This window comes from Pinus tabuliformis, chromosome 9 (assembly GCF_031772625.1).
Source record: "Pinus tabuliformis cultivar Carrire ecotype Pingquan chromosome 9, CPIR1, whole genome shotgun sequence".
NCBI classification, from domain to species: domain Eukaryota; kingdom Viridiplantae; phylum Streptophyta; class Pinopsida; order Pinales; family Pinaceae; genus Pinus; species Pinus tabuliformis.
Genome location: NC_142307.1, coordinates 460,715,463 through 460,787,551, shown reverse-complemented (window position 1 = coordinate 460,787,551; position 72,089 = coordinate 460,715,463). Strand labels below are relative to the sequence as shown.

Below are 72,089 nucleotides of genomic sequence, written 5' to 3'. Positions count from 1 at the left end.
GTAGATAAGCTACCATCGCCCAAGCTAGTTTATTTCCATTCAGTTCATAAGCACATTTTAGTATTTTGATATTAATGAAATGAAGTGTTATTTTTGTTGCATATTTTTATTTATGGTTATATCTGTAATTTGTTGCATTCCTGTTTAAGTTCAGACTAGTGGTATTAGAGCGGTCTGCTCTTTTTCTGTTTTTGTTTGCATGTTCCCAACGAGGTCAGGGTATAAGGAGTTAGGGATCAAACTGGTTGAACCTTTGCAAGACCAGTCTTGCAAACCCCAATGGCCTCCCATGCCAAAAGAAAACAAAGGCAAGGGGCAGGAGATCCTTTCAAAATATTGCTAGAGGAAGCTCTCAAGAAAAAGAGGAACGCGATGATGTATAACGTTTCCCAGATCCTCCGACGGCTACCCACAAGTGATGCATCTTCATCCAACTGCCACTCTGGAAGCGCCACTCCTTTTGAGGTATGATTTAACTTTGATATTTCCATATTTGTGGGCCAGATATATGCCAACATCGTAGATAAATGGTTGAATATGTTGGAAGGATATTTTTCAATTTATGTGTTTTCCAATTGGAAAAACATAACTTTGTCACTTCTCAAAGCTACCCCACACGTCAAATATTGGTGGGAAGCCTACTTTGAACAAAAGGACGAGAGGGGATCCTCACTTTTTTAAGCCACACCCACTTGGGATTATTTCTGAGACGTCATCAAGGAACAATATTACCCTGTCGGGAGCTATGAATATAAATGCATAAAGTGGACCACGCTATAGCAAGGAAGGGACAAAGATTTGTTGGAGTTCACAAATTGTTTTCGTACCCTCTGCACGAAGTTGGGTATCTAAGGATTCTGAAAGGCATTTGGTACTCAAGTACTGCGACTATCTATGTAAGTACATCCAGGAAGAGATGGAGTTTATGGACATCTCCTCGCTTTGCATGGCATACCGATACATTGTCAAGATTGAGCAAAAGTTTAAACATAGGAAGCAAGAATTTGGATCTAGGAATCCCAAGCAAGGAAAAGGCGCCCCTTAACCATAGAAAAAAGGCCAAAGCCAAGGTGGGGCGACCCAGGACAACCCTCCAAAGCTGCAAGCAAATAATAACACCACGAAGACAAAGAAGGATACAGGAAAATGGTGTGAGTTCCATAAGAGATCCACTCACAAGACAAGTGAGTGTCAGGCCAAGCAGTCACTGGTGGTCGAGCTGAAGGCTTTCGATTCAAACACATGTTCTGATTTTGAGTCAGAACCTGACAAGGGGAATGACAAAGGGAAGAAGATCATTGACATGGAGCCTAGTGCCACCGTGGCCACCACCAAGGTCCAGAAGAATGAGCCTGCAAATCTATAGGAGGGGGAATGCCTCTTCCACTCACAAATGTGTGTGAAGAGTTCTCCACTGTAGCTCATTGTCGACAGTGGGAGCCAAAACATCCTGATTTTAACAGAGGTCATGAAGTGGTTGGGCCTACCAACAATAACACATCTACATCCGTACACCATCGTGTGACTTCATCAAGGATTAAATCTACGTTTCAACTAGAAGTGTCGCCTTCCTTACAACATCAAGCCCTTCATAGATGAGGTACTCTGTGATGTTTCTCCTCTTGAATTTTGTGATGTATTATCAGGACAACCATACTTGTGGAAGTGACTTGTTATATATGATTCTAGACCTCACTTTGTGATTATTACTTTGGGAAATATGTTGTACAGGATACCGGAGGTAACCTTGCCTACGGCCATCTCTTTGATCACTACAAAGAAAAGCAGTAGGACCATTTCCCAGACGAGGAAATTTGTTTTCCTTATGATTCACCCTCAGGGAAAGAAGAAGGTTATGGCCATGGCTTCTAGACAGGGCTCCTCTGCACAACAACAATAGATGGAAAAGTTCGTGGAGGAGTACAGGGATATTTTCGCCTCACCTACCGGGGTACCTCTGAACTGTCAGGTCAAGCACTCCATCGATCTAACCCCATGCTCGACAGTACCCAATGGACTGATCTATTGATGCTCTATTCTGGAGAATGATGAGATCAAGATGAATATTCAGGATTTGTTGCAGAAAGGGCACATCAGGCCAACCTCATCACCCTGTGGGATCCCGATTGTATTGGTACAAAAGAAGGACGGGACCTGGAGAATCTGTATTAACTATCGTGCATTGAAAAATATCACTATTCGGAATAGGTACCCAAACCCACGATAGGTGACCTTTTGGACTAGATCAAGGGGGGGAATATTTCAGCAAGATTGACTTGAAGTCTGGTTATCACCAGGTGCCTATCAAACCCTCCAATGTGTGGAAGACTGCCTTCAAATCCAATGGGTCATTTTCAAATGGTTGGTCATGCCTTTCGAGTTGATGAATGCCCCCACTACCTTTATGATATTTATGGGTGACATCTTGCGAACCTTCACCAATGCATTTTTCATGGTGTATTTAGATGACAACTTGATCTTCAGCTAGAGTTGGGAAGAGCACCTCCACTATATTTGACAGGTCCTTCAAACCCTGCAACAAAACAGGTTGTGTGCCAATTTGGAGAAATGCACTTTTGTCATGACCTAGGTTCAATATCTGGGGTACATCATTGATGAGCAGGGTGTGCATGTGGACCCAGACAAGATACAAGTCATTCGGGATTGGCCAACTCCAACCACTCAAATAGATCTCTGCAATTTTCTGGGTCTTGCCAATTTCTATCGCAGGTTTGTGTTGGGGTTCTCTCATATCACTTGGCCTTAAAGTCAAGTCACCAAGGGTAGAGCGAAAGATTTTTTTTTTTTTGGTTTGAAACACAATAGAAGGCATTTTCTAAGATGAAGCATCAGTTCTCCTTTGCACCAGTGCTCACATTACCAGACCTACAACAACCATTTGAGATTGAGACAAACACCTCTGACTATGCCATTGGTGAAGTTATTACTTAGAAGGGGAATCCATTGGCTTACCACAGTGGGACACTTTCAAAAACAGTCCGAAAGTATCTCAGTTACGAAAAACAAATGTATGCCATTGTGTAGGCCTATCGTCAATGGAAGCATTACATTGTGAGTAAGGAAACGATCATCCACATAGACCACTGACCCCTACAGTTCATACAGACACAAGGGAAGTTGTAGAACAACCGCAATAAAAAATGGTACACCTACCTACAACAATTCCATTTGAACATTAAGTACAAGAAGGGTATCACCAATAATGTTGCAGACTGTCTCAACTGACCACTAGTCATGGCATTGATCACTGTGCTCGACTCCTTTGGGCAAGAGACTTCGGGGTGGCTACATCTTTACCAGAGCGATCCAGAATTTGGCAGAACATTCCAAACACTCCTAGAAGTGAAGAAAGTTCCAAATCTTCACCTTCAGGATGCACTGTTATGCCACCTGGGACACATATTTGTTCCTTCAAGCAAGTGTGCCAAGATGATTTTGGAGGCACACTACAATTGGGTCGTTGGACATTTCAGAGTAGAGAAAATATTGATAGTACTACAAAAGTATTTTTATTGGCCAAAACTTCATCGGGATGTTGGGAAGTACATTAGATCCTGCACTGCCTGCGCCATTTCCAAACCAACCATCAAGAAGCAAGGCATATATACTCCTCTACCTACTCTTAGGCTACCTTGGGAATCTATCTCCATGGATTACATGTTGGGCCTTCATTCTACTAAGCACGACAATGATTTATTTTTCATGGTTGTCGATAGATTCTCTAAGATGGCCATCATGGCGGTCTGCAAGAAGAGTATCATGACCGAGGCCATTGTAAAGCTCTTCTTTGAGTGAGTTTGGGTACAATTTGCAATCCCAAATTCCATTGTCTCAGATCGGGACAACATATTTCTAAGTGCATTTTGGTCAAGTCTCTAGTTGATGCTGGATACACAAATTACAAAGTCCACAGTTTTCCATCCCCAAATTCATGACCGAACATAGGTTGTCAATAGGATTATCGTACATATTTTGTGCATGTACAATGAGAAGCATCCACGCAAATGGGATAAAAGCCTCCCATATGTCTAGCATAGCTGCAACACATCTCTCCATAGCTCAACGAGCCACAACCCCTTTCAGGTAGGGTTGGGATTTCAGCTGTTATGACCCATTGATGTGGCCATACCATTTGCAGCCACTTAAGCAGATTCATCTCACGTCCAGTCTAAATCCGACAAGGCTAATAGCTTCATTAAGCACATTCAACACATCCTCCATTAGATTCATGATATATTGGATAGATCCAATGCTAGGTACAAGCAGTGCCATGATCGACATCAAGTGTCGCACAAATTCCATTGGGGCAACAAATTTTTGATACATTTGCAGAAGGAGAACCTCACTAGAACCCATCACAAGCTTCGCCCGCTCTGATATGGGCCATACACCATCACCAAGGTTATAGGTGAAAATGCCTTCGAGCTTAGCATCCCATCATTCCTTGGTTTTCACCTAGTGTTCAATGCATATTGCCTTCGACCATACTTTCTACCATTGTTGGACACATCTGACATTGCAGAACACCTCACACCAACAGAGCTCAACCCGAACTACATGGAACAAGCCATAACTGATCATCTCATGGAAACACAGATCAATAAAACTCTCCAATAGAGGATCCAATTATGTCGAGTTGTCAAAGCCAACCAACTCCACCATGGCAAGTGGTTCACCAAGGACCAGATTCAACAGAAATTTTCTAACCTCATGGAGGCTCTGCACGCAATGGGGACCATTGCTTCCTAAGGGAGGAGGACTGATCTAGGTTGATATTTGTGGCCACCCACCTATTCCACCTAGAACTCCATTTGGTTTCATTTTCTTCCTTTTTTGTTTCAGTATTTACTATTTTTAGCAGTTTTTCTAGTCCCAAACTTCTAGAGAAATTTTGACCCCCTAAACGACGTTTTTTTGAGGTCCACAAAAGTCTTATGCCTTTAGTACTTGGAGATACATTTCCAACAAGGTATCGGATGAACCAAACAGAGATAATATGACCAAGTTATGACCCTAGGAAGTTGGCTGCCCAACTAACCCCAATGGGGCCTAGAAACTCTTGGTGTTACATCCCTTGGGGTTAAGGTTTTGGTTGTGTAGGGTTTTCTCTTGTTGTTCAATAATAAATAGGCCCTTTAGGCTCATTGTAACACATTTCATAAGAATGTAGCCACCACATCTCTTCTCATAGATAAGCTACCATCGCGCGATCTAGTTTATTTCCATTTTGTTTGTAAACATATTTCATTATTTTGATATTAATGAAATGGAGTGCTATTTCTATTGCATCTTTGTATTTATGGTTATGTTTGTAATTTGTTTCATTCCTGTTTAAGTTCAGATCATGGAGATCATGTATACTCAGAGGGAATCTAGATTTAGAGGGATTATCCCTATGGAAGTGTTAAGATCTTTAGGTTTAGATGAGATGATGCAAAGGCACTACTGATAGTGTGGTTCATTTTGTAGAGTATACTATAGTGACAGAAACTAGAAAGGTCGGTGTCACTAGTGATGATGATGGAGACTTCGTAGTGTTGGGGGTACTTACCTCAAAAAGGGGGAGTGTTGATATTTGTAGCTTGGGAGGTACTCCAAACCTTAGGGTTCAGAGTTGTAGAGGAATTGGCATCACATGATCACTTGTGGGCTAAGAACCTAAGCATGTGGGCTTTGAAACCAATCTTATGGGTGTGAATCCACAAGGAGTTTTAATGGCTTAGCACATGGAGATGGAAGAGCACTCTTTAAGGAGCAAGTGGCAGCTTCAAGCACCATGAGAACCCTTGTCAAAGTGAACATATTAATTTTTTAATGTTTTATGTGGGCTTGTGGCATAAGAAGCAAGTCATCCTTGACTTAGTTCATGCCCTTAAGGGATAGAAGTTGCGGCAAGAGGAAAGATATAAATAGGAGTGAGGAGGAGCCTCATTTCTCATCCAATCATCACATCTCTCTCTCTCATGTGAAGAATGAAACAAGGAGGTTGATTTTACCTTAGAAGTCACATCCCTAGAAGACCAAACAAAGGAGACAACATTACATTCTTGTGGCTGTTTGAATTTGGTTTTGTGCAGGAATAGGTAGTGAAGAACGAGAGTTAGGGTCGAGTTTATTTGGGGTTGTTCTGGGTATAAAAATAGTGAAGTTATCCCTTAGTAACAAGATGATTTTTTCTTTTTAAGTTGCAGAATGAAGATTCAAGGTTTTTGGAGGCCAAGTAATCCTATTTGGTTTCCATATTAGGACAGATTCTTCTATGGGAATTGTTACGACGCAAACTAGCAGGGGATCCTATGGAGAAACTACTAGGTCAAGGGAAACAATGGAGTGATAACCCATTGTCACCTCAGCTAAGTCTCCCTGCTCTTTATGGATTTTCATTGGTGAGAGGAGACCTAGTATAAGATGAATCACAATAATGGATGTGTCAATGAGAGGATAAAGGGTGATTCCCAAGGCCTATTTGTAAGAGAGACTTAATTGTGTAACTTTATTGCTTGGAAAGCAAGGTGATAGGCTCTATAGGAAGGGCTAAGAGGATTCTCGAGGCTAGGGTTTGGGAATTTATCTTGTAAGGATGATTCCTAGGCCTAGAAATCCTTATGGAGACTTGGTCTTTATGTGATCTTTGTGGAGTTGGATTTGTAAGGTTGTGGGACCACACGAGACCAAGTGGACCTAGAATTAGGTCAAGGGTATGGAGTTGATCAACCAAGGAGGGTCTTGACCTAATTATGGAAGAGAAGAGGATCAAAGGACAAATTTTATTTTGAGATTTGGATGCAATGACCCTAATGAGGTCCAAAATCAATCTAGGGAAAGAAATGGTCTTATGGCTAGGGCTTGTTATATCTGAGGATTCCATCATCGGAATTGCTTGAAATTTGGAGGACCCCTTGAGAAAAATACAACACAATAGTGGACCAATTTTCAAGGGTTTTGTAGGGCTAAAAATGATTTCATGTGATTCCCTAGGATAACTCCTAGGTTTAGTCCTAGAATTGGAAGAAATGAAGAAAAGAAATGTTATTTTGACCACCAAAGGGATAGGAGGATCAGTGCCTTATTGATTGAGCTTAATGGAGTCAAGATACACATAAATCATGAAATTTTTTGAGCTAAGGAGACTTAATTGATCTTTGTTAGCCTCTCCAAGGGAAGCAACTAGATCAATAGAGATTTATACTTCAAATTTGCGAAGGAGACAAAGTTTTGAGGTATTTATCCTAAGAGGTGCCTATAATAACACTTTCCCAATCCCTAAAAGGTCAATGCATGCTTTTAATCACTAGTTCAAGATACCAAAAGAATTTCACATTAAATTTAACTGATACAAGAATAAAGATAACAACATACATGCAATTAGCTAGTAATATAGTAAGAATAGCATCAAAATTTTGAATTACATGAGAGAGGGAGTATATCCATTTATCAACTTTGCATTAGAGAAGCTCCAAAGACAATAGAGAAATCCAAACATCATAGTCAATCAAGAAAAGATACAAAAAATCATCCCAGCAAAAAGTGTGAAAATCTCATAAGAGATACTAATTCAATCCAAGTGATGATGGGAGAATGAATCACCTCTCATCTATTTATACAATCTATAATAAGTTAGAATTGCCTAATTTGGCCTAATTGACCCCCAAATAATAAAATAATGTGCAATAATAACATCCCTTGGTGACAATCCTACCAAGATAGCTCAATAACATAAGAATAAGCCTCTCAAGTTGGTATAATGATCAATAAAATGAATCTTCAAGCCTTTGAGGAGGCCTAATTAAGTCCTGAGTGTTACATGATGCAAGAATGGACCTCAAATATAAGGGAGAAGGGGTTGGCCCCTTGTTTTCCAAGAAAATCCCTGTGGTGCCCCCAAGTGGGTGTAAGGGGCACAAGAACACCTCATGGGTTTCCAAATGGATCAAAAATTCTTGTAGACCATACGTAAGGGCTAGGATGATGACATAACCCTCATCTAGACCCCGATCATCTGCCAAGTGTATGGTGCAAGTTTGGATTCCAGCTGGGCACGGTGAACCAAGTGTGTCATCCTCATCCGAAAGGTGGAACACGATCAATCAATAAGTGGTTTTTTGGATCCATGAAGTACTCTCTGCTATGGTGGGTGCCCATGGCTCTCAAGATCACCCTACAAGTGCCAATGTGGCCCTCTTGAGGGTTAGTACCCCGCATAGGGAGACCAATCCCTAAATGGATACCCACCTGCAATCTTGCATAAGATCCAATGCATCTCGTTGCCCTCCAATACAAAAATCATTAGAATAATCAAGTAAAAGAGCTTACAAGTCATGGAACCAATGGGGCACTTCATGGTGGCATGCCCTTCCATAGTGGGTTTTGACATGTACAAATGTTTCCAAGCTCAATAAGGGGGTTAATCAAGGACCATATTAGGTGGTTTTAACCTCTAAAGGGGGTGACATGTACATGGTACATCCTCCAAGTGGTAGGTGGAAAATGATATAGTAACGGAATGGAGTGGGGACCAAGGGAAACATCTAGACCACATGTCATGGTACAAGGGTAGCTACAATAAGGGAAACCCACACGTGGGTATATGAGTGTAGGAGGGATAAAATTATGGTACATGAGTTACCCTCACCTTTGTTTTTCCACCCTTCTTCATATTCCTTTTTCCTTTGACTGATTTTCCTTCATAATTTCTCTGGGCTCTAAGGGATGAGAGCATGATGTGTAATATATAGCAGTGGATACCCCTTTAAGGTGGGGCAGTTCATCTCCCACCAGGGATTGGGACAATCATGGTTTCCTTAATGATGGAGGGGGCTCATCTAGGGCCCATATGAACTAGGGTGATGGCCATGGATAAGGGGTAGAGCTCATGTTTGGCTTTTGTCGACATCCTAAATATGTAAGTCTCAACCATCTTTTTCATTTTGTAGTAAATTTCCTGTTGAGAATGGCCAAATTATGTTTTTTCTTTTTCTTAGCTACATCAATCTCAGGGGCATCGTTCCAAGCCCAACCCAAGGTGTGGAAGAGGGGAGGGGGAGGCTAACCCTATGTGGACCCAGTGGACACATGTGGACCTGAATGGGAAAATAGAGGAATGGGGATAAAATGAGTGGAAGGGGGGAATGTATGTGGTTTCGAGTAGTGTGACCATGCAACCAAAGTCGAGATTTCCAAAGTAGTGCCAAGCTTGAAGCTAAGGGCCACTAAAGGAGATCCCATGGGACTAGGATACAAGGCTAACCACATAATTGGGCATTCCAGACAAGAGTACATACCTAGCCCACTCTTTCCATCGAATCCCCTTACCAATCCATACCCAAAGTGCCCATGACAACTAAGTAAAATGACTCAGCTATTACAATGAAAATTCATACCTTTGGGGTAAGGAGGCCCACCTTCAAACATACGATCATAATAAGTGGGCGAGGGACCACATGGTTGGCTCACGTGGCAGAGATAATGCTACATTGAGCTATCTGTTGGCTGCAAGGGGTTGTTAGCTTCCTGCTGAGGACCATTTGAGAGAAAAAAAAAATCTCCTATATAGACTACCCACAAGTGGTGTGTAATATATGGCTCCAACTAGGACATGAGCTCTCAGGAATGCGCGCAAAGCTACTCGAACGAGAGGTCATGATAACACCAACAATATCTTGGTACCATAGACCTATTACTTGCACATATCAAATACCAAGCACACGAGGAAGCATATTTTTGTTGTGTCTTATGATCAACCATGCTTAGGAAGGCTATAAAAATAAACAAGAAGTAAAAATGGCATTTTAATCTAAATTCAGGTTATCTAGCATGATGATATCATATGATGTTAGTTCTAATGGGTAAAATAAGAATGCAATTCATCCTACCCTAACATGCAAGTTACATTACCCAAATACTAAGTGTAATCATAAACCCAATGTAACCAACATATCATCTAGTTAATATGAAAGAAACTACCCTTATGCTCACTCAGGCAATAGATCCAAAGGCAGGGGTAGGAATGACAACATGGAAGGTCACAAGTGTAGGAGGCAGGAAAATGAAGTGAGCATGCATGGAGTATCACAGGAAAAGAGGGGCCCAAGGGATGCAATCTATTCCACAAGATCCTTTCTTCCAACAAAAATATAGAGATATGAAAAATTAAGCTCATAAACCTCTGGTGGATAGAAACCTCGGGCATATCATCCCCATTATGGTCCCGATCATTAATGTCATGCTTTATGACCAACATAATGTCATGACTGGGAGGAAAGGGAGATCAATGACAAGGGGAGACACAACAAATAGGTTTCTCATGATTATTATATTCAGAATCATGATGGTATGAGGGGGGAGGAGGGATACAACTAATGGGCGGTTCTTCCTCAACATCATACCTAGGAGGTGAAAAGGATTATTAATGATGGTGCTAATGTGAGAAAGGAAAAGGTGTAGGCTCAGTGGTAACATAGCTATTCTATCAGGATTCTGGGGAAGGTATGGGAAAACAAGGCCTTCGTCAGTGTCATCATCGATGTCATAAATGTGGCCTACGATTCCCAATAAACCTTCTTCATGTGAGGGAAAACCACAATCCTCCCTTTCGATGGTGTGAGTAGGGATATCATTATGAGTAATGTCCTAGAGAAAAGCATAATCACTTTCAACCTCATTTTGCATATCAGTATCATAAAGAAGGTCACTGTTAAAATAATGGTTGTCGATATCCCATTTTCCTTCACTAATGCACAAGAAATCAGAAATGGCATCTTCACAGGGAGCTACAGTATTCAAATCCTCAAACACCCTTTCTTGAAGGAAAGTCTTTGCTTCACATGCTTCAATATGGTTTTCACTCATGCCATGCATATTCTCAATCCTTAAGTTTGCATCCTAAAGGTCCTCATCAATATCTTCTTTATATTAATTCCACTCTTCCATATATTCCTCACTTTCATGACGATCCTTCACATTTAACTTTCTTCAGTGTCACCTTGATCATCCAATTAGTTACCTTTTCTGGGGCTTTGTGACTGATTATTATATTTTTCATTCATTAGGCCAGTCAAGATACTAAAAGCACAGGATAGACTAGCAAAGTCAAAGAGATGACTAGGATCATTCTCAGAGGCACATATCATTATGTAGATTTTCTCTTGTGTTGACCAATGAAACCTGAGCATGAAGTCCTTATCCATGTTCTCCAATAAATCTTCATAAAACTCAACATATTTGTCCATGTTATTTTTCAGTTCCTGAAGGTCTTGATCTTTGAGTTTTACAAATGTAGAACCATGATTAATCTCTTTTTGACAATCATCCATTGTTCAGGATTTTGCATATTAGGATTAAAATGGAGTCACAAGGGTGAATTAAATGCCTTGATAGATGTTTGCTTCACCCTACAAGAATTAACTTTGAAATTCAATCAACAATTATGGCTTTGTTCTTTCAATGGAGTCATCAATAATGATATGTCAATATGTGATGCAGGAGCATGTAACCAGGGAAAATTTTAAGGATGGAAAATTATCTTGAAGTTTAGAAATATTGGCGAATCTCACTAGTCCCTAAATCAAACTATAAGATGTTTATTGATATATTTATAAAATTATTCAAATTCATAATGAATATATATATATATATATATATATATATATATATATATATATATAATGTTGGTGAATTTGAAGGTAAAATAATTTTATATTGTAAAATTTGAGCGGATTGTTTTATAAAAAATGGAAATTGGCGAATCTTTTTTGTTGAAAAATCATGGAAAATAAGCCCACTTGCTAATATTAGCCCCCTAAAATTTTCCATGCATCTAACCTAGGATATCATATTTACTAAGGGAGTTAGTTCCCTAAGTTAGGATTTAATTATTTAATATATTTTCCTATAGTTTCTAAGAGAAAATGAGAATTATTGTAATTAGGAGAAAGTTCAAGAGTATTTTGGAAGGGTTGAGATATTTCAGGGTTAGATCTCATCTAGAGATAAGAGATTAGGTGAAAGTTTTTATGGATCATGAGAAATATTTTGGGAGTTTGTTTAGGATCTAGAACCTACTTTGGGTTCAGATCCACTTGTATAAATATAGGTGAGCCCATGAGGCACATAACTGAGAGAGAGAGAGGAATGAGAGGCCAATGATTAGGCCAATAGTTCTCCTGTAAATATCTTATTTCTTTAATGACTTATTTTTTAATATTTATATGCATTTGTTGTGTGTTAATTATTACTTTGCAGGCCCTATGGCTTGCAATGTCATTTTGGTATCAGAGCGGGTGTAATGAATTTTTGTTGTGCCTATGGTTTTTGCTACTGTTGTGTAAAATTTGATTGTTGGACAAATCTGTGAGACCTATGTGCTGAGTGAAATTGTATTGGAGAGATACTGGGCATCCATGCAATCACGCAGAGGCAAATCTGGATAACATTGAAGACGATGACCATGAACAATAAATTTGATGTAGAAAATGAGCTTCTCTCTAATTTCTTTAGCAGATTTAAGGCTTCAACATAGTTGTCACGAGCCAACGAGTGAGCCAATTCCTGAAAGCGAAGATACTTGTAGCTGGTAGTCGTGCTACAAAGGATCATGGAGCATTTCCGTACAACACTTGATAACATTGGTGAATTGAGCAAAAGACTAAAAAATAAATCCACGGCATAGGAGTTAAGTGTTTGTGGAAATTTGCGCGCAAAAGTCAAAGTAGCATCTCCTCCTTTGGCGAATTAAAAGACGTGGAGTGATCCTTATGAACAAGCGAAAGGAGAAAGCCCCGAGAAGAAAAAGATCATAATAATATTCATTCAATAAGTAATGTGGCAACATTCTCTAAACAAAGGCATGAAAATTTCTAGGTCTCCATTTCATTAATGAGCATATGTTCATTACCTAATGAATTAATGAGAGCTCTAAAATAAATTTGAAAAGAAAGCATTATTATATTGTTACAAGCGAGATGAAAGTTGAATAAAGAAAAGTGAAATTGTGGTGATACCCAGCTAAGGAATTTTGTGGAGTTCAATTTATTTAGAGTAGGAACATGGTTTTAATTAGAATTATTAAATTTTTATCCAAAGCATCCATAGAGTAAAGGGCCTAGGATTATGAATATACTACCTTATCAAAGTATTGTCAATTTGTTATATAGGAGAAGTTGATGTTGGTCATTAAAGAAAGAAAAAAGTGTTGTATCAAGATTAATAAGAAAGGGAGATCAAAGGTTTTTATGTTCTTTAGTACCAGTGGATTTGTGATACAAGCAAAAAGCATTAAGGATTATTAAATCTCTGCAATCAAAGCAATTTAAAGAAATCAAGATACATAGTTAGTCTTATTCAATGATAAATCAAGATACATAGTTAGTCAACATTCAATGATAAATCAACGATAGTTACTTGCAATAGATTTTTTTTGTAAGTGAATCAAAATTGAATTATATTGCAATTAGTAAATCCTCATATTTTGTAAGTTGTGCTGGGTGAATTTTCAGTTGTACCTAACACCCAAGGTTCATTAATGTAAAGAGTTGACATCAAGTTTGGATTCAAAAGGAAAATTAGAATCATAAGTCAAGTCAAAAGTGCATTTAAGTTGAGTCGTTATTTGTAGTTGGGTGCATGATCAGTACAGACGAACACCCAGAGTCTGGTCAATTTATTGACAATTTGAAGGGATATTATAGTAGTTTGCATCTTATCCAAGGGAACAAGGAGATGAAGATGACTATGGATAGTCATTTTCAAAATCGAGGGAAAAGCCACACTAATGCCATAACAGTTGATGAAGAGTTTGAGAAAGAGAACATTGAGTTGAAGGCATGACTTAACATGTTGATGGAGCTGATACAGAATCAGAAAGATGGATGGCTAATGAAGACGATAGCTAGATGGCCAATCAAGCAATTGACTGCAAGAAGACAAAAGTACAAGTTGAAAATTTTGTTAAGGGAAGCAGAGAAAATCCAAATAACTGAGATGAATGTATGCATTTGTGAACAAGAACAAGGACTGATGCTTGGTGAGAATGATGATGATGTTGAAATGAAATATGTTGATTTGATTCCCATAGATGGTGCCGCAAATTGTTTAGAATATCAACATAACTACTTGAGGACAAAATCATCTCTCGATACTATAAAGCCTTATGTTTTTTAATCTGACAATTGGTGTGTGGATGCATGATGTGTGGTATATGATGGGCATGACACTGATTATGTTTCATGTAGGAACAAAGACCATTCTATTATAATGATTTATGAAAGTGACCTTAAAATGCTTATGAAATGTGAAGAAGAATTACAATTGCTAGAGAAGATGTTAATGGAACCTGAATCTAAGCAAGTTGCGGATAAAGAAGAGGAATGTTCAAGCAGTAAAAATGTGGAATGTGAGATAAAATGTAATTTGCAATTTAATGTTAAAGATAATGAATTGATTTTCCAAACTACTAATAGTAAAATTCAATCACAAACTAAATTGGATGATGAGACTGAAGAATTAATAAAACTAATGGAAAAGGGGCATAAACCAAGATATTGCAAGATAAGGTAGAAAGAAAACAACCTGATGCATTTGATTGCTCGAGTATACATCAACAAAGAAGGAGGATAACTACAACATAAAATTTGGAAGCTTGAAAGAAGGAAAAAGATCATAATAATATCCATTCAATAAGTAAAGTAATGTGGCAACATTCTCTAAACAAAGGCATGAAAATTTCTAGGTCTCCATTTCATTAATGAGCATATGTTCATTACCTAATGAATTAATGAGAGCTCTAAAATAAATTTGAAAAGAATGCATTATTATATTGTTACAAGCGAGATGAAAGTTGAATAAAGAAATTTGAAAAGAAAGCATTATTATGTTGTTACAAGCGAGATGAAAGTTGAATAAAGTAAAGTGAAATTGTGGTGATACCCAGCTAAGGAATTTTGTGGAGTTCAATTTATTTAGAGTAGGAACATGGTTTTAATTAGAATTATTACATTTTCATCTAAAGCATCAATATAAAAAAACATTGAGTAAAGGGCCTAGGATTATGAATATACTACCTTATCAAAGTATTGTCAATTTGTTATAAAGGAGAAGTTGATGTTGGTCATTAAAGAAAGAAAAAAGTGTTGTATCAAGATTAATAAGAAAGGGAGATCAAAGGTTTTTATGTTCTTTAGTAGCAGTGGACTTGTGTTACAAGCACAAAGCATTAAGGATTATTAAACCTCTGCAATCAAAGCAATTTAAAGAAATCAAGACACATAGTTAGTCTTATTCAAACAAAGATAGTCAAAGAACTTGCAATTAAGAAGCTGCAAAGAACAAATTCCAGCATTCAAGTGGCATCAACTACATCAATATTTTAGTGACAAGACTAGATCAACATTCAATGATAAATCAACGGTAGTTACTTGCAAGATTTTTTTTGTAAGTGAATCAAAATTTAATTATATTGCAATTAGTAAATCCTCATATTTTGTAAGTTGTACTGGGTGAATTTTCAGTTGTACCTAACACTCAAGGTTCATTAATGTAAAGAGTTGACATCAATTTTGGATTCAAAAGGAAAATTAGAGTCATAAGTCAAGTCAAAAGTGCATTTAAGTTGAGTCATTATTTGTAGTTGGGTGCATGATCAGTAGAAACGAACACCCAGAGTCTGGTCAATTTATTGACAATTTGAAGGGATATTATAGTAGTTTGCATCTTATCCAAGGGAACAAGGAGATGAACATGACTATGGATAGTCATTTTCAAAATCCAGGGAAAAGCCACACTCATGCCATAACAGTTGATGAAGAGTTTGAGAAATAGAACGTTGAGTTGAAGGCATGACCTAACATGTTGATGGAGCTGATACAGAATCAGAAACATGGATGGATAATGAATATGATAGCTAGATGGACAATCAAGCAGTTGACTGCAAGAAGACAAAAGCACAAGTTGAAAATTTTGTTAAGGGAAGCAGAGAAAATCCAAATAGTTGAGATGAATGTATGCATTTGTGAACAAGAACAATGATTGATGCTTGGTGAGAATGATGACGATGTTGAAATGAAATATGTTGATTTGATTTCCATAGATGGTGCTGCAAATTGTTTAGAATATCAACATAAATACTTGAGGACAAAATCATCTGTCGATACTATAAAGCCATATGTTTTTGAATCTGACAATTGGTGTGTGGATGCATGATCTGTTGTATATGATGGACATGACACTAATTATGTTTCATGTAGGAATGAAGACCATTCTATTATAATGATTTATGAAAGTGACCTTAAAATGCTTATGAAATGTGAAGAAGACTTACAATTGCTAGAGAAGATGTTAATGGAACCTGAATCTAAGCAAGTTGCGGATAAAGAAGAGGAATGTTCAAGCAATAAAAATGTGGAATGTGAGATAAAATGTAATTTGCAATTTAATGTTAAAGATAATGAATTGATTTTCCAAACTACTAACAGTAAAATTCAATCACAAAATAAATTGGATGATGAGACTGAAGAATTAAGAAAACTAATGGAAAAGGGGCATAAACCAAGATATTGCAAGATAAGGTAGAAAGAAAACAACCTGATGCATTTGATTGCTCGAGTATACATCAAAAAAGAAGGAAGATAACTACAACATAAAATTTGGAAGCTTGAAAGAAGGAAAAAGACAAAAATAGCATGGCAACAATATGACAAAGTAGTTGATTAGTGACAGACTAAAGTTTGGGATACGAGAGGAGTTTAATCAGTTGATGAAGACATATGGTTAGGAGACCATGATTTTCTTTTACCTGGGGAGTCTGATGCAGGAGCATCTAACCTAGGGTATCATATTTACTAAGGGAGTTAGTTCCCTAAGTTACGATTTAATTATTTAATGTATTTTCCTATAGTTTTAAGAGAAAATGAGAATTATTCTAATTAGGAGAAAGTTCGAGAGTATTTTAAAAGAGATGAGATATTTGAGGGTTAGTTAGATCTCATTTAGAGATAAGGGATTAGGTGATAGTTTTTATGGATCATGAGAGATATTGTGGGAGTTTGTTTAGGATCTAGAACCTACTTTGGGTTTAGATCCACTTGTATAAATCTAGGTGAGCCCATGAGGCATGTAAGTGAGTGAGAGAGAGGAATGAGAGGCCAATGATTAGGCCAATATTTCTCTTGTAAATACATTATTTCTTTAATGAATTATTTCTGAATATTTATATCCATTCGTTGTGTGTGTATTTTAGTTTTATGCATTGTGTGTTAATTATTAATTTGTAGACCCTATGGGCTGCAATATCAATATGTCGTATGGGGAACAAAACATGTCTCATGTACCCGGTAACGACGCTAAAATGTTACTACTCAAACTGGCAGGGGTCCTAGGAGGGGAACCTATGGAGCAACTACTAGGTTAAGGGAAACAATGGAGCGATAACCCACTTCCACCTCAACTAAGGCTCGTTGCTCTTTACATACATTCGCTGATGGGAGGAGACCTGGTATAAGAGGAATCACAATAATGGATTTTTGAATGAGAGGATAAAGGGTGGTTCCCAAGGCCTATTCGTAAGAGAGACTCAATTTTGCAACTTTCTTACTTAGAAAGCAAGGTGATAGGCTCTCTAGGAAGGGCTAAGAGGATTCTCGAGGATAGTGTTTGGGAATGTATCTTGTAAGGATGATTCTTAGGCCTAGAAATCCTCATGGATACTTGGTCTTTATGTGATCTTTGTTGAGTTGGAGTTGTAGGGTTGTGGGACCACACAGGACCAAGTGGACCCAGAATTAGGTCAAGGATATGGAGTTGATCAACCAAGGAGGGGCTTGACGTAATTAGGGAAGATAAGAGGATCAAAGGAGAAATTTTGTTTTGAGATTTGGATTCAATGACCCTAATGAGGTCACTAAACCAAAATCAACCTTGGGCAATAAATGGTCTTGTGGCTAGGGCTTGCTATATCTCAGGATTGCACCACCAGAATTGCTTAAAATTGGAGTTCCCCTTAAGCAAACTACATCCTAATAGTGGACTAATTTTCAAGGGTTTTGGATAGCTACAAATGATTTCGTGTGATTCCCTAGTAGATCTTCTGGGGTTAGGCCTGGAATTTGAAGAAATGAAGAATATAAATATTATTTTGACCACAAAAGAGATATGAGGATCAATTCCTTATTTCTTGGGCTTGATGAAGTCAATACACACATTGATAATGAATTTTCGTGAGCTAAGGAGCCCTAATTAATCTTTTCTAGCCTCTCCAAGGGAAGCAACTAGATCAATAGATATTTATACTTCAAATTTGCAAAGGAGAAAAAGTTTCAAGGTCTTTAACCTAAGAGGTGCCTCTATGAACATTAACTCAATCCCTCAAAGGTCAACACATGCATTTAATCACTTATTCAAGGTCCTAGAAGAATTTCACATTACATTTAACCCATACAAGAATAAAGATAACAACATACATGTAGTTAACTAGCAAGATAACAAGAATAGCATAAAATTTCGACCGTACCTTCTCTGCTACATAGTCCCTTGGGAAATCTGGTCACCCCTTCCATGTAATTACTCACCTTCCAAGTTACCTGGAATCCCCTATCCGAGGCGATCCATCCCTTGGTAAGGCTTCCTCGCATCAAAAATTCAAATAACCAAGGTATATACCTGCCTCAAACCATCATACTGAGCATAGCATGCTCATGGAAATCAATGGACACTATTGGGTACTAGAGTCCCACAATGGCCCTACTCCTGAAGTGTTTTATCAGCATACTAATGCATGTTCCAATTCCTTTTGTTGTTGTTGTTAATTCTTGCAGTCGATTTTAACCACCCAACCGGGAATTTCATGCTTTCTTGTACCAAGCACATAACTTCCATTCGATTCAAAATAAATTGAAATAACTTCAAATCATACCTCTTTGGTAGCTCGTCAATAAGGTACACTTGCAATCCTGTTTACTTCATGTCACAAGTCAAACTATCATCTTTGACCAAATCATCATGTATAAATATATCACATCAGTTTATCTCAAAACACAACCATCATAGATCAGAATCATAAATCACATGTAACCATCATAAACCAGAATCATAATTCACACACATAATAAAACTGAAATAAAATACTGATACTTATCGTTTAATCAATCCTTAGCTTCTACCTTTGTCTTTATTTCATATGCACTCCGAATCGGTTTCCACAATCGAAAAAAACCTACTGCCTTCTCTCAACCATGTGCACCATACACATAGTGTGCATCATATACATACAACCACACATAGCATACAACGCCATGCAACACATGCACCTATAGCTAAAATACAACGCATACACTTACACCCAGCATACAACACAACACAATACATACACCTACATCTGATGTGCACCACAACACAATACATACACTTATAGCCGATGTACAACACAATACATATACGTACATAGAGTACAACACGAGGAATACACATGTCATGATACCACGACTACACCATGCACATACATAATACCACATGTACACAACATAACATGTACGAAATGCACGTAATACCGCATGTACACCAGTACCACATGTACAACATGTACATTGTACCACCTCTACACAACACCACCTGCATAACATGTACACAACATCACATGTACATTGCAACACATGTACAATGTGTACACAACACCACATGTACATTGTACCACCTGTACAACATGTACATAACGCTAGACGTACACAGCACCACGTGCACTACATGTACACAATGCCACATGTACACAGTACCATATACACGACATGTACACAACACCACATGCACACAACACCATATGTACAACATGTACACAACACTACATGCTCACAACACTACTTGTACAATCGTGCACACAACACCATATGTGCATAGCACCACATGTAAAACATGCATGCAACACCACATGTACATAGCATTGCATATCGAACATGTACATAGCATCATCTGTACACAACACTGCATATCCGACATGCACACAACACCACATATCCAACATTTACATAGCACCATCTATGCCCAACACTACAAATGCAATATTCGCACAACACTATCTGTACCACCCTATACATAACATTGCATAAACAACATGTACACACACTATACATACACAATATTGCATGGGCACAACATCACATATGCAACATGTATAATATATACAACATATGCACATCAGTAGTACCACACATCCAAAACCACACTGTCTCTACCAAGAAACCTAGCTTCCAGTGTCTCTTTTCCATCCATGCTTATTCTAGCATGTCCCAAAGAACACTACTTTCATCTCATTGATGTATCTCTCAGCATTAGCCTACCCATAACATAAACATAGACATAGTATAATCACACAATATTAATTCATATCCACATGATACTGACCTTAGAGATCTGTCAGGCTACTCTTCCCACTTGATTCCTCATGAACCAGGAATCTCTTCATGCCATTCACCTTCATAAGCAATCATTTCTCCACAAGAACGATTCCTGATGACCTTGTCAGACAATGACACAAATACATGCATACATACATATATATAACATTAACACAAAATAGTCATGATCTCATCATAAAACGACGTACCTACATACATGCATGTATACATATATACATCGACACAATCATGATCACAACATAATTACCAGATGTCATAAGTTCAAGGTTAAGAGAACTTCTTTTATCCATGCAACGCAAGTAAAAAATCGAGAACAACAATTCCCAATGTAGCTAAGGCATATGGTGCCTCAAATATATTTACTTTACCTTTCCTGATTACTTTTCTCATGATTGTCCCACCATCATCCATTTGCACCAATGAACCCAACCAATCCAACTGGTTGTTATATGCTTGCCTTCAACTGCCCTTATACATGCACTGAGATGCATCCAGGCCTTACATCACCTGTTGGATTTCATTCAACTCTCTCTATCCTCCATTAACTTTCCTCTTTCCCAGCCAATTCCCAAGACCCCAAACATAAAAGGCAAGACAAGAAGAAAATAAGAAGAAGACCATGGAAAAACAATAGAAATACGACACCAAAACCAAAGTGGCATGGCCATGCACAAGACGCAAAAAAAACTGCAATCAAGAACAAAAAATCACCAAAATACCAAAATCACAAGACTAACAACATACGCCATGACTCAATCCCCATGGTTCCCAATGCTTCCCAGGGAAAGCTCAACTTTAGCCTTCTTCAAGATTCCATGGAAATTTATTTTCCATGCAATCCCTTGCATCATACTTCCATTAACACATAATTGTACGTGCTTAAATAAACATAACAATACACTGGTTACCTTACCTTGTTGTGCCAACCACATTTCTTGCAACTGAACATATCCATGCCATCTCTCAAGGGAATCCAATCCCATTGACAGATCCGCCTATAACTAGAGACTAGCTAATATACCTGTCAAATACAAGTTCATGAATCTAGCACATATCCACATAATGTCAAACAAGATTAAGGTTTAGAATACTTCCTATATGCGAAGCACTCATTCGTTTGGAATTAGGGTTTCCAAAAATAGCCAAAAGAATTCCTGCCCAATTCCTTTATTTGACCTTTTCCTTGCTGCAATTGAGTGTTACTATGTACTGCCACATCACCCAACTGTTAGTTATATAAACACATCAACTATTACCTTGTCATGCTAATACCAAGCATGGTACCTTGCAACTTCTCACACATGTCAACCACATGTTCCAAACATCAAGACAATCATATCTATCAATTTGAAATGAACTTTTACCAAGACTAAGAATCATGTCATAATCCATAGTCAACTCATAGTCATTAGGCATAATGCTACAACTATCACCTACTTACACTCAAGTACATATCAAATGTCTCAACACATATTTGTTAGTACAACCATTTTAAAACAAGATCATTCATTCAGGCAATCTTACGAACACATACTCATATCATGCAAGTAATCAAACATTTAGACAACATATAGGTGACATAATAGACACCAACACACAAACACCAATTAAACGACATAATCAAACACTCAAACACAAAGTATATGACATAAGAAAACACATACCTTGATGTATCTCAGGGGAGGCTATCTTGTCTACACAATCAATCTAGATTAAGATGATATAACTTCACAACATATCATCTCAAACATAAATAAGATCATGATATCCATAATCGTAACTATCTAATCATGTTGACATCATAAACTCATAAACAATTTTCATTCATGCATAACAATCACATATGCATTGTCAGTCTAGATTAGTATGACATAATATCACAATATATTAACTCATACTTGAATGTCATAACCATGATCATCTACATAGGTCAATCCAAATTAGCAAAAGACATAATAACATCAAGATCTTAATGTAATAACCCTAATCATCAAGCTAACTATCATATAACAACAACAAGTTAACCTTTAACATACTCATTAACAATATATAACATAATCATCAAGTTATCTAACATAAAACAACCATTTTAAAACAAGATCATTCATTCAGGCAATCTTACGGACACATACTCATATCATGCAAGTAATCAAACATTTAGACAACATATAGGTGACATAATAGACACCAACACTCAAACACCAATTAAATGACATAATCAAACACTCAAACACAAAGTATATGACATAAGAAAACACATACCTTGATGTATCTCAGGGGAGGCTATCTTGTCTACACAATCAATCTAGATTAAGATGATATAACTTCACAACATATCATCTCAAACATAAATAAGATCATGATATCCATAATCGTAACTATCTAATCATGTTGACATCATAAACTCATAAACAATTTTCATTCATGCATAAAAATCACATATGCATTGTCAGTCTAGATTAGTATGACATAATATCACAATATATTAACTCATACTTGAATGTCATAACCATGATCATCTACATAGGTCAATCCAAATTAGCAAAAGACATAATAACATCAAGATCTTAATGTAATAACCCTAATCATCAATCTAACTATCATATAACAACAACAAGTTAACCTTTAACATACTCATTAACAATATATAACATAATCATCAAGTTATCTAACATAAAACAACAATAGTAATTCATACAACCACAGGTTACTATCATTCATGACTATCCAACACATGTGCATATGACTACACTAATAAACTAGCATCTATCATGTATGTGACCATAACATCAATAGCCATGCACATAAACCTAATGTATGTAACCCTAATGCATATAACAATCCATTAACTAACATACCTGCATGCCCAACATCCAAACCTGTATGATGACATGTTCTTGCCTCAATGTCCAATGCTGCAACTTCACTTTAATGATATGTATCTCCTGCTCTAACTCATCCAACACATCAGCATCATAACAACCAACAACATCATGATGACCTAATTGCATACAGTGAGCTCACAATGCATGTTTGACCTACCATACATGCATAACAAATGAATATACAACCATACACTCATGACGACACATCCCACAACAATGCCCTCAACATTCACATGGTGACATCACTAAAACCATGATCAACACCATGTAAATGCAACACGCACATGGAATACAAGCATAAGAAACACATATGAAACTGACATGAATGCATGAGCAACACACTGCCCACCCAGTCTGAGGGATGAACCATGCTTTGATACCACTATGTGGTATCAGATATGACCCAAAAAAGGTGCAACCTATTATGATACCAATATGTAACCACCCTCCTCCCACATCTACCTAAGTAACCGGCCAACCAGGGTAAACATGTGACGAGAGGCTACTATGATAGGATTCAACCTCCTTGGTGACCTTAAGCAAATGGAATCAATGGAAACACATCAACCATACCTTCCACATCAGCAACAACACTCCGAGGAGGTAACCCAACCACTCAGGCATCCTTCCCCTGGGTCCCACTAAGTTTTTAGACCTCTTGACCTTTGGAAGTCTCATGCTATGGGCATGCCAGCGTCTAAGGAGCTTTGGACACTCTCACAAGCCTGCATTCCTATGTCCAGGGACTTTTCCCAACATACTTGTGCTAGCGTCCACGAAATTTAAGGAACTTTTCTAGTCCATAATTCCTACCACTGCCCATAACTTGTTGTAACTTCCAAAATCCATTAAACACATGGTGACAAGACTAATAAACCAAAAATAAACTTCAGGACTAGGCCTGACCATCCCCAACCAGGACTGGCATTCTGTCAAAAACTTGGCATCAATGTAATCTACAGTTCTAGGATACAAAACATAACATGGATGACTGAAAAATATTATGAAACATGACAAGAAGAATCACCATCTTCTCCCTTGAAATGTTATGACATCAATTACGTCTCGCATCCATCATTTTAACCATTACAAGTAAATACATGAAGTAACCATAACATGAACCAGTCACTTAACCATGCTTATAACCAACCTAAAACCATGGAAATAGCAGTGAGGTAACATACATTAAATCCACATATAAACAAGTACAAAAGCTAGAGAACTTAGCTTTTATTAGCCATAGGCAAATCCAACCAGGTTCGAGACTTCCACGTACCACCTTACCGTAGACATGGCTGAACCAAATATTTCTTTGAGCCAGTCACCCCCATGCCATATTCCAAGCATGAATGTGGGATATCATGGATAAACCAATCCAAGAATAACCAGGGAAATCCATAGGTTAAACCACCTCCATACTCGCCAAACCGTGATCACACCAAAATCGCTGCTCCGATCACAAAACCGAATCAAACTTGGAATGCCATCCAAAATCCATCACTATCCTTGAGGAATTTTTTGTCTCCTTATCGCTTAGGCTTTACTTCAATCCAATCCCATATCACTAGGCCCTAAACCGAGACACCAACCTCACAGGCTTTACTGCAATCCACACCTGATCATTATGCCCTAAACCAACACTCCTCCCTCAGGCTTTACTATGTACCCTACCAAAACATGTCAAGGGATTCCTAGGCCTTTGGGAATGAACCTTGAGACTGCCTCCACCCTGGATTTCAAAATCCATCTGGTAATTCCAAAGCTCAAAACCAAGATCAACATCCCAACACACCATGGCATCCGAAAAAAGGAAAGGCTAGGCTAAAAACCATTGTCATAACCCGACAAAACCATGCCACCGACAACAAGAGAACCATACACCAACATGCAAAGCCATGCATGTCAAAACCAACTAGGAAATCACACATGCAATATGTTACCTGCAAGTATTCCTGTTGAAGCTGCTTGATCATGCTCTTCCTTGCTTGCTCCTTGCTTTCCTTCCTTTCCTTTGCTTTCTTTTCTTTCCTTGCTCCAAAGCTAGAGTTCTCCAAGAAAACTCTAAGTGTCCAAGAGTGTGAGAGAGAGAGAGAATAATGAGAGAGCTCCAAAACTAAACTGACCAATCTTACACTGACTAATCCTTGAGCCAAAACTTGAGAAAAATCTTTCCAAACGATCCTCAAAAGCCTTTTTATTAAGTAGTCCTCTATTGTCTTCATTTTCCATTATTTTCCTTTAATTTCCTCCTCACATGCAACCTGTGACCTTTCACCTTACTTTTCTCCTATTTTCCTTTATTTTCATAAATAAATGTGCCAAAGAGGCCTTTTTACCTTTCTAAAGCCTATTCCATTGCCTTTGCCAATTTATTTAGCCATAATAAACCGAATGGACACCCACTAAGATGTTTTTCCCAACATTTAGCTTGGAATATGTGTCCCTTATCCATGGTCTTATTTTTCCTTTATTAACTTTTATTACATGGAATTTTCACCAGGGCTGTTACACACATGTCATGGTACAAGGGTAGCTATAATAAGGGAAACCCACACCTAGGTATATGAATGTAGGAGGGAGAAAATTGTGGTACATGAGTTACCCCAGCCTTTGTTTTTCCACCCTTATTCATATGCCTTTTTCCTTTGACTTATTTTTCTTCATAACGGCTTGGGGCTCCAGGGGATGAGAGCATGATGTGTAATATATAGCAGAGGATACCCTCTTAAGGTGGGGTAGTTCACTGCCGACCAGGGGTTGGGACAATCACAGGTTCCTTAATGGTGGGGGGGGCTCATTTAGGGCCCATAGGGACCAGGGTGATGACCATGGATAAGGGGTAGAGCTCATGTTTGACTTTTTCCCACGTGCTAAATTTGTATGTCTTGACCATCTTTTGCATTTTTTGGTACATTTCCTTTTGAGAGTGGAGAAATTATGCATTTTCTTTTATTTTATATGCTTCAACCTCCAGGGCATTGTTCCAGGCCCGACCCAAGGCATGGAAGAGGGGAGGGGGAAGTTAACCCTATGTGGACCCAATGGACACATGTGGACCCAGATGGGAAAATATTTCAATGGGGCTAAAATGAGTGGAAGGGGGGAACATATGTGGTGTCCAAGGGCAGGACCACACAACCAAAGTTGGGATTTCCCAAGTAGTTCCAAGCCTGAAGCTAGGATCTAGTAAAGGAAGTCCCATGTGACTAGGATACAAGGCTAACCTATTATTTAGGATCTCAATTTCTCCTAAATTGCGCAAAGAAATAGGAGGAAGTTGGAGCCGTGAATTGGCTAAGTGTTTGCCAGAGTAGGATAGTCAGCAAGAGAATAGGTTTACAGTGCAGGGTGTGCTTGAAGATTGAAGCAAGACATTGTAATAGTTTCTCATTATCATATGATTAATGAAAAGCAGTGGACGGTTTTTTCCCAGTTTGGTTCCCCTATAAAATCAATATGTTCTTACGGTTTTGATGGTTGCATTTCATTGCATGTGTTTCTAAATTATGGTTTCCATTCCACAAAATTGTAGAGGAAACTTATAATCTCTTGTTTTCAATTTGAATTCATTAGTAGTATAAATTTTCTATTAATTACTACAAATAGGGGAGTTAAGGTGTGAGAATTCATTGATTTTATGCAAGTACAATGTGCCCTAGAAAAGGAAAAATATCTCAGAAATTGAAGACCTTACCTAAAGAATTTATGAAGGGATAGAAGTGATCGTCTTCAAGGAAGAGAGGGAACAAGATTGGGTTTAGGTGGAACAGATTGTGAAGGTCCATATTTGGACATTTGTTGAGCATATAAAGGTTGTTTGGGAGGGCAACAAGTAGGTTCCCAAGGAGGCCCTAATTGCGGATCAGAGAAGGACATTTGTTCTGTTAGGAGAGGTAGATTTGAAGGAAGCTCAATGACTGATCTTTGAAGGACTAAAGAAGGAAGTCAAGGGAGTAGTTTATTTAGCCTAAGTTGATAGTTGGAGAAGGACGCATGATAGTCATAATGGTTAGCCCTTCATGCCCTAAGTTTTTCTTCATAGGTAAGAACATGAAGGCAATAGAGGGAAGAAGTCCCAAAGAGTTGTGTCCTTGAAGGACTAAGGAGTAGCTAGTGGTAAGAAGTCCCAAAGTGTTGACTACTTGAAGGATTAAGGAGTAGAAAATGGGCAGTTGATGAAGACCATATGTGTTGAGTCATTGATGGACCTATGATCAACTAGAAGGAAGATTGGAGTCATGTTCAATGACCTAAAGGAGTAGGGTCATTGATAGAGGTAGATTAGTGTTGTTGTAGAGTGGGAGCCAAAGGACTAGGAAGATGTGTTTAGGGTACAACCATTGGAGCTATGAAGTGCACTATATTAGCCAATAGGTCAATGTATCTTGTTCAGGGTAGATTGGTTGTCATAGTTGATGACACCAAATCCTAGTTTGTAATCTTATATCAGTGATTGTATGAAGGACATGATCCCTGGTGTAGGAGCCCTAGAGTGTTGTACTATAGTTTGATAATATAACGAATTTGGGTTGTTGAAAACTATAAAAAGTTGTATATTTGTGCGCGTATTGATTTAATGATGTTTATATTCGCTATACAAAGTAGTTTATTGTGGAATTTGAGTTTGTAGTGTCATAGATTCTACGACCCTAACATATATTCTCTAGTGTCGTGGAAAAACAACACCGAGAAGGCTTGCAATTTGGAGTAAGAATGATTCAAGCTAAGGAGGGAGTCAATAGGATCATAGTGAGTTAGCAGCTCAAAGGAACACAACCTTTTAGTTAGGAATTCATGGTACAAGATGGCCATCTAGGATGCTCAGGAGCAAGAGGCTTCTAGGAGCATGGGGTCTTTGAAGAAGGGTCCCTATCATACAACAAGAATTGCTTCTATGTCGTATGGAACAATTGTGGTAGTAGATCAAGGGTGAAAATGTATTTTCGAGTTTGAACGCAGAGCCATTTCTAGGGAGTGTTATGAGAATACATCCACCGCTAAGGGGGAGTGTTGATGTTTTGAGTAGCATCGAAAGTATTATCATGTGCGGGGCAAGTGGGCTAAGTGTATGGGGCTTTGCACCCATAAACCCATGATATAGACGCATGGTATTCTCATAACCCATGGTATTGCACTCTTTGGAAAAGTATAAGGGTGATTGATTCATTATTGTGGTTTGGAAAAAGAGTCAAGAGGGCCTCTGGAGAGCCGAGAGGGTCGAGCAGGGCACGGATACATGCAAGGGCATGAGACATTGAGAGAGAGATTCGTTCAAGTTAGGAAAATTATCTTCGGGAGTAATATTGTAGGTTTATTGTGACTGAGATCCTCAATTGTGTCAGGTTCCAGGAAAAAGTACATAGTAACAAAGGAGATCTAGATCAGTCAAATCGAGGACGGATCTAGGGCTTGATCCACTGGATCAAATTCAAGGTAATCGTTGTATATGTACTTTGCTCAAGGGACATTATCCCTTGTATGGGAGCCCTAGATTTTTGTTGAAGGACTAGTAAGAATTGTGTTTTTGGGCTAAAAAATTGTGTTTATTATGCATGATTTGGTTATTGGTTTGATAAATTTCATTGTGCTAAATTTGTATATAGTTAAACACATCAATGTCATTCAATTACTACCTATGTAAAGTAAATAAAAAGGTGGTACCAGATCTGATGTGTATGTGTGCACTAAATCTAGTGCCCAAAATCTAACACAAGCATTGTATCCTCTCAAAGCTAAGCTCAAAGATTCAGTTACACAAAATCTTAGAGATCAATTACATAGCAAGAATGTGACAGGCATCCTCAATATTTAATGCATCAATGGATTAGTCACAACTCGACCTGGCCTTGATTAATGAACTCACTTCCATGGGACTTGGCCTCATGGGAATCAATATATGTAAATTAATACGTCATAAATCTGTATTTGATAAAATAAAAGTCAAAACTTTAGAGTAAATGCATTAATTTATGCTTGATCTACATTGGAAACTAATGTAAAACAACAAACCGGTTAAAATATTCTTGTTACCTTAAGTCAGGGAGTCCAAATCCAAATCAAACAAGAGTCCAAATCAACACATTACTCTCTATAATTAAACAAGAGTCAAATCAAGGTTAGATTGAAAATAGACTAAAATAATCAAGGTTTAAATCGCACCCATCAAGTCGCAACACAACGAATCGTTGGCTAGTTAAGTTGTGCAGATTCCATGGTTTAAAAGAAGATTATTAAAGTAATAATAGGAAGTATCTTTTAAAGTAAAACCTTAACCCTTGAAACTAATACTAGTCATTATTCATATGTACTTTTAATGAGAGAAGAGTCTATCACTAGCATTTGCACCAGATGTTGCAAAGAAAACGCCGTAAGGCATAAAGTGCGGAAATCCATCATCCATGTAATGTGTGCATTATTCAACAAGGTGGATCTCTCTAAATTTGTTGCAAACATTTATGTTGTTGCATTTCTAATTTATTTAGAATCTACTACTACCTCCTCTTCTTGGAATATTAAATTTCTTATCACCCCATGATGACAATCCCTCTAATTATTGGCATCACAGTTTTTCCACTTTAGTGGGTTTACCTTCAACCTAAAGAAACATGAATTTGAGTCACTCAATTAAAAAGAAATTGCTAAATTGCTATTTATCAGGTTTTGAGTAAAAACAATTAATAGCTCATATTTACAACCCTTTAAATATTTACAACCTTTTAAGTCTTGTATTTATAACTCATATTTATAACCCTTTAAAATGAAACTGACTATCTATATTTTTATTAATAATAAAAAGAATCTTCTTTATAAAGCTGACACTCACATGCTACTCCTATATATTTATGTTATATTTAATATTCAATGTCTTTCAATTGAATGACAAGATGAAAGCTCAACTTAATTGCACCTTTAAAACGTGACTTAAAAGTTTAATTGGTAATTATTTATTCAGTAATTTGTACATTATTAATTGCAATCTCTCTTGAAAACCAATGTTTATATCAAAATTTTAAAAATTAACACTCACTTCTCCCGTAGTCTGGTGTTTCTTTATTTGATCGTGGTACTCAAGATTGCTTTTCTCCAAAGTATCCAACGTGAAGATGATATCTTATGTGTTTCCGTGTTTCTTTATTTGATAATGGTACTCAAGATTGCCTTTCTCCAAAGTATCCAATGTGAAGATGATATCTTATGTGTTTCCACTTTCTCAGTAGGTTCATGTGATTATTATTATTTTTGGTGTTAATGTTTATGTTTTTTTATGCCCATCCATTATTTACTATCTAAACATTGATTGAAAATCCGTAAGTGGCTAGTGTGAAAATTGCAAGGTATGCTGAGAATTTGGTTATCTAGTAAGGTTAGAGTCATTCTTGAGTCATTATCTTTACCATCTCAAGAAGAAGAAGAAGAAAAGCCTATTGAATTGAAAAAGAACCCTAAAAAGTATTAGGATCCATGGGTCATTTTTTTTGCATCATGTAGCAAGATCACATGGTTAATTGATCATGCCACATGAAGAATTAGCCTTTGCCAATTTTTAGGCTAGGTGATTTTTTCTACTAATATTCTTATACCAATTTACCATGATAATTCTCTTTTAAATTAAAAGGCAAGCACAATTTTTTAGTGCTTCAACTTCATTTATAAAGAGTTTAGTGCTGATAATTAGTAGATTATATGAAATTTTGAAAATTGCACTAATATATTATTGTTGTAAGGCTCTACATTCCCAATGGAACTCATATAGTGAGTGGATAAAGAAATAAGAAGTTTTTCAAATGGTGAAATAATTTTCATATGCGTGATATTGTGATCTAGATAAATAAAACCAAACTCTTCATTTATCATGTGTCTTAAGTCTTTTATATCTCCAGTGTATTTTTCGTACAAATAAGAGGCATTTGTTAATCATGCATCATGTAATATGATCTCCAATCAGTAGAAAAAACTTAATATCAAAGAAAGAAAGACAGAGGAAAATGCTTTTAATGTCCACAAATGACTCAATGTTACAAAAGAGATGCTTGCTAATGAACAGGATAAGGTAGCTTGGGAAAAGTGTAGTAACAACTTTTATAAAGAATCTTATATAGATTTCCTGTTAACAACATATTAAGATATTTTAGAGAGTAGTTAAGTATGTTTAGAGATGTGCTAAAGAAGATAAGGTCATTAAATAAAAAAAGAAGATAAACATCAATTCTTATTCGAAAATGATACAAAAAAGAATTTGTGGGAACTTACTACTCTTGAGAGAAGCTTCCTAAAATTTCCTAATGGTGCTTCTCCTTAAATAAATAGGTTTAAGGCTACATCTAATTACATCAACATGGATAACACAAGCTCTCAAGGATATGGATGTAATGGAGTTGCACACCATTTCCCAGTTGATGCATGCAAGTTTGGAACTATGATCATTTATTAATTAGTAATGCACTTGCAAGATAGACTTCAAAACTATGTTTATTTAACAATAAAATTTTATTGGGACAAAATATGATACACGACTACCTTAAAGGAATAAGGTAGTACTCCCCGAATGGGATGCCAGAAGCATGAGAGGGTGGGGGATGGGATGCCACCATCCCACCAATCAACACGCGCAGGGGACGTGGGAGCACACCCCTCTAGAGGATTGAAAGGTACATGGAACAAGCAAGGGAGTTCCAACACACACATGAAGCTCCTCCCTCATTACACCATACACTGCTCAATGAGACGTAGCACCATCCAACTTGATTTTGTATTTTTGATGGATTTCAGCTCAATCAAGAGCTTTGTCATTTTGCTCTGCCCCATCAATTCAACATTTATTCAAGGGCAGGCAAAGGCACTTAGCTTTTGCATTTTTCTCCAAGCTTTTATTATGCATTGTATATTGGAAAGCCTCTAGACAGTTCTCAAGTCTCGGGATGTTTATCAAGAAAATGCTCGTCCTTGGCTCTTGCAATTTCATTGTCTTCTAGTTGTTGTGGAGAGCGAATTCGGGATTATGTTGTTACGGTTTTGTGTCTTGTGGCTATTTTGGGATAATGCACACATTGGCAGTGGAGTCAGACGTTTAGGCTGAGACCTCTAGCCTGCCTCAGTGGTTCCCTAGTGACCTCCTAGTCCATTGTTAGGCTTTCCTGAATCTCAGTGAGGAAGGGGATGGAATTAGCCATGCCAGTAGGAGCACTCATTCCAAATTTCACTCTCTTCCAATGATGGAATGTGTTCGTGCCACATTTTGCAGGTCTAGGGTCTTTTCTTTACGGCATTTTTTTTTAAATTCTCACTATGGTCGTTTTTGAGTGGTCTGTAGTTTTCAGTTAAGGGGTTAGCAGTAGCACAAGGCTTGCCCCTAGATATGGGCCTATTAGCTCCCCTTCGCCCCCCGCCCAAGCCAATGACGATCATCCTTGGATCTTCACAGCCCATCCCAAGACACTCTGGGAGGTCCAACCTCGAGTCAAAAACACTTTCCATTCCAGCAGACTCCCCTACTCTGTTTGAGCAGCAAGACATGCTGCATCAACATGCTCAGTCCGCTTAGGTGCGACTCATTACCAGGAGCGTGGCTTCGCCAAGGCCCAAACGAGAGTAGAAAGCTCAGCAGCCAGGTTTAGGGAACTTACACTACAGCCAATTCAAGATGAATTGATTCAGCTTAAACGAGAGTTGGAAAATGAGCAGTGCACCCTCACTGATTCCGAAGTTTTCGCTGAGGTTGCATAGTGGATGACCAACATTGGTCATACTCGAGGAAGATACAACCAATATATGTACACTGTGGACATCCACTGGCACCTGAAATTTTTCCTTGGTAGGGTTCTCCTTGAAAAAATGCAACCAGAGAGGACATGCTTCTCTCCCTAGATCGTATGCGAAGACAATTAGTGTTTATGGTTCAGAGGCTTGGACAAATTGAAAGGCACATGGGCATCCTTCTAGAACCAGGCTGCTCTCCAGGAAGCTTCTCTCCTTGGATCGTATGCAAAGACAATTGGCAGCAATAGATCAAAGGCTTTGACACATTGAAAGGCACATGGTCATCCCTCCAAAACCAAGTTGCTCTCTCGGCAGCAATAAGTAGCCCATACAAGTAAAAGCCACTGAATCTAATCACTCCTCATGATGGTTTTCTCAATTAGTTTGTTTATCCTCATGCAACATTTTTGTTTTTTTAGTTCCTTACAGGCCCTAGAGGCCTAGTTACATTTTTTAGACTTCTAGATATAGTCAACAAGGCTAGTTTTTGGACTAAAACTCTTTTGAAAAGACTGAAATTTTGTATCTGGTTGGGCCTGTCCAATGGAAGACTGTATCAACACTAAAATGTAACCCTATGTTATCAGGGAATAGAAATATTTACTTCACAAGACAAAAAGGAATAAGGTGATACCTTTTCACTTCTGGCCCTAGGAATGAGAATATGGTGGAAATTATTGATGGTCATCCTCCTAACTAATAACCATCAAACTCTATCTTGTCATTGGGCTTACTTTGGTGTTAGACATGGAAGCTCCTAAGAGAGATGAATCCAAATTGGTGACCCCAACTATGCATCCTGCTTTCTATGTCCTCGGTTGAGCCGCAAGAGCAAGTCAATGTCTCATTTAAGGCTGAAAAACTCGGTTGTGTGAAGAATTAGGTCTGAGACAGACCACAGATCCGAATTGAAGTTTGAGGAGTAGCAAGGAAGCCGAGTTGGGAATGTTTTTGGCATAATATTTTGGGAAGGGTTTCTGCTTGTTTGAAGCAAGTTTCAAGGGCAGAGTGCTGGTCTATTAAAAGCTGAATTACAGTTTTGTTAAGGCTGAATTTCAGGTCCCTTGAAGAGGCTGAGATGCAGCCTTGTTGAGGCCAAGTCTCAGACCTGTTCAAGAGACCAAGTTGCAGCCCCGTTGAAACTGAGTTCAGGGATTAACGTTGAGGACGAGATTTGGTATCTTGAGGGCTGAAGTTCTGGTGTGTTGATGGCCAAGTTCAGCAGTTAAGGAGACCAAGCCCTAGCCCTTTTGGAGATCTTTTTAAGGCGAGATGTGTGGCCCATTTTAACACTGAAAAATTGGGTTGTGTGAAGAATTAGGTCTGAGACAGACCACAGATCCGAACTGAAGGAGAGCTAAGTTTGAGGAGTAGCAAGGAAGCCCAGCTGGGAAGGTTTTTGGCATAATTTTTTGGGAAGGGTTTCTGGTTGCTTGAAGTATGTTTTAAGGGCAGAGTGCAGGCATATTAAAAGCTGAAGTACAGTTTCATTAAGGCCAAATTTCAGGCCTGTTAAAGAGGCTGAGATGCAGCCCTGTTGAGGGCTAGTCTGAGGCTTGTTGAAGAGGCCAAATTGCAGCCCTGTTGAAGCCGAGATCAAGGACTAATGTTGAGGCTGAGTTCTGGTATCTTCAAGGCCTGTCTTGAGGGCTGAAGTTCTGATGTGTCGAGGGCCAAGTTCAGCAGTCACGGAGATCAAGCCCTAGCCCTGTTGGAGGTCTTTTTAAGGCCACATGTGTGGCTCATTTTAAGGCTGGAAAACTTGGTTGAGTGAAGAATTAGGTCTGAGACAGACCACAAATCCGAACTGAAGGAGAGCCAAGTTTGAGGAGTAGCAAGGAAGCCGAGTTGGGAAGGTTTTTAGCATAATTTTTTGGGACGGGTTTCTGGTTGTTTGAAGTGTGTTTTAAGGGCAGAGTGCTGGTATCTTAAGAGCTGAATTACAGTTTTGTTAAGGATAAATTTCCGGCCTGTTGAAGAGGCCAAGATGCAGCCTTGTTCAGTCCAAGTCTCAGGCCTGTTGATGAGGCCAAGTTGTAGCCCTATTGAATCCAAGTTCAGGGACTAATGTTGAGAGCGAGTTCTGGTATCTTGAAGGCCTGTCTTGAGGGCTAAAGTTTTGGTGTGTTTAGGGCCAAGTTCAGCAGTTAAGGAAACCAAGCCCTAGCCCTGTTGGAGGTCTTTCTATAGCACAGTTCTGAGGCCAAATTCAGTGTTACTTCTGCTGGATATTTAGGAGACCGAACTCTGTTTTGAAGGCCGAGTTTTAGCCCTGTGGAGGCCATGTTTCAGCCCTGTGTAGTTCAAGTCCAGATGTTGTTGAGTTTCAGTCTCTTTTAAGGGCTAGTTGCAGGCCGAGTTCTGGCTTTTTGTGGAGGCTAGTTCGCTGTCCTACCCGAGTTCTGTTGAAGAGGGCAAAGTCTGGCCGAGTTCTGTTCAGGAGGTAAAGTTGAGGAGTCCGAGTTATGTTTCAGTATGAGGCAGGTGTGTTACACGCAGAAGTGGATGAAGTGAAGACTTCATGGTGACTAGGGCAGAAGAATTGGGGTTGAATAGGTCAAGAGGAACAGATCAGAAACAAGAAGGAAAAACAAGGATTAACGACAAGTCAAGGACCAGAAAGCAGGACAAAGAAGAAGGACAAGTGGCTGTGACCAGGATTGAAGGTGCAAACTTGAGAGTGGCATTGTTGGGTGACAACCCTTAGTAAAGAAAGGCAATTTGTGGGAACCAGGAAAAGTGAAATATTTTGAAAAAATAGGTTAGTGCCTACAAATCGCTGAGTTGGTGCTCAGCTGAGGAGATTGGAGTCTCCTGTAGGTTGGTACCTACAAAAATAGTAAATTGGTTCTTACTAAGGATTGGTGTCCTCATCTTCTTGACAGGTTGGATCTGCTAATTTTGTAAGTCGGTGCTTACAGAGGAGTGGTGTCCTCACAAGTGTTGTAATAAGTTGAAGATTGTTTTTGAAAAGCATTCAAGTGTTTCTTATAAAATATCTGTTTCATAATTTAGGTGTATTAAATAAGTTGAAGACTGTTTTGAAAAGCATTCTAAGTGTTTCTTATATTATATCTGTTTCATAATTTAGGTGTATTAAATGTTTTCAAAGCTAAAAAATTGTTAATTGTAATGAAACACTGATTAACCCCATCTCTCAGTATTTCCAACAAACAATTGTAATTAAGTATTACTGTCTACAGTATTAGAGTTCACTAAGCAAAAAATTGTTAATTGTAATGAAACACTGATTAACCCCATCTCTCAGTATTTCCAACAATTGTAATTAAGTATTACTGTCTACAGTATTAGAGTTCACTAAGCAATGCAACTGATCCATTTAATTTGACAATGCAGCTTGCATGCAAATAAAGAGAAATCTAGTCATGCAACCTCATAATTCCTAAGCTGAGAATTCATATGTATGGGTTTTAAATTTTAATAGGACCAAAAGCCTATGGGTCAACAGGCTTAACAGTAGAAGCACATCCATATGAGACATTCACGTATCCAAAAGATTAGCAGCTTTTCATTTATTAATTATTTTATAAAGGGGCAAACTGGGATGGACATAAACTTATGAACAATTGCACCCTTATGGTATGTTTTCTTTGGGAATTCAAAAACATGGACATTTTGGGAAGAGAATAAAAACACTAAAAGAAACCCTCTGTGGCAACTGTAACACCAAACAGGAGGAGTAGATTGCTCGTAATTTTGATTCATTACATGTGCAAGGTACTATAGCCAGTAAGCATCGCCAAGTATAATGATTTTCAAGAAACTGGTGAAGGAGCTTTCATATCTTTAAAGCATCTGCTCCAATCATTTGAAAAAATTAAGCCCAAGTTTGGTCAGGAGACTGGATGTATTAGAATTGAAAGGACTGGATTCTCAGCCTTGAATTCCATACTCGGAAAAAAATATGGAACGGCCATGACTAGCTCAGTGCAGGATGTTGTAATTGTGTTAAGCGCTTCACAAGTTGCCTCAGTGAAGGAGAAGCCGAAAGTATATCTACAGGACACATTATAGCAAGGTGAAGTGATTTTGAGATCTTCACGAGGCGCTGTGTCCCGTAAGCCAGGGGTGAAAACCTCATGTTCCCTACCTTCGTTAACAAGCATGCATGCCCAAGCAATGATGTTGCATCTATTCCCATAGCAAGAAAACGATGGATCCAAAGACTTCTTGCCAGAGGTGGCAAGTAATTCCAAAAGCGCCACTCCATTACCATAAACATCTCTGCCTTAGCAGACGCACCACATGTCACAGCATGTTCTTAAGTAACATACGCAAGGGCCAAAAATGCTAGTTATATCTGTTGTTGCATTAGTTTCAGAACCTCCAAGAGCATGTATACACAAGTTTATTGTCACTTCAAGCTTTCTCAAAATCAATTCTGAGCCTCGTATATTTACAGTATTTGACAGATTTAATAGACTCCAAGGTTGGAAATCATTGCCGCAATAGTATTAACTTTAATCCCTTGCTGCCATTTTATTCCACTTTCCCCACCTGACCATAGATATAGCTTGCCCTAGAGTATGAATTTTGTGCACATTTAATAAAGAACGAAGCTTTGTTTCAGTCTCACGGTAATCTTAAGTAAGAATATGTTCAGACAGATCATTTCTTGTTATGAAGATTATACAATGAATTGTAAACTGTTTCCCATGCCTGTGCAGAATCCATCTGGTGCACAACTTGGGATGCATGTCGCAACTTTTCAAGGCCACGTCCTAATCGGGCTATTGTAGGCATTGCATGAGCAGATTCAACAGCACATTCTATCCCATCCCCGAAAGCTAAAAGCCCTGTACAAGCCAGAATGCTGCCACCAAAGCTTACCCAAGGAGTACCTCCAGTTGCCTTTCCATGTCTTTTACGCATGATACCATAAAAGGCTGTTCTCATAGCTGACAAGCTCGACCGTTCAGCAGCTGCTATAACACTGTGAGTTGCAGCTCGGAGCTTTTCTGCTGCAGCTGCTGTCTTCGCAGTAGCAGGAACATGAACTCCATAACCAAAGCCTATTTTCCCAGGAATAATTCCCTTAGAAGCTGGAGCTAGAAGTTTAGCAGGAGTGAAAACTTTTCCTAAGGTAACAGCTGCAGTTCTCTTTGTTTGCAGTAGGCCAAATTTCACAATAGTAGGAACTTTAAAGGTGACCATCTTCGCTATAGTTGAAACAGGAACAATTTTTGAAAATGAGGTTACACCCACAACAGTTGCTGCTCCTGCACCGACTGCTACTACAGGTTTTCCTCCAAGCACATTTCTTCTCTTTGGATCTTCCCCTTCAGAAGCATCGTCAAAAGTATCAGATATAAAACAATTGTCAGCTAAGTCGGCCACGTCTCGGGGCAAAGAAGTATTCCAATAACTTCTAATTCCAGCGAAGCTACTGGCGTCGACAATTGCAACTACTGTTCCAAAATCTTTAGCCTGTCTTTTCAGGGCTTGGGCAAACAGAGCATGGCACTTGTCTTCATAAGGAAGCTCATAGAAGTCTGCATCTTTCGGGAGCTTTTGCTCTTGCTTAAGAGGACTACGTGCCTTAGAATTCAGAGCAACTCTGAGTCCCTCAACAGCAATCCGAAACTTGTTAACATGAGATAACACTTCGCAATCCACCTCTTTGCCTTTCTCCACCTCAAGAAGCATCTTCCGAACACAAACTAATGCCCTTTCTAGGGCAGGAAGATTGTTAAACATATCATGCAAATCTACAAGTAAGGAATAGAAAGAATGTGCAAACGCAGGAATTTGATCCACATCACGGAAGTCACAACCTGCAGAAGAAGAGGCAGAACTTGCAGTGGAAGCACAATTTGATCCCGAATCCAGTGCCAATAAATTTTGCGATGTGAAAGCCGATGAGGCTAAAGCCTTTAGGGCAGAAGAGTGAAGTGGACTGGCCAAGATATGCCTCTGTGAGCCCATGGGAACACTTGAAGCCATGTCACCTGGTGATGGTGTCATTTTTCCCAAAAGGCCACTGCCCTGAGCTATCTCTGCTAAGGGTTTTATGGCACTTTTATTTGGTACATCCTGCTTGGAATCATGTTCACTATTGGTGCCTAATTCACCACCTTGACCGTCTCTATGTGGAGTTTCAAGAATAAAGAACAGGGAATGATTTTCTTGAGCAGCTTGTTTTGCAGCCAAAACATGACCATAAAATCCTGTTCCAAAAATTGTGCGTAAAATTTGTGAGCCAGCATAGAGTCGGTCCCAGTATAAAAATGATTATGTGAGTTTGAATTAAGAACTGAAATGCTGTGGGTTGGGCTGAAGACTTGCCACCACGACATTCCATTGCCCTCGGTGACTGGAAGGAAAAATAGCAGAGTTATGTTTATTAAAAGGTGAAAATTTCAGAAACAAGATAGTTATACTACATTAAATCAAGAGAAATGGAAGACTAATTTTTCCTTATGAGCATAGCATAAACCATAGACAAAGTGCCTTTCAACTGTGATAATTTAAAGGATGAAATCCTATTTAAGTATATTCAATAATCAAGAAACAAAACTCAGAATCTATACAGAAGCATAATAGAATAAACCCGTTATGGGCAGTTTCAGTTCCAAATAAACTCAGCCTGTATAGCTTAAGGCCAATGGGGCTCCCTCAATGTTAACGGTTATCAATATACATTTGGTTAATATCAGGCCATTGCCGCAAATTAAAATTCTTGTAGATAGAACTTCTTCAGACATGTTAACAAGTAATCACACCTGGGGCTTTCCTTGTTTTGTATTTCATTTCAAGCTTCCTTGTTTTGTATTTCAAGCTTCCTAGGGCGATCAAGCTTCCTTGTTTTGTATTTCATTTCAATCCATTTGTCTTTAACATAAGCGATGGTGTATCCACTCTCTGTGGTAATTGTTGAAATCAGATCTTAGCCAAGATGGCCATTTTAAAAAACGTATAGATACCCCTGGGCCCTCACACTGGGCCAAAGCACAGATGCTAGCTATCCTTATTTGTGTACCAAGGGAGATTTGGTATAAAATTTCTATTTTACCTAGATGAGTCAATCTTAATTTAGACCTATATTGATTGCTAATGGATTATATAATTCATTTTCATGAAAAGAGGGATAGCTGAAAGAAAATGGCCATCAAAATATTTAGTCCCATACCGTTCTTTGTGGATCAACATTTGCAAGGTGAAGAGCCTGCTTCATGGCCTCTTTTGAGGGCTTACAAATTATGGGTGCCTTCCGGGTTGTAGAGTTATGAGTGGGCATATCCAAGTCGTTATTGCTTTCAGTAATTTCTGAAGGAGGGTTAAGTGTCTCAAAGCATATTATGCCTTCAAAGTAATCATCCAACCCTAGCTTGTTAAGGACCTTTAACATGAACTTTTTCATTGTTTGTAAATATCTGTTTTACACAACAAAGTTACAAAAGGTTGAGAAGTATGTTTATATATTTCCAAATAAAACTACGACTTCATCATGTGTTATCATCATATAAAGAATTTGAAGGGATGCATATGATCTTACAATTTTCCTCTCAGGCATGCTTAATAACAAGTTCTTCAGCACAGGGTCTGGTTTAAGATTCTCATATGGAAATCCTCCATGAAAAAAGTTGTATAAGAAATATTTGATTCCAGTGGGTGAAGAAAGACACTGTTTTTTACCAAAAGCAATATATGGTATTCCAAACAACGTAAACAATGCAAGTCAAATCAATGGAATTTATTGTAATTTTTCTTTTATCAAAAACTGTTTAGCTTAAACTTAAATCTTAAACTTAAAGACTACCGATAATTGGAGTTTCCTCTAACCAGAGACAAACGCTCCAAAGGGATTAGTCGAGTCCACCATTCCCTTATTCAATGAGGGTATGGATTATGCAGTGACAACAGTTTCAATAGTTGCACTTGCTAGTCTTGAACGCACAACATTTTTGGTGCTCTCTACATCTTTTTCTTCCCATATCTCAGGCAGGGCTTCTCTAATTTTGTTGTGAATACTTTCAAGGGAAAAACATGATTCCTTTGTTCGGACTGAAGTTCACACCTGATGATGACAGTGAACACCAATATTGAATTTTGAGAAGATTGGACCAATTAAACGATCTTACAAAAGCCTCAGATCCCATTTAGAAAGATATAGTCTTACCAATACAGTTTGCAGGCCTACACGCTTTCCTGTGGCTATATTCCAGTGACTGTCATCAAATAAAATCTGCAAGGAAACACAATAGATTTAATAGCAACTCCTGCAATAGACGCTTTTGAAATGACCTGCATACTGTAAAGAAAAATGGATGTTGTATGGTATGCCACAAGCCAGAAATGGCTGAAGTATGTGTTTCTAAAATTTCAAAAATAAACACATATAAATGTTATTCCACGAATTCCCTAAACTCGAGTACGCCCAGAATAGGTTTTGATTTTGCTTTTGATTGGTTAATATGAGTTAAGAGTTTATTTTTCTAAATACGTAAGTCACTCCAGATCCAGAAGCATAAGTATTTGTTAAAAGTATTTTTTTTTATGATCTGAAGAGTATGGTCTACTCAACATCCAGAGGTATAAGTATTTGTCAAGAGTTAAAGCCTAACTCCTTACTGTAAATCATCAGCAGAGTTAAAACTCCTAGTCTTGAACGCACAACATTTTTGGTGCTCTCTACATCTTTTTCTTCCCATATCTCAGGCAGGGCTTCTCTAATTTTGTTGTGAATACTTTCAAGGGAAAAACATGATTCCTTTGTTCGGACTGAAGTTCACACCTGATGATGACAGTGAACACCAATATTGAATTTTGAGAAGATTGGACCAATTAAACGATCTTACAAAAGCCTCAGATCCCATTTAGAAAGATATAGTCTTACCAATACAGTTTGCAGGCCTACACGCTTTCCTGTGGCTATATTCCAGTGACTGTCATCAAATAAAATCTGCAAGGAAACCCAATAGATTTAATAGCAACTCCTGCAATAGACGCTTTTGAAATGACCTGCATACTGTAAAGAAAAATGGATGTTGTATGGTATGCCACAAGCCAGAAATGGCTGAAGTATGTGTTTCTAAAATTTCAAAAATAAACACATATAAATGTTATTCCACGAATTCCCTAAACTCGAGTACGCCCAGAATAGGTTTTGATTTTGCTTTTGATTGGTTAATATGAGTTAAGAGTTTATTTTTCTAAATACGTAAGTCACTCCAGATCCAGAAGCATAAGTATTTGTTAAAAGTATTTTTTTTTATGATCTGAAGAGTATGGTCTACTCAACATCCAGAGGTATAAGTATTTGTCAAGAGTTAAAGCCTAACTCCTTACTGTAAATCATCAGCAGAGTTAAAACTCAGCTTCTTACACACCATTATCAACCATTTATCACAACAGATAATTCAAAATGGTATGGTTTTCTTGGTATATAGTGATAATTTCACCTACATTCCCAAATAACACAAGTGATAACTAATATTATTCATATTTCCAAAAAATAAATCTTTCTGATTTCTGAAGTATGATGTATGGATGTTTAAGCTATGAGAAGGGCGATCAAGCTTCCTTGTTTTGTATTTCATTTCAATCCATTTGTCTTTAACATAATCGATGGTGTATCCACTCTCTGTGGTAATTGTTGAAAGCAGATCTTAGCCAAGATGGCCATTTTAAAAAACATATAGATAACCCTGGGCCCTCACACTGGGCCAAAGCACAGATGCTAGCTATCCTTATTTGTGTACCAAGGGAGGTTTGGTATAAAATTTCTATTTTACCTAGATGAGTCAATCTTAATTTAGACCTATATTGATTGCTAATGGATTATATAATTCATTTTCATGAAAAGAGGGATAGCTGAAAGAAAATGGCCATCAAAATATTTAGTCCCATACCGTTCTTTGTGGATCAACATTTGCAAGGTGAAGAGCCTGCTTCATGGCCTCTTTTGAGGGCTTACAAATTATGGGTGCCTTCCGGGTTGTAGAGTTATGAGTGGGCATATCCAAGTCGTTATTGCTTTCAGTAATTTCTGAAGGAGGGTTAAGTGTCTCAAAGCATATTATGCCTTCAAAGTAATCATCCAACCCTAGCTTGTTAAGGACCTTTAACATGAACTTTTTCATTGTTTGTAAATATCTGTTTTACACAACAAAGTTACAAAAGGTTGAGAAGTATGTTTATATATTTCCAAATAAAACTACGACTTCATCATGTGTTATCATCATATAAAGAATTTGAAGGGATCCATATGATCTTACAATTTTCCTCTCAGGCATGCTTAATAACAAGTTCTTCAGCACAGGGTCTGGTTTAATCTTAAACTTAAAGACTACCGATAATTGGAGTTTCCTCTAACCAGAGACAAACGCTCCAAAGGGATTAGTCGAGTCCACCATTCCCTTATTCAATGAGGGTATGGATTATGCAGTGACAACAGTTTCAATAGTTGCACTTGCTAGTCTTGAACGCACAACATTTTTGGTGCTCTCTACATCTTTTTCTTCCCATATCTCAGGCAGGGCTTCTCTAATGTTGTTGTGAATACTTTCAAGGGAAAAACATGATTCCTTTGTTCGGACTGAAGTTCACACCTGATGATGACAGTGAACACCAATATTGAATTTGGAGAAGATTGGACCAATTAAACGATCTTACAAAAGCCTCATATCCCATTTAGAAAGATATAGTCTTACCAATACAGTTTGCAGGCCTACACGCTTTCCTGTGGCTATATTCCAGTGACTGTCATCTAATAAAATCTGCAAGGAAACACAATAGATTTAATAGCAACTCCTGCAATAGACACTTTTGAAATGACCTGCATACTGTAAAGAAAAATGGATGTTGTATGGTATGCCACAAGCCAGAAATGGCTGAAGTATGTGTTTCTAAAATTTCAAAAATAAACACATATAAATGTTATTCCACGAATTCCCTAAACTCGAGTACGCCCAGAATAGGTTTTGATTTTGCTTCTGATTGGTTAATATGAGTTAAGAGTTTATTTTTCTAAATACGTAAGTCACTCCAGATCCAGAAGCATAAGTATTTGTTAAAAGTATTTTTTTTTATGATCTGAAGAGTATGGTCTACTCAACATCCAGAGGTATAAGTATTTGTCAAGAGTTAAAGCCTAACCCAGAGGTATAAGTATTTGTCAAGAGTTAAAGCCTAACTCCTTACTGTAAATCATCAGCAGAGTTAAAACTCAGCTTCTTACACACCATTATCAACCATTTATCACAGCAGATAATTCAAAATGGTATGGTTTTCTTGGTATATAGTGATAATTTCACCTACATTCCCAAATAACACAAGTGATAACTAATATTATTCATATTTCCAAAAAATAAATCTTTCTGATTTCTGAAGTATGATGTATGGATGTTTATGCTATGAGAAGGGCGATCAAGCTTCATAGTGTAAAGAAAAATGGATGTTGTATGGTATGCCACAAGCCAGAAATGGCTGAAGTATGTGTTTCTAAAATTTCAAAAATAAACACATATAAATGTTATTCCACGAATTCCCTAAACTCGAGTACGCCCAGAATAGGTTTTGATTTTGCTTCTGATTGGTTAATATGAGTTAAGAGTTTATTTTTCTAAATACGTAAGTCACTCCAGATCCAGAAGCATAAGTATTTGTTAAAAGTATTTTTTTTATGATCTGAAGAGTATGGTCTACTCAACATCCAGAGGTATGAGTATTTGTCAAGAGTTAAAGCCTAACTCCTTACTGTAAATCATCAGCAGAGTTAAAACTCCGCTTCTTACACACCATTATCAACCATTTATCACAGGAGATAATTCAAAATGGTATGGTTTTCTTGGTATATAGTGATTATTTCACCTACATTCCCAAATAACACAAGTGATAACTAATATTATTCATATTTCCAAAAAATAAATCTTTCTGATTTCTGAAGTATGATGTATGGATGTTTATGCTATGAGAAGGGCGATCAAGCTTCATACTGTAAAGAAAAATGGATGTTGTATGGTATGCCACAAGCCAGAAATGGCTGAAGTATGTGTTTCTAAAATTTCATAAATAAACACATATAAATGTTATTCCATGAATTCCCTAAACTCGAGTACGCCCAGAATAGGTTTTGATTTTGCTTCTGATTGGTTAATATGAGTTAAGAGTTTATTTTTCTAAATACGTAAGTCACTCCAGATCCAGAAGCATAAGTATTTGTTAAAAGTATTTTTTTTTATGATCTGAAGAGTATGGTCTACTCAAAATCCAGAGGTATAAGTATTTGTCAAGAGCCAAGAACAAGAATTGAAATTGCCTTAAAACAGTTGCCAAGAACAAGAATTGAAATTGCCTTAAAATCGTATGAAAACAGAACAAAATTGTTTCGCTTAGCAAATAAAAATTGATTGATTCCATTGAAAGAAAAAAGAATGACCTGAAGCGTTTCTTAAAAATGGAACTTTACAATTCTTCATGCTTTGTCCAAAGGAATCAGATTCCAAAATGTGTAAAAATCCTGTCAGGGCACAGCTTCTGAGATGTATACTTAACCCGCTCTCCAGCGACATTTTTTGCCATGAAATCGTTCCGATAAACTCAACATTTTGACCAACAAATTTTCCAGTCAAAAGTTGTCAATTTCCCAACCACGCTTACACTTGAAATTAAGTTTATGACTTAAATTGATCCTCGTCCAACTAACCAAGAAGAAAGTCATAAGAGAGACGGATCACGCGGGTGATCAAAGGGACAACTCATGGCGGAAATGCATTCCCCAAAACCAACAATTAAAAAGATGACGACGACCACCTAATATTCCAATGAAATATTATTCGGATTACTTTGGCACAAAAGCAATCTCCGTGGAAGTGCGCGTATCGACAGAAACAAACCTAAATGAGAAGAAACCCTAACAACACAATTTCAGGCCCTAGATAACAGAAATACTCCCAAAAAAGAAGAATTCGAGCCCAGGATCGTCGAGACCGGGAATCTAAGAGAAGATCTATGGCCTAAATTATCGAAATTCGACAAAGACCGTTCAAAATTACGGTCGGCGACAATAAAATACTTGATTTCTAATAAACCCAGCCGATTAATCCTTCATAAGATGGCAAATTCCAGGGCTTTCGGCCCATTTACAGATAAATCAAAATCCACACTACATTTTCGGAACTATTCAAAGAAAAAACATGAGACCTTGAAGCTTTACCTTTCTGTGCTTATCGTTGAGCTCCTTCGTGACGGAGGCCTTGTCGTTTGACACCATTTTCAGCGCAGAATGTGGAAGAATATATTATTTACACAATAAACCGGAGTAACAGAGGAAGAAATATCGGTATGTGGAATGGCGATTGGCACTCCGCGCTCTTCATTACCCCGACCGTCTCAGTGACATTTTTGATCGACGGTTCTGGTGTTTGTAATCGTCTAACATTTCATCGTACGGCGTCAGAGGAGGACACGTAGGCAAAATGGGGGATCGATCTCAGAGGGAAACGCCTTACGGCGTAATTAAGTAACTACAAGAAAATATGAGTGATTACACATCAAATTTTTAGATTTAATAAATCACTTTCGAAGATTTTCGAGAAATAATGTTTTTAAATTTTAATGTGATTTTATTTTTTAATAAAAATAAAGTAAAGGAAAGAGAAGAATATTAATTCATTATTTAATATAAAATTTGGAATTATGGATTTGGAAAAAGATTTTATTTAATAATTAGATTTTTTTTTGAATTATGATCAAATTTCATACTATTTTAATAATAAAGTGATATAAAAATATTTTGGCAAATTATTTAAAAAATGAGGATCAACTAATTAAATAACGAAAAAGATATTAATATTTGATGATAAATTATTGGAAAAACATTAAGTAAAATTTTCAACTAAAAGATCATAATAAAAAAATATTTGCACAAATCACTAAGAGAAAAAGTAACAAAACAATATAATAAATATTAAAGAAAACAAGAGTAGAAAGATTTTATGAAACCAATTCACAAAAAGATAGAAAAGATAGATCAACACTTTAGAATTCAACTTCTTTGAGGGGACAACCTCTTTTACATTACACAAATGAACAATTCTTGGATGATACAAATGACTAAACCTCCCTTCTATATATAGGAGTCTAAGGGATCACAATATAATCAAGCCGACATAAAATTAATAACATAAGGGCACAACAATAACAATAATGGGTTTATATGGTGCACAATAATAACAATATGGGGACAATAAGGGCACAATAACAGCCATAAGGGATACAATGACAATAGTAATGGGAAATCACTAGTATTACAGGGACCTAACATGCCCCTCTCCTTTCGAAAAACGTTGTCCTCAATGCTTGAGTAGTTTTGGATGCTTCTGTATAAAATTTTCATCCTCCCATGTAGAATATTCAGCAAATAAGTTCTTCCACTTGATGAGATACTCTGAAATTGATTGATTTCATAGCTATCGAGTTCTTGTTTCTATCACTGCTTGCGGTTCCAATATGATTTTTCCTTCCTCTTCAAGTTCTGGCAATATTGTTTGAACTGGGAGCTTGTCACCTATAGCCTTCTTTAAACATGAAAGATGGAAAACTGGGTGCACTCGAGAAGTTGTAGGAAGTTCCAATTTGTATGCCATAGTACCAATATTTTGCAACACCTTGTACGGACCATAATAATTTGGTGATAATTTATTATCCTTCTTAGCTTGCTTGAGGGTCATTTGTTTATATGGTTGTAGTCGTAGGAATACCCAATCACCTACATCAAAACTTCTTTCACTGTGATGTTGATCTGCCTGTTGTTTCATTCTATTCTGTGCCAACGTGAGGTTATCCTTTAAGAGTTGGAGAACTTGTTGTTGATGCTCGATGTGATGTTGTTCGGCATGGAATCCCCCCCAAGGCATGTTTTGGGGCTCAAAGCCCAAGTTTTTACCCAACCTTGCTGTAAAGCTCCGCAAATTGTGGGCGCGGAGCGCGAAAAGTATGATAGAGTCATAGGGTTGTCCGCCCTAGTTTTGTAATGTAATGTCGGCTGGATAGACCTACCCATGGTCCGCAGACCATAAGATTGTATAAATAGAGCGAGGCTCTAAGTGTAAAGAGGGAAGAGAAAAGGAGAGAGATAGGAATAGAAGCAAGGGAAGTAAGGTGAAGTGTGTCTTTGGGTCATAGAGTAGGAGAAGGCTCTGCAGCTAAGTGCGCAGAGGCCTAGTAGTCCGCAGCTGAGTGCACGAACCCCTGCAGTTGAGTGTGCAGGGCAGAGTCGAGTCTATAACCAAATAAGGAATTAATAAAGAGAAGTTTTATCATAATTCTGTTTATTTGTTCTTGAGTTAATGCATGTTTGATATAATTTGAAACTATACTGTGTATTTACTGCGTGCACTAGTATGAATGGTTTATGTTGTTAAGTATAACTGAAAACACACAAGTAGGCTAAAATAATCAACTAATATTGGAATAACAGTAAGGTCTTGGGTAGTAACGCAAAAGCACAACGTTCAGCCCCCGAATAAGTTTGCGTGAAGGCAGTATATCAGGGTGCGAGGTACGGGAAAGTGCGCGAAGCGACTTGCGTGCAAGGTCAAACCGCAGACCACTTGAACTCATCAGACATCTCCAGGGTGTGAAAACCTAGTTCTAGCACCCTCCCATACTACTTCAGGTGAGATCTCAGTCCATGCTCCATAGACTGTTGCCGAAAGGGCCAGTGGTACCAATATTTTTATGGCTAACTTAACTCTGAACGTGGGTCAAGCCCCTATAAGCCAAAAGATGTTCCACTACTTGAGCCTTATAATTTTCTCTTAAATATGATGTGATGGATGGTGGATGATATCCATAAAGTGCCATAAATGGGGTCATTTTTGCTGCAATATGGAAGGAAGTGTTATACCACCATTCAGCCGGAGGCAACCATTTGACCCATTGTTTTTGTTTATTAGATACAAAGCAACGAAGATATCCTTCCAAAAATTTGTTTACTATCTCAGTTTTCCCATCATATTGAGGATGATAAGATGAACTATGAGCTAACTGAGTACTGAGACAAGAAAATAATTCTCTCCAAAAATTTCTAGTGAAAATGGGATCCTTGTCGCTTACAATAATCTTTGGGTTTCCATGTAGATTTTGAATTATTTCCATAAATGCAATAGAAACTGTATTGGCTTTAAATGGATGCGATAATGCACAAAAGTGTGCATACTTGGTAAGTCTGGCAACTACCACCATGATGACACTCTTTCCTTTAGACTTGGGTAAACATGTGATAAAATCCATTGAAACCTCATCCCAACATTGGCTTGGAATGGATAAAGGTTGTAATAGACCTGGGGTCTTAATTGTTTCAACCTAATTTTGTTGGCAAACCAAACATTCCGCCACAAACTTTTGAATATTCGATTTAAGGCCATCCCAAAAAAATTCCTTCTTAACCCTGTGGTAAGTTTTTAAAAATACCGAGTGCCCTCCTAAGGGAGAAGTGTGCAATTCCATAAGAATCTTTTGTTCGAGTTGGGAATTCTTACATAGGTATAAGCAATCTTTGTACCATAACGAATCATTTTTCCAGCTAAATGTATCAGATGTACTGGGATATTGTTGTAGATTTTGAATGAGTGCCCACACTTCTTTGTCATTCTTCGATTCATCCCTTGCCTTGTTTATCCAATTTGGTTGGATAATAGAAATGGCACACAACAATGCTTCCACATCCTCATCCTTTCTTCAGAGTGCATTTGCCACAACATTTTTCTTCCATTTTTTGTAGATGATTTCAAAGACATAACCCAACATCTTTGTGACCCATTTTGTTGCTCTTCAAAGGATAATCTTTGTTCTAAAAAATATTTAAGACTATCATGATTCGTTTTTACCTTGAAGTGTCTTCCCATTAGGTAGGGTCGCCATTTCTTAAGTGCATGTAATATTGCCAACATTTCATTCTCATAAATAGATTTGTGTAAATACTTTTCTTTGATTGAATGAATTTCGAAAGCAATGGGTATTTCATCTTGCATTAAATAGCACAAATTCCATTTCCTGAAGCATCACATTCCACAATAAAGGTTTTTGTGAAGTCCTGCGTAGCTAAAACCGATGCTTGGCACATTGCCTCTTTAAGATGTTCGAAGGCCTTTATTGCTTTTGGAGTCCATGAAAATGCATCTTTCTTCAATAATTTTGTTAGAGGTGCTGCTATTCTCCAATAATTCTTAACAAACTTGTGATAATACCCTGTCAACCCAAGAAATCCTCGCAGATTCTTTATGGATATGGGGGTTTTCCATTCCTTAATGGATTTAATTTTTCTATGGCATACCTTAACACCTTCATGAGATACAAGATGACCCCAGATATTCCACCTCTTGTACTCCAAAGAACCATTTGGAGATTTTTTCATATAATTGTTTCTCCTTCAATAGTTTGAGCACCTTGTCAACATGTTGAACATGATCTTTCCAAGACTTGTTGTAGATTAGTATATCATCAAAAAATACTAACCCAAATTTTCTAGGGAAGGGTTTGAAAATGGGATTCATCAAACCTTGAAATGTAGAAGGTGCATTGGTAAGGCCAAAAAGCATGACCAAAAATTCATAATGACCCTCATGAGTTCTAAATGTTGTTTTCGGAATGTCTTTAGTCTTCATTCTGATTTGATGATATCCTGAACAAAGATCCAATTTGGTGAAGTAAATTGATCCATGCAATTCATCCAATAATTCATCAATGACATGAATGGGAAATTTATCTTTAATAGTGAGCTTGTTGAGCTCCATATAATCCGGACACATGCGCTATGATCCATCCTTCCTGTGCACCAATACTATTGGAGTAAAGAAAGAACTTTGACTAGGTTGAATTATACCAACCTCTAGCATTTCTACAACCATACATTCAATTTCACTCCTTTGGGCATAGGGATATCTGTATGACCTGATGTTTGGAGGAATACTTCCTAGAATCAAATGAATAGCACAATCATGATCACGAATAGGTGGGAGGCCTTTGGGAGTCTCAAATACCTTAGAATGATTGTCCAAGAATTTTTGGAGATCTAGAGAATTAGATGATTTCGATGCGGGAACCTCTAGCGAACATAATTGTGCAATTACGCCTCATTGTTCCTTCTTTAGAAGCTTTTTCATACTGTTAGAGCTGATTATCTTTCCTGGTTTCCCTGCAATACCCCTTAATTCAACTTCCTTTCCTTCCACACAAAATTTCAGGAAAATTTCTTGAAAATTAAAAGCTATTGTACCCAAGGATTGTAGCCATTGGACTCCTAGTACAACATCAGCACCACCCATTGGAATGGAAAGCATTGGGCTATTCAATACATATTCTCCCATGGATAGCTTGATATTATGGCACATTCTAGAGCAATTTATGGTTCCTCCACTTGCAACCATCACTTGAAATTTTGGTGCTGGATATAGGAAGAAATTCAATTCCTTGGCTATCTTACAATGAATAAAATTATGGGTACTTCCTGAATCAATTAACACTATTACCTTTTTCTTCTTGCTATGTCCTTCTATCTTGATAGTTTGAGGAGTGGTAATCCCAGCCAATGCATTACAATATATGGTCAGATTGATTTCTTCTTTATCTAAGGTTTGTTCCTGGAGTATGTTAGGAAACCAGCTCGCAAAAATATAGAAAAGATAGATCAATGCCTTAGAATTTAGCCTCTTCGAGGGGGAAACCTCCTTTACATTACACAAATGAACAATTCTTGGATGATACAAATGACTAAACCTCCCTTCTATATATAGGCGTCTAAGGGGTCACAATATAATCAAGCCGACCTAACAGTAATAACATAAGGGCACAACAATAACAATAGTGGGTTTCTATGGGGCACACTAATAACAATATAGGGACAATAGGGGCATAATAATAACAATAAGGGATACAATGACAATAGTAATGGGGGAATCACTAGTATTATGGGGACCTAATGTGCCCCTCTCCTTCTGAAAAGTGTTTTCCTCAACACTTGAGTAGTTCTGGATGCTTCTATATATAAGTCTCATCCTCCCATGTGGAATCTTTAGTGGGTAAGTTCTTCCACTTGATGAGATACTCTGAAATTGATCGATTTCGTAGCTGTTGAGTTCTTGTTTCTATCACTGCTTCCGGTTCCAATATGATTTTTTCTTCCTCATCAAGTTATAGCAATATTGTTTGAACTGGGAGCTTTTCACCTATAACCTTATTCAAACATGAAACATGGAAAACTGGGTGCACTCGGAAAGCTGTAGGAAGCTCCAATTTGTATGCCATAGTACAAATATTTTGCAGCACCTTGTATAGACCATAATACTTTAGTGATAATTTATTATCCTTCTTAGCTTGTTTGAGGGACATTTTTTTATATGGTTGTATCCGTAGGAATACCCAGTCACCTACATTAAAACTTCTTTCGCTGCAATGTTGATTTGCCTATTGTTTCATTCTATTTTGCGCCAACGTGAGGTTATCCTTTAAGAGTTGGAGAACTTGTTGTTAATGCTCGATGTGATGTTCCACTGCTTGAAACTTAGAATTATCTCTTAAATATGATGTGATGGATGGTGGATGATATCCATAAAGTGCCATAAATGGGGTCATTTTTGCTGTAGTATGGAAGGAAGTGTTATACCACCATTCAGCCAGAGGCAACCATTTGACCCATTGTATCTGTTTATCAAATACAAAGAAATGAATACATCCTTCCAAACATTTGTTTACTATCTCAGTTTTCTCATCATATTGAGGATGATAAGACGAGCTATGAGCTAACTAAGTACCAAGACAAGAAAATAATTATGTCCAAAAATTTCCAATGAAAATGGGATCTCTGTCGCTTACAATAATCTTTGGGTTTCCATGTAGCTTTTGAATTGTTTCCATAAATGCAGTAGAAACTGTACTAGCTTTAAATGGATGCAATAATCCACAAAAGTGTGCATACTTGGTAAGTCTATCAACTACCACCATGATGACACTCTTTCCTTCGGACTTGGGTAAACCTGTGATAAAATCCATTGAAACCTCCTCCCAATGTTGGATTGGAATGGAAAAAGATTGTAATAGCCCTGGGGTCTTAATTATTTCAACCTTATTTTGTTTTTGAATATCCGATTTAAGGCCATCCCAAAAAAATTCCTTCTTAACCCCATGGTAAGTTTTTAAAAATCCTAAGTGCCCTCCTAAGGGAGAAGTGTGCAATTCCATAAGAATCTTTTGTTTGAGTTGGGAATTCTTACATAGGTATAATTGATCTTTGTACCATAACGAATCATTTTTCCAGCTAAATGTATCAGATGTATTGGGATCTTGTTGTAGCTTTTGAACGAGTTCCCACATTTCTTCGTCATTCTTCCATTCATCCCTTGCTTCGTTTATCAAATCTAGTTGGATAATAGAAATGGCGCACAACAATGGTTCCACATCCTCATCCTTTCTTGAGAGTGCATCTACCACAACATTTTTCTTCCCTTTTTTGTAGATGTTTTAAAAGTCATAACCCAACATCTTTGTGACCCATTTTTGTTGCTCTTCAAAGGATAATCTTTGTTCTAAAAGGTATTTAAGACTATCATGAACTGTTTATACCTTGAAGTGTCTTCCCATTAGGTAGGGTCGCCATTTCTTAAGTGCATGTAGTATTGCCAACATTTCCTTCTCATAAATAGATTTGTGTAAATACTTTCCTTTGATTGGATGAATTTCAAAAGCAATGGATCTTTTATCTTGCATTAAAACAGCACCAATTCCATTTCCTGAAGCATCGCATTCCACAATAAAGGTTTTTGTGAATTCTGGTGTAGATAAGACCGGTGCTTGGCGCATTGCCTCTTTAAGATGTTCGAAGGCCTTTGTTGCTTCTGGAGTCCATGAAAATGATCTTTCTTCAATAATTTTGTTAGAGGTGATGCTATTCTCCCATAATTCTTAACAAACTTGCGATAATACCCTGTCAACCCAAGAAATCCTCGCAGATGCTTTATGGATATGGGGATCTTCCATTCCTTAATGGCTTTAATTTTTCTAGGGTCTACCTTAACACCTTCATGAGATATAATATGACCCAACTATTCCACCTCTTGTACTCCAAAGAGACTTTTGGAGCTTTTTGCATTTAATCGTTTCTCCTTCAATAGTTTGAGCACCCTATCAACATGTTAAACATATTCCTTCCAAGACTTGTTGTAGATTAGTATATCATCAAAAAATACTAACACAAATTTTCTAAGGAAGGGTTTGAAAATGGAAATCATCAAACCTTGAAATGTAGAAGGTGCATTGGTAAGGCCAAAAGGCATGACCAAAAATTCATAATGACCCTCATGAGTTCTACATGTTGTTTTCGGAATGTCTTCAGTCTTCATTCTGATTTGATGATATCCTGAACGAATATCCTATTTGGTGAAGTAAATTGATCCATGCAATTCATCCAATAATTCATCAATGGCAGGAATGGGAAATTTATCTTTAATAGTGAGCTTGTTGAGCTCCATATAATGCGAACACATGCGCCATGATCCATCCTTCTTGTGCACTAATACTACTGAAGCAGAGAAAGAACTTTGACTAGGTTGAATTATACTAACCTCTAGCATTTCTACAACCATACATTCAATTTCACTCTTTTGGGCATAGGGATAGCTGTACGACCTGATGTTTGGAGGAACACTTCCTAGAATTAAATGAATAGCATGATCATGATCACGAATAGGTGGGAGGCCTTTGGGAGTCTCAAATACCTTAGAATGATTGTCCAAGAATTTTTGAAGATCTAGAGAATTAGATGATTTTGATGTGGGAACCTCTAGCGAACATAATTGTGCAATTACTCCTCATTGCTCCTTCTTTAGGAGCTTTTTCATACCATTAGAACTGATTATCTTTCTTGGTTTCCCTGTAATACCCCTTAATTCAACTTCCTTTGCTTCCACAAAAAATTTCATGAGAAGTTCTTGAAAATTAAAAGCTATTGTACCCAAGGATTGTAGCCATTGGACTCCTAGCACAACATCAACACCACCCATTGGAATGAAAAGCATTGGGCTATTAAATACATATTATCCCATGAATAACTTGATATTATGGCACTTTCAAGAGCAATTTATGGTTCCTCCACTTGCAACCATCACTTGACACTCTGGTGCTGGATATAGGAAACAATTCAATTCCTTGGCTATCTTACATGAATAAAATTATGGGTACTTCCCTAATCAATCGACACTATTACCCTTTTATACCTGATATGTCCTTCTATCTTCATAGTTTGAGGAGTGGTAATTCTATCCAATGCATTACAAGATATGGTCGGATTCATTTCTTATTTATCTAGGGCTTGTTCCTGGAGTATATCCTCTTATTTTTACATTTCTTATTCCTTTTCTTCCTCCTTTTCATTATCCATGTAGAATAATTTCTTCTCAGCACACTTATGACCTTTAATGTATTCGCTATCACAACTGTAAGAAATCCATTTTTCTCTTTCTTCTTCCAATTGTTGTGGTGTCAACCTTGTAGGTTGTGGAAGGCTAGGGGAAGCGACACTTTCATCTTTATAGTTGTGAGTGGTAGGCTTCCTGGTTGCCATAATTTTTCTTTTCAATTTTCTTGCTAACCTGGATGCCTTCTCCAATGAATCAAGTTCCCAAAGGTGAGCCTCATGTTGGATATTATCCTTTAAAGTCCATGTGAACACATCAATCCTATGCTCCTATGGAATATCTTTTACCCTTATGTTCAATTTTTGGAAGTCCTCAATGTGCTCCATCATTGAACCCTTTTGTTTGAGATTTACCAATTGGCTAAAAAAGGTGTTTCTTTTTGTATCCTCATAATGTGCTATCATTTCTTCCATAAAAATTGCCCAAGTGACAATTTGTTTACGAGAGCAAAGCCATTAATACCATACAAATTGATTTGGTTCCAAATATAAAGTTGCAATATGTACCTTTTTTGTGTTTTGCACATTATGGAGATCGAAAAATTGCTCCATCTGTAGTATCCATGTTCCAGGATCCTTTCCATCAAACTTCCTCATATAAATTTTTGGAACATGGTGGTTCTTCAATCCAACATTAGAGTCTATGAAATCATGATTAACATTTCTTTTGTTCTCATCATGAGTTTCCTTTACTACCTTTTCACCATTAGTAACCATTTCTTGTAGCAACTTATTCAAATTTATCTTCAATTCTTCCATCTTAACATCCATGCCATTCATCTTAGCGTCCATGCCATCCATCTTAACTTGCATGCCATTCATATTAGCTTCCACGCAATTCATCTTGGCTTCCCTTACCTTTTGTGAGAGTGAAATTTGTTGTACTTGGTCTTGTAATTTTGATATATCATGTTGCATTTCTTTCTCTTCTTCATGATTCATGCTAGAGCTTTCAGGTTTCTTACTAGGTGTTTCCACTTTCTTTCTTCAGGGCATCAGTTAATGCTAATAATTCTTCAATATTCCCTTTGAATTCCTTCAAACTAATTTTTCAAACCAATCTTATGAAAATTTAAAAAAAAACTACACACCTTTCTTTCACTTTGTAAGAGCTCGACATTGAATCTGTTGTATCTCTGTAATTATGGATCTTTAATATCTAAATGCACATCTTGCAATAGCCCTTTGAGTCCTCTTTCTAGCCCACAAGTTTGATCAAGATTGGTGTTATAGACATTTTTGGGCACTGCAACCCCAATCATAAATGTCCATAAACCAAGGGCTCCTAAGTCCCTAAAAGTGTTGTTCCGACTCCTAAAAGAACAAGGTCAACTGATTACATCATCTCCTAGAAGTTCTCCATGAAAAACTACTCAGAACTGGTCAAAACTGGACCATCTCACCTACTCCATGGTCAAAGTGTGCTGCATCCCACCTAAATGCACACGGGAGGTGTGATGCATACTGAAAATCCCTTCTATGGGGTGCGATGGACGAGATTAGACAAATGGCAGGGTCAATTTGCGAGGTGGAAGATCATGGAATCTTCCAGAAACTTCTCCTGTGACACTTGCCTCTCTGCATTCGCCCAGGGATGAGTAAGATATCATCAATCTCCAAGTGGAATCAAGAACTATCAGAGAGAGGACACTAATCAAATCTCAAAATCTAACTCACCCCCCTTGCAAACATCTATATATGGATCCCTCATCCCAGAGATCCAGAGGCTGGAATTTTGTATCTTGTAAGGAAGTGTTGCTGGTTTCTTGGTGTAACATCATAGTGTTGGGTGATCTAAGCTTTTCATGAGGTGAAGAAGGGCTTTCTTGCTGAGAGGATGATGCTGGGTCAAAACAATTGGTTGTAATCCTCTTTGCTATTCTTGATTATTAATAAAGCTATTCAACTTTTCCTCCACATTCTTGTATGATTGATGATATATGCATTTGTGTGGTCAATATATATCTGGTCCTATATTGTTTATGATAGTAGATCTCTGTTCTTGGATAGTGTTATGCTACTTTGACTATACAGGTGCTCTTTGAAGCTGGGTAGACGAGGAAGCGAGTGGCAAAGATCTATCAGAAGGGGGAGGAATCAAGCAAGGAACCAAGTGCAAGACAGAGGTTGGTCTCCTTTATTCCCCTCTTATCTACTTTTTATAAAGGAAAACGAAAGTGGTTTTAGTTTGTTTGTTTCTAAGGTAGCTACCAGCCTTAGTGGGACTAGAAGCTCTGCATAGACACTAGATTTCCCGATAACAAAATGGCAACTCCGCTGGGGAGTGAATAGATTGTTTGTTTGTCTATATTTGTTTTCTTTATAAACTTACAGACGGAGCCTGAAGTCAAGCCAGCTAGCCTTCAAACTGCATTTGCTATGCAAGTGCAAAGTAGATCAATGTTGCTTCAATCTATCTCCGGGTTTTGTTTATGAACTGAAAAATCGATTTACAAACTCTCTAATTTCCCTTGTGGTGGCTCTAGTAACCTCCTTAGATCTACCCCTATGATTTATTTATTGATTATCACTTGCTCGGCCTAAATCCCTGAACTGTGCTGCAAACTGTGATCAAGACCTGGATCAAAAGTCTCGCATTGTACCATCGCACCCTCTCTTCAAGGATATCAATATGCATCGCACTTCCTGTGTGCTGTAGGTGGGATGCATACTGGAATCCCTGTGTAAAAGGTGCGCTAATCAGAAAGGGCTAATTTTTCCTCCAGACTTTGGATTTTTCACTCTTTTCAGCTCTATTTAGGAGTTTTGTTGTCTGTAGTCAGTATACCTCTGTTGGAAACCCCCTTCCTTGCCATTATTCTGCCTCCATTGTGCAAAGAACTGTAAATGTTTTTATGTATTGTGAGCCATTTTCAGTTCTCCTTTACAAAGAAGTAGCGTAATTAAACTGTCCTTTCTTGATCTGGAAGTGTCGCAAGTGTCGTTTTTAGTCATAGAAGAGAATCCGATTGTTCTTGATAGTCAATTACACTGTTACTCTTGTATTTGATTTGAATTAATAGTTTTTCAAGTGTCGAAAGCAAGTTTTCAATTCCGAATAACAAAGTGTCGTCATTGTCTTCATTTTGTCTTGAAAAGAAACTTGTTAGCAATGTCGCTTTGAAAAATAATTCAGATTTGTGCTTAGCTTTCTTTTTATCATTCGCACATTAAGAAGGATGAAAACAAATACATGCATGTGCATTTGCATTTAGACTGTTTGTTGGTTTGATTTAGGACAGTGCATATAGTGTGTGCTCTCTGCTCTATGTTGAAAGAATATCGTCTCTCTTTTTTTGTAGCTAGGATTTTCATTGCAAAAAGGAGATTAAACGATTGTTTATCATCTTAGATTGCATTTTAGGAATTTTATATCTACATCACACGGTGAACCTGAAAGGAAAATTTCTTAAGCAAGATCAACTATAAAATAAATTTAATTAATCTAAAAATGCTTTGGAACCTAACGCACAACATTTAGAAGTCTAGGCTAGAGACGTATTCCGGCGTCGTAAAGCCTGGCAACTGTTGTTGTTGGTTGGGTGATTCCTCCACTTTGAGACGATAAGTGCCAATATGGACTTGTGCTCCCACGTACCGTCGAGTATATATTGGGAGACCACAATAGGCTATATCCTTTATCCATAGGAAGCCATGTCTGCCACCCTATCGATCGAAATGCACTAAACACAGCATTTGGTAAGATTGACTGCCGTACCGTAAAAAGTATTCTACAGTTTTGCGATTGGTTTGGTAATCCTTCTGTCTAGATTTCTAGAGTATTCCCTTTCGTTCCTTTTCAGACTCCTTAAAGGAAAAGGTCCCTCTGAGCACTTGTCACTTCAAGCTCATTAAAAATCGAAGGAGACTAGAGTCATATTTTGTTTTTTCTCGACTCTTAAAAATTGAAAAAGCAAGTTGTGTCAAAGCGTCTAAAATTCATTTAATTCGGAAACATATTTCCCCTTGACTTTTAGTTCATCGATTAATCCGCAATCGTGGAAGAAAGTCAATTGAAACCCCGTCGTTGGCGAAGGCTTACGAGACAACCGTCTTTGTCTCCAGAATCAAAACTATTACGGATGAAGCGAACTCATTTAACCAGTTCCAAATTTCCTGGTAAAGTTAGAACAAGTGTTCCGACACCATCGGAGACTCCGGTTACTCCAAAAAGTTCTGGTATCCCTGCCTTTACAGAAGAAGTTCTGCAGCCACTAAAAGACAGTAGAGCTGATCCTAGTGTGGAGGTAAACACTTGTATTACTGAACCAGCTCCATCCACAGCTGATTCGGAAGGTGTTATTCCCCAAACATTTGTCACTACAGATTCTATACCTTCTTTGGCACCAGAAATATTTTACGGACCTGACGGTCTACCTCTTCCACCTGGTCTGATTGCTATAGAAGAGATTGTGGAGGATCCTCCATCTAGTACTCCATCGCAATTTGGAGTCGGGATCACCCTATCTCCTCCTTCATTAGAAATTATTCTACAATTATCGAAAGCTCCTGTAGAATCGCTAGGAAATCTTTTGGATAGACTAGAAATGTCTGAACAACCGTCGACATCTAGGACTGTGTCATCCGACATAGCAACGGCAGAACTTCCTGCTGTCACTCCAACAATGTTCGCCAGCATACCATCTGTCCCAAATAGCTCTCAATCTCTAGACGTGGCCCACTCAGGGGCTATTTTGACAGTATGGTTTGTTCCCGTTTGTTCATCCGGAATAATATCCGGGAACTCTTATGTTGAGTCTCAGCAAATTGATCCTTCACGGTGTCAATTTGGGCAGTCCAAGGGAAAAACATTCCTTTAAGTACCAGATTACCGTCGTATGTGGACAATATACCCTCTCATTGTCTCCTCCGGGAGGACAACCATATGAGAGTTCACAACAAAATTCAGGTTATGCTGGAATTACGTCTAGCGGTTGGGTGCGAATACTGTCTCAACAGCCAAGAGTTGTATACTCGATGCAACAATGTTTACCTATGTCAAATATACCAACTACGCTGGCTATTGTGACGGTGTCGCAAGTACAAGCGTTGCCTGTTGTATGCCAACCTCAGGTTTCTCAGGTTGTAATGCAACAGCCTCTTATCCCTGTGACTCAACCACAATCGCCAACTAGTGGAATGACACAGGCCCAAACGGGTACAATTACCCCTCATCTTGGTCAAACAACCAGTATTGGACAACAACACATGGCTTCACAACCATGGCTGGTGCAATATCAACAACCGCAATTCCAACAAGTTTACCAAGGATCTGAGCAACAAATCTTTGCAAATAATGGGCAGCCGTATATTCAAAACGGTCAAAATCAACCATTCTACAATGGTTATGCCCATCAACCTTACCAAAGTTACCAGCATCAAATGCATTATGCTGGTATGCAAAGACCAACTGCTCAGGCAATTCCATCTTATCCTGGGTATGCTTCACCAAACATGAATCAATAGTTACCCTTCATGGCGACTTTAGAGTTACCAGATCTAAATCGGCTAACGAACGATCCATTTGCTTACGCCCCTTGGTGGCCAGCGATTCTGCATAAACTTCGATCAAATATTCCTAAATTTAATGGAAATCCAGGTGAAGACCCGTCAAATCATGTGATGACCTTTCATCTGTGGTGTTCATCAAACACCCTAAACGATGATTCGATTAGGCTTCACCTTTTTCAGAGAACGTTAACTGGTCCGGCAGCAAAATGGTATATCGAATTACCTAGAGCTTTGTTTGATAACTTCAGTACCCTAGACACAACCGTTTTAACTCATTTTCAGTTACCCATAAGGTACGAAACAGGAACAAAACTTCTTACCAATTTCAAACAAACGACGGCCACTCACATATCCGATCATATTCATGAGTGGCGACGTCATCGTAGAATGTTAAAAACGTATGTTCCTGATCAGCTTTTAGCTGAATGCTTTATCAATTCATTATTACCTTCCATTACAGAAGATGTGGAAAAAGGAGGAGTTGTCACTGAAGAGCAAGTTATTGCTCGTGTGAAATATTTAGACTTGATTTATACTCAGTCTGGCATGCTCTACGATAAAAAACCTGACGCTCCCAGACTGGAATTTTCCGTTCCTCCTCCTCCTAAATCAAACAATGATTCTCATGCCGGTGATGGCGTGATTGGTACGACAGACACGAAATCAACAAAGGCTACATCCAAAAAGGCCCATAAGATTTCTAGTCAAAATGCAAAAGATGAAATTCTCGCCTCGGAAGTAAATGTTGTCTCAACTGATAAAGGCAAAGAAACCAAGCAACCAGGAGGCAAGAAGAAAAACAAAGGGAAGAAGAAGAAACATGAGGAATCATCACTTGAAAAATCTTTTGCAAACTCTTCTGGAGATAAGAAACCAAATCGTCCATGCCTTATATGTGATGAGGATCATTGGACAAGAGAGTGTCCATATAAAGCTGAGCTTAGAAAATTCTTCAAGAATTCAAAAACTTTGGCGGTATTGACTGATCCATTTCCAAATCCAGGAACAAATCTGGTTGCCAGTGACAATGCTTCCCCATCCCAAGTGCTGATGTTGTCGGTTTCAAAACAACAAAATGATTCTTTGATAATGACAAGGAATAAAGATTACAGAAATCCACAGCTGTCGAACAACAAGGATAAAGATCAACCTAGTAATTCGACAACAACTTCGATAGAAGTTGCACCACCCATCATTCCAGAGCTGACAATAAAACCGCCAAAGGGAGTAGTACACAAGTCAACATTTAATCCGCGTGCCAGAGCAGCACAACATTATAATATAGTGGAAGATTTGGCCCAATCGCCATCCGTTATGTCGACACTTGAGGTACTGCAAATTTCCCCTCCCAAAAGCAGGCTTTATTATCAGCAATAGGTCGGATTGACCCAAAGGATTCTAATCTCGTATCCTTTAATCACAAAGGATAGGATCCTCGGTTACCAGCTCAACTAGCTTTCCTCATTCAAGTGAAAGCCCTCAACAAAACTATTCATCGAACAACTATTGATGAGGGGGCATCTACATGTATTATTTCGATGATTTGCTGGAAAACTTTAGGATCTCCAACCTTGTCAAGATCTTTGACAACACTTAAAGCATTTGATGGATGAACATATACCACATATGGGATTTTAAGTAACTTGCAAGTTGAACTGGGGGGGAAAACAGTAGAAATAGATGTTGAAGTAATCGATAGAAACCTCGATTACAACATCCTATTGGGAAGGCCCTGGATATATGTTATGGGTGCGGTTGTGTCGACCTACTTTAGGAAGATTGCATTTCCCTTTCAAGGAGGAATTACAATCGTCGACCAAAAAACATTTCTACCCAATAGTTCCCAAGTTACGGGAAGCATTTCGATGATCCATGGAAGCCCCCATTCGCTTCAAAATATCGGAGTAGGCCTACTAAAAGACCCTATATCAATGGGGACTTTTGCCCTCCCACCGCCAATCAATCTGGCGGAAGTGGCAATGGTAGGAACCTGCAATATGATATCTTCTATTCAAAAGATCTCAGAAACCGATATTAGCATGGATCATCTGCAGGTATTGCCTTCAAGCCCAATAGAAATATTGTAGCAATCAATGTTCCTGGCATGGGAGGCAAACCCTAATCAACGCTCATCAAGCGTTTGGATAGATAGGTCTAAGGAATATGGCACCCCTTCAAATCCTTGGTCGCAAGTGCATTACACCGACGAAGGAATTGTTCAGTCAATGATAATTGACGGGGCACCATGGGAAAATTACCACCATCGTTCCCATCTTCTAGATTGTCAAGAAGATACTCCTGATGACCTTCCTCATCCTTCAGTTTTTGATTTCCTATCAAATACTGTAAACACGGTGGATTCCGAGTGAAACTTGTCCAATATTAAAGAGACTATCGCCATAAATATCTCGACCAAAATAGATGTTAGTAGAGAATATTTATGTTGGAAAATGTTGTTCTCCTTCAAAACTGGAAATATACAAAGTTCTTTTTCGCGAATTCAGAGATGTCTTTGCTTGGTCATATGATGAAATGCCAGGCATTGACTCGAGTATAGTTGAACACGAAATAAATATGTATCCAGATGTCAAACCAGTACGACAACGGCTACGGCAGGTGCACCCCAAGAAAGCTGTTGCCATCAAGGCAGAAGTTGAAAAACTTCTCCATGCTGGTTTTATTTACCCGATTCCTCTAACCGATTGGGTATCGAACATTGTTCCTGTAACGAAAAAACAAGGAACGATTAGAGTGTGCGTCGATTATAGAGATGTAAATGAAGCTTGTCCAAAAGACAACTATCCTACACCCTTTATTAACCAGATAATTGATGAATGTGCCGGATGTGAAATATTTTCATTTATGGATGGATTCTCTGGGTATAATCAAATAAATATCCGCCCACAGGACCAGTCAAAGACTGCATTTATTTTTCCGTGGGGTACATTTGCATATCGCAAGTTACTTTGGTTAAAGAATGCAGGGGAAACATTTCAGAGGGAAATGAATTATGCCTTCCATGACATCAAAAACATCATTCAACCATATCTCGACGATCTTCCGGCTCATTCACAAAAGTGGACTGATCATCCGCAAAATTTAAGAGCGATATTTCTACATTGCCGACACTACAAGATACGACTCAATCCACACAAATGTGTGTTCTGTGTCAATTCTGGTCGTTTACTTGGCTTTGTAGTCTCAAAGGACAGGATTCGTCTCGACACATGTAAGGTTTAGGCAATCATAAATTTGCCTCCACCTTCAAATTTGCTTCAGATTTAGAAACTCCAAGGGAAAGCAAACTTTCTAAGGAGGTTCATTCCAAATTACGCCGAGCTTGCTAAAGGTTATACACGTCTATTGAAAAAAATAAGTACCCTTCGTCTGGGATCAGGTCGCGCAAGCTTCCTTTGATGCTTTAAAGGAATCCCTAATGAAAGCATCATTAATGTATGCTCTTGATTATCAAAAAGACTTTAACCTGTATCTCGCTGCAGTAGAAACAACCATCGCAATGGTTTTAGTACAAGAAGACAATGGAATTGAACATCCTATATATTATTTGAGTAGAAACTTAAATGATACAGCAAGCAAGTATTCCTATGTTGAAAAGTTAGCTCTCGCAGCTGTTCAAGCGATACAGAGATTTCAACACTACGTCCTCTTTTGAAAAACTACCATTTTGTCAGATTGCAACCCCATGACTTATATATTGTCGCGACAGTTGCTGGGGGGAAAATATTCAAAATGGATAGCAATTCTTCAAGAGTTTGATCTGGAATTTGTAAAATCCAAATCGAAGAAATCCCTGGTATTCACAGAATTACTATGCGATCTCCCATCGTCATCTAACGATGAAACATCCGAAGAAACCATCGTGGATGAATCTTTGTTTCTAATATCTTCAAGCAATCCATGGTATGGAGATATAATCATCTATCTCCAAACCCAAAAATATAGGTCTAATACCTCTCGCTCGGAAGAAAAACGTATTCGATACCAATCAAAAGACTACATGATCGTTGGTGATACGCTTTACCGTCATGGTGTCGATACAGTTTTGAGGAGGTGCCTCACCCATGAGGAGGCCGAAAAAGTATTGAATGATTGCCAGTCAGGCGCGTGTGGGGGGCATCAATCTGGTTACGCTACGGCGCAAAATTTTTTATGAGCAGGATACTTCTGGCCAACAATGTTCAAAGATTGCATAACCGTAGTCAGAAGTTGCCATGCATGTCAAATTTTTGATAGCAAAACCAGAAGACCACCCACACCCCTACAACCAATAGTTGTTGTTGGGCCATTCACCAAATGGGGCATATATTTCATGACATGTAACCCCACCTCGACCGGGGGGCATGGGTATATCATAGTCGCGGTAGACTATTTTACCAAATGGGCCGAGGTGATGCCTACATTAAACAACACCGGTGAAACAACTGCCCTTTTCTTTTTCAATCATGTAGTCGCCAGATTCGACGTTCCACAAGCTATAGTCATAGATCATGGATCACATTTTCGCAATCACATGATGGTTGAATTGGCTACCAAATTGGGGTTGTCACACGACAGCTCTACTCCATATTACCCACAGGCCAACGGACAAGTTGAAGCAATCAACAAAGTCCTGAAGCGGATGCTGCAAAGGATGATTGGAGTCCACAAAAGGAGTTGGCACCTAATCCTATACTCAGCCTTGTGGGCATACCGAACATCAGTAAGGAATGAAACCGGGTTTACACCCTTTCAACTGGTGTATGGCCTAGAAGCAATCTTACCAGTTCAGTGTGAGATCTCGTCCCTCAAACTCGCAGTCGACCTTCTCCCCGGAACTTCAGAAGAGGAGGCTCGTTTCTTAGAACTAATCCAATTGGATGAAACCCGTCGTGATGCCTCTTTGGCTAACGAAGCCCATAAGAAATGAGTCAAGGTGCAGTTCGACAAGAATGTCAAACCTCGTGTCTTCTCAGAAGGTGACTTGGTCTTACTTTACGACTAAGAATCCGATAAATTGGGAGCAGGTAAATTCAAGTCTTTGTGGATGGGCCCCTATATTGTTAAGCGTGTATTAGCAAAAGGGGCCTACGAGTTAGTGGATTATGATGGGATTCCGCTGGCGCAACCCCGTAACGGGTTGTACCTTAAGCGTTACTACGCATGATTCAGTGTAGTAACCCCTATGCTTTTGTTACATTTTTGTTTTCGCTAAGGGTAATTGTTTTGGTCAAGTAATCCAATTTTTACATTTGTTGCAAATGTCGAACCTATTGGAATCATTTATTGGATATGCTGACGGAGCGAGTCGTAGTTCGTGGAACCTATCTTCTGCGGCCTGGGCCATTTTTGATCCAAGCGGTGAGTTAGTAAGTTTCAGAGGGGTATGTATTGGTCGGTCAACAAATAACATCGCTGAATATAGCGCATTGATAGAACTTCTCTCTGATGCCATCTCACATGGCATAAGCTGACTTATCGTCAGGCTAGACTCACAACTCGTCATCCTACAACTCAATGGTATCTACTCCGTCCGAAATCCAGCTATCTATCGCATGTTCCTAAGGGTTAAGATTTTGGAAAGGCAAATCTGATTTTATTCAATATCAGCATATTTCCATAAACTTAAACACATTAACAGACTCATTGGCAAATTATGTGTTAGATAGACATTTGCAACATTTATAAAAGGAAGAATTTCATCAATATTTGCATCAGGATCATGTAACTTAACCAAAATAAAACTCTGAAAATCAAAAATATATATATAATTGTTTATGGTTTACATATAATGTTCTGTAACCAAGACAAAATTTGTCAGATGACCCAAAACTAAAAACGCTAGGGGGAACCCTAGTCTAATGATGCTAGTGATAACAAGTCACCGCCTGTGCAATCATGCGTAAAAGCCTAGTCCATCGACTCGGCATGCCGGTGGTATGTCGCTGCAACCTCAGAGGCAGCTCATCAATCCTCATGTCCGGGATACCAAGAGTGAGGCATTCGACCTGATCCTGCAATGCTGAAAGAGTCTCGGCCACATCAAGGTCGCGAAGGATAGCCCTTCCCACAGCCTCTCCTGCTGGAGCGGCAACTGGCACTCTCAAGCGTACTACTGGCCGAACTGGTCCAACATCTGCATGAGCACATGAGTTTTGATTAGTCCTGATAGAAGAAAGCACAAGAACATTATAAAAGAAGCGATAAACAGAGATATGGTCAGAGAATTTACCGATGACACCCCACTGCTCGCCAGCCAGCAGTACCAAATTCGGATCACCCCGAAAATCCATACCAGCATATGGATACTCGGAAAAAACCATCTCCTAACGGTTGAACCACTCGAAGAAGGTATCAGAAAAGGAAACCTGGGACTGACCAGCATGTCTGGCCATAAGGTCGACCCATCTCTGCATCCGTGGCTCAGTTGGTGGAGGTAAACCAAGTGAAACATACTGCGGCTGCATCAGCGGGATCTTTTCCAAGGAAAAAGCGGTCAAAATAGAACCATATCCAAAGTTCTTCAATCTTCCGTTTTTCACCTTGGTCAGTTGTTCTTTCATCACAGAGAGTACTACATCACACCAGTTGAACACCTTTGGTTCAAGGCATTCCAAGGCATACTGCATATAAGACCTGTTGGCCACATGAAGAGCCGCACTACCAGCCAGTCTAGCAAAAGTAAACAGAATGGTCCTCAAGGACCTGTCAGTGACATCTCGGATGTTGATCTTGCCGTCCTTACTTGGCTGAGATCCCTCTCTGTAATACCGACGAATGTAGTCTCTCACAGATTCACCCCCACGGGCCGAACCTAATAATGAGATAGGGGCACCACGCCTCGATAAGCCGGTCAAAAAATAGATGTCCACAATGGTCAAGGGGATGGATTTGCCCATAACCTGGAACACCTGGTTGGTAGGATCCCATGCATTGAGAAAATATTGCAACAAGTTGATTTGTTGCCTCATGCTAGAGATGCAGAAAAAATTGAACAGGCCACTGTTCCGCAGCGCATTTACCGTAACCGGATCATGTAAAGCAAGCATGTCCTCTTCTTCATGCTCATGTTCTCACCATGTAATAGGAATTTTGCTCCAATGAATCTCTGAAAACAAACAAGAGAAGAGTCAGGATCCTGATTTGGTGAAAAACAGGCAAAATTTTCCATCAAAAACTGTGCACAAGTTTCCCTCCTTGCGCCAATGGCCAATGGCCAAGCCAGCATGCATCGCACCTTTCGATATAGGAAAGGTGCGATGGAGCCAGGGTGAGTTTTTCAAACCCCAGAGGCTCAGAAAAACCAGAAAACATGCTCAGAATTCAAAAAGGAAAGAATGAAACTGAAGAGATCAGGTTTAGCTCTTACCTGGTCCAAACGGCACCAAGAATCATCCACAGAATCTCTCAGAATCAGCTAGTAAAAATCAAGGGGGAAAGCACCTCCAAAGCTCCAACAAACCAAAGTTCAAATGAAATGGTAAAATGAGAGGTAAAAACCACTTTTAAATTACTTTTCATGTAATTCCAATAAAATATTAATGTTTTGACTCATTTTTCAAGCATATATTGTTCGTTTCTAACTAGTTTGATGAAGCAATTGAGCAAGCAGTACAAACTTTGAAGGAACAAAGTTGTCAATGGTAAAATCAATGACCATTATATCGAGAAGTTTTAACGCGGAATTCAAGCTCGTTAAAAAATAAACATAAGCAATGAGCAAACGTTCCCCCAGAGTTTAATATCATTAAAAAATGAACCAATTTCCGGGCCAAATAAACATTGTGAATGTATTATCATCAGCCTTTGAAGCCTTGGTCATGTTCTCACCATCACCTCCACTCTGTATTAGCCAATCATTCACCTCCATTTAATTGTTTACCCCTTTTGAGGAACATCTACGAAGAGTGATCCTGTTAGCCATCCTTGTGACACTGCCGTGATTGGAAAATTCCAAACCTTACCTAGAATTAGCTGCTACCCGAATTTATCACTCGTTCCTCGAAAAACGAGTCTCCTTTAATATCTTTTCAACTGACTCATAAAATATGAAAAGATTGTCGAGCAATTGGCCTCTCCAGCTCATTAAAGTGATCGGAAGTGCTATCCCTCCTTTAGATTTTAATCTTTTTGGACCTGAGGGATTATTACACAAAAAGTTTGAGCGCTTGTTTTGTTCGGCTCATTAAAATTACTGAAAATTCATCCCTTTTGTATTGTTTTATACTTTTTCGGACTCAAGGGATTATATGACGAAAAAGGATTATTGGAGTTTTTTTTACGTCCCTTTTCAGACTCTCTAAAATTGAAAAGGACCGAGTTATCTTTGTCGTTAAACTTGTTAAAACCGAATAGCGACAAACTTGTCCATACAGACAAGAACGAGTTTCACTATTGCTAGGCTCGTTAAAACATAGTGATGGGTTTGCCCGAAGGGCAAATTATAGAACAATAATATGTTATCCTCCTCAAGCTTGACAAAAATAAAGAGGTACTGGTCAGCAATGACTGGGGAAAAATTGGGAAGAAAACTTGAAGAAACTTTATTGGTAGCAAGTCGCTCTTGAACATGACACTTTCACTCCGCATCCGAGTCAGGTTGGGTTGTTCCGTTCACTGGTCATATCACCATTGGTCCATCACACCATCCATATTTTGGGTTAACACTACCAATCCATCATGTCAGTGTCACCGATATGTTCAAGAGAAGTCGCTCAGAGAATTCACCTGTGTCTCATCCACTGCAATACATTTACGCTCCATTCTTTCATGACCGCCACCCTGAACCTTATGTCATCAGATCGTTTTCACCTCCATTAAAATCATTTGCTCCATTCCATGTCATTGATGTGGGATTCACTAAGGCCCTCCTATGACGGATCGCTTCTTGTCGACATCAGCTCATTATCTAGGAAGTCGATCTAGGAACAACCCTTTCAGTACTTTGAAGCTTGCATGCCTCAATGGCAAGTTTCTCACTTCCGATGATAGGTTTACATCAATGGCCTTTGCCCGAAAGATTTTGCGTGGTGTTCGACGCCAAGTCCCTTATTCACACCACGTGAATTGTACTGTAGTACCCTGAGGGTCATCATCATTATCGGTGATTCCTCTCGCGCCTGTTAACAACTTACATCATTGGCTGGTAATCAGGTGATGTCTTTCCATGTTCGACTCTAGAACATATCTCACATGGATCAACTTGTACTTTGAGTGAAGATCGAATGAGATTGAAGACCCCGGATCTAGTTTCATCCATCCGGGCTCTGATATATGTTCAGGAAAATAAAGACATCAAATGTACATCATTGCTGCACAGATAATCATCCAATCCAAGGAATGATGGCTCTACAAGAATGATCAGTCTACGCACAGACGATTGTCCGTCTTATGTACATGAGAATTAATTTATAAAGCTGAGCATGGGGATGCCCGCCTCAGCTAGATCATGAAAATATTATGAAGATAATGTATTGTATTGTATCTTATTACAGGTCGCCTTCCAGCTTGAAAAAACTTTGGACCCTCATGATAAAGCATTTCACCCGCCATCAAAAGATTAACGACCTCATGCTTTAGGGGGCAACTGTTATAGACATTTTTGGGCACTACAACCCCAATCATAAATGTCCATAAACTAAGGGCTCCTAAGTCCCTAAAATTGTTGTTCCGACCCCTAAAAGAACAAGGTCAGCTGATTACATCATCTCCCAGAAGTTCTCCATGAAAAACTACTCAGAACTGGTCAAAACTGGACCATCTCACCTGCTCCATGGTCAAAGTGCGCTGCATCCCACCTAAATTCACATGGGAGGTGCGATGCATACTGAAAATCCCTTCTATGGGGTGTGATGGACGAGATTGGACAAATGGCAGGGTCAATTTGCGAGGTGGAAGATCATGGAATCTTCCATAAACTTCTCCTGTGACACTTGCCTCTCTGCATTCGCCCAGGGATGAGTAAGAGATCATCAATCTCCAAGTGGAATCAAGAACTATCAGAGAGAGGACACTAATCAAATCTCAAAATCTGACTCACCCCCTTGCAAACATCTATATATGGATCCCTCATCCTAGAGATCCGGAGGCTGGAATTTTGTATCTTGTAAGGAAGTGCTGTTGGTTTCTTGGTGTAACATCATAGTGTTGGGTGATCTAAGATTTTCATGAGGTGAAGAAGGGCTTTCTTACTGAGAGGATGACGATGGGTCAGAACAATTGGTTGTAATCCTCTTTGCTATTCTTGATTATTAATAAATCTATTCAAGTTTTCCTCCACATTCTTGTATGATTGATGATATATGCATTTGTGTGGTCAATATATATCTGGTCCTATATTGTTTATGATAGTAGATCTCTATTCTTGGATAGTGTTATGATGCTTTGACTCTACAGGTGCTCTTTGAAGCTGGGTAGACGAGGAAGCGAGTGGCAAAGATCTATCAGAAGGGAGAGGAATCAAGCAAGGAACCAAGCGCAAGACAGAGGTTGGTCTCCTTTATTCCCCTCTTATCTACTTTTTATAAAGGAAAACGAAAGTGGTTTTAGTTTGTTTGTTTCTAAGGTAGCTACCAGCCTTAGTGGGAGTAGAAGCTCTGCATAGACACAAGATTTCCCAATAACAATTGGATTCTCCAAGGAAGAGTTATGGCAAATCTCCCAATGTGACATGATTATAGACTAGTTCAGTAGAGTGAACTTGTATGAAGTGCCACGTGTCACTGTTTCGACCTTAGGACCTGAAACTAATATGAAAAACGCTACATGCCATCCTCTTTTTGAAACATCTTACAAAATTTCAATTTGATTCTTAGACCAAATGTTATGATACTTTTCCCCAGGTCACTTGTTTCTAATGTAATTCGGGTGTCTGCACAATCCCTAACTTCCTTAGATCATATCTCCGAAAATATAGCGAGACAAGCTCTGAAATTTGAACCCGAAGTTTAGAATGATTTCGAATCAAATGGGTTTTTGTTTTAGCTTCTCAAACATTGCAGAAGAAAAACTATAGCGACAATGCCATGATGACCTCTTTGGAGTAGCGAAACCCTAGAATCCAGAGCTCTGATACCAAATGTTAGGAAACCA

At 38.4% G+C, this 72,089-nt stretch overlaps 2 protein-coding genes across 3 annotated transcripts; both read right to left on the bottom strand.

Moving 5' to 3' along the window:
- Positions 1-37,394: 37,394 nt before the first annotated feature.
- Positions 37,395-46,291, bottom strand: LOC149149185 (uncharacterized). Of its 2 annotated transcripts, XM_089440747.1 has the most exons (3): positions 46,236-46,291; positions 41,199-41,264; positions 37,395-39,392 (listed from the first exon to the last, which is right to left on the bottom strand). In XM_089440747.1, the coding sequence occupies exon 3, from the start codon at positions 39,041-39,043 to the stop codon at positions 37,688-37,690; it is 1,356 nt and encodes a 451-aa protein (XP_089296873.1). In that variant the 5' UTR covers positions 39,044-39,392; positions 41,199-41,264; positions 46,236-46,291; the 3' UTR covers positions 37,395-37,687. The 2 variants fall into 2 exon arrangements, with proteins under 2 accessions (XP_089296873.1, XP_089296872.1); XM_089440746.1 differs by lacking the exon at positions 46,236-46,291 and having other exon boundaries at positions 37,395-41,096; positions 41,199-41,266.
- LOC149149184 (uncharacterized) lies at positions 41,157-46,292 on the bottom strand. Its single transcript, XM_089442408.1, has 5 exons — positions 46,236-46,292; positions 43,694-43,797; positions 42,931-43,174; positions 41,916-41,981; positions 41,157-41,264 (listed from the first exon to the last, which is right to left on the bottom strand). Exons 1-5 carry the CDS (start codon positions 46,290-46,292, stop codon positions 41,157-41,159), a joined length of 579 nt encoding a protein of 192 aa, XP_089298534.1.
- Between the last annotated feature and the right edge of the window lie 25,797 nt (positions 46,293-72,089).

Bases quoted from the DNA above. Each gene is read 5' to 3' on its own strand.
- LOC149149185 (XM_089440747.1), bottom strand. From the start codon at position 39,043: ATGACACCATCACCAGGTGACATGGCTTCAAGTGTTCCCATGGGCTCA.
- LOC149149184 (XM_089442408.1), bottom strand. From the start codon at position 46,292: ATGGTGTCAAACGACAAGGCCTCCGTCACGAAGGAGCTCAACGATAAG. The intron at 43,175-43,693 runs GTAAGATCGTTT...TGTGTAAAACAG, and splicing joins AAATGGGATATGAGGCTTTT to ATATTTACAAACAATGAAAA. The intron at 41,265-41,915 runs GTAAGACTATAT...GTTTCCTTGCAG, and splicing joins TAGGCCTGCAAACTGTATTG to ATTTTATTTGATGACAGTCA.